At 34.7% G+C, this 72,089-nt stretch overlaps 2 protein-coding genes across 2 annotated transcripts; both read left to right on the top strand.

The window, feature by feature from the left end:
• The first annotated feature begins 1,545 nt into the window (after positions 1-1,545).
• Positions 1,546-6,821, top strand: LOC131044627 (probably inactive receptor-like protein kinase At2g46850). Its single transcript, XM_057977985.2, has 2 exons — positions 1,546-2,302; positions 6,691-6,821. Exons 1-2 carry the CDS (start codon positions 1,546-1,548, stop codon positions 6,819-6,821), a joined length of 888 nt encoding a protein of 295 aa, XP_057833968.2.
• A 22,597-nt stretch (positions 6,822-29,418) lies between these two features.
• On the top strand, positions 29,419-48,031 carry LOC131044629 (wall-associated receptor kinase-like 14). The gene is made up of 2 exons (XM_057977987.2): positions 29,419-30,175; positions 46,845-48,031. The coding sequence occupies exons 1-2, from the start codon at positions 29,419-29,421 to the stop codon at positions 48,029-48,031; spliced, it is 1,944 nt and encodes a 647-aa protein (XP_057833970.2).
• The last annotated feature ends 24,058 nt before the right edge of the window (positions 48,032-72,089 follow it).

The following is a 72,089-nucleotide window of genomic DNA, read 5'->3' as shown; positions in this document are numbered from 1 at the left end:
TTGGTAACATCTAAGTTGACGTTTTAGGTAAGCTGTATATAATTCTTGAATATTGCCATCAAATTTAATTAAACAAGTTTATTATTTTGAAATAGATCAGTACAGATTTTTTTTTAAAAAGAAAAAGAGAAAAAGAAGGAAAAGAAAAAAGAAGAAAGAAAGAAGAGTCAATTAAAGAAGTCTACTGTCCAATCAAACCCCATTCAAGATTGTTATATGTTTTCCAAAATGTTCCAAAAAATTGCATTCAAGATTGAGTTATGCTTTTTAAAATGTTCCGGAGAAGTTGCATTCAAGATTAACATTTAATTTTTTATAATGTTCTGGAAACATTATTGTAGACAGAGAGCTCCCCTAAGATTGCAGATTCTTTTATTAAGAAAAAGTTTGTTGGAGATATTGACAATATTCTTCATTTATAAATTCCAAATATGTCAGTTGATAGCTTAGATTAGCTGTATACTATTCTTGAATATTGGAATAAAATCTTACAGTCCTCATTTCTAGTCGATAGATGGTCTAAATAAAATGTTTTGTGGAGACATGTATCCATTAAAGATGGCGTCCAATAGGGTTGGACAGTTATTGGCGGTGTTCTCTACCTTCATGGCATGCAAATACAGGTCATATCCCAAGGAGATTTTTTAGATTGGGATATATGCTAGGTTTATACTATTTCAAAAGAAGAAAATTGATCCTACGTGCCGAAAAAAAATCATTTCCAAACACTTGGACATACTGCGATTCATACATTGCGTTAACATGTACTGAACCAGTCACTATTCAAGGACAAAAGAGAACTTTCAAAGAAATGTATATATCACTTATGATTGTTCGGGATTGTTTGGCTCACTAAAGCGAAAAGTGGCAGACTGTTTGATTTCAATTGCATTTGAGATTTTAAGCAAAATTCAGCCAGGGACTTAATGCTGACAGTATAAGTTGGGCTTTCGGAGGTTTCAACAAGATTTGATATGGGATTGAAGAGTATAGAAATAAATCCAGATTAATTTGGAGATTCGCTGCTTCCAGTGAAATTTTCAGGCAGGAGAATAGGTGATTCCAGCGAATTCAATACCTTTCTTATTCTTTCTGTGAAGAAAAATTGTTCTAGTAGGTTTTGGGACCAAATCCAAATAATCTTTCAAGTATATATAATCAGATTATCTTGAGAGTAGAAAAGATTGGTCTTGAGTTTTTATTGAATGAAAATGTCTAGCAGGCCTGAAATCTACATGATAGCATATAGAATAGCTGTGCTACCGTTTTCTCTCTTTGAAAGGTTGATGTAATCATAAGTAAGTGTTCAGAAGATTATGGTATCTACTTTTGTCCTCTTGATGGTGTAGAACTCACACAGAAACATGATAGTGAAGTCTTGTGAAATTTTGACAGTTTTGGAGAAGTTTTCAAGGCTAAGTCCAGGCTTTCAAATACTTAATGTCTTCTATTACTCTGTGTAAGATTGAATATAGGGGGAAAATGCGAGTAAGTTGAATAATATAAGTAGAGCTCAATACCACCCTGTGGAATTATTCAATACAAATGGCATTTTGTCTATCTTTTGCTGTTACTTTGGCCTTGATGGGCTCAGGATTAGCTCAAGTTTTTTCAAATAGAGCCGACTTTAAATTATCTACTAGAGAAAGCAATTGCAGTGAGTCTTGTGGGGAAGCTCTTATTAAATACCCATTTTATACCAAATCCAGGGCTTGTGGTAGAGACGGGTTCAAACTTGAATGCTACAACAATTCTACTCTGAAGATGGAAATAGGCAAGCGTCTCTACAATGTGACTGCCATTCTCAACAATGGTATAATTCTTGATATCATACATCCTAATTGCTCCCCGAATCTAGAAATCTTCAGGATTGAACGCAATCAGAACTTCGCAATTTCCAAAGACAACTTTATCCAGTTTTCCAGTTGCAACAATAGAACAACTTGCAAGTTGAAGAATTGCAACCTTCCTTATGCGAATGTTATACAATGCAATGTTGTAAATCCGTGCTGCTTCTCTCTTGTGTATGACCAGACATGGGTGCCCGGAGTGACCAACTTTGACAGATTCTCTGAATGGCAATGCTCAAAATTCATCAGCTGGGGATTTCCAGGGGGAACAAATTACACTTCAATAGTAGGGCTAAAACTGGAGTGGGGTATTCCCGGGGACTGCAAAAGTGTTCCATGTCATAAACATGCACGTTGTGAAGCAGCCAAAGATGTAAAAGATAGTGTGAGGTGTACTTGTAAAGGTGGTTACGAAGGAGATGGGTTTATTGAAGGCACTGGATGTATTGAAGGTAATTTTCTAGGCCTTCATTTATTTTTCCTGGTTTAGTTTTTTAAATCTTATGCATTTTCTCGTATATGCGAGCTATCGTATGATTGCTTTTATAAACCCTATTGACTTCTTGTTTTCAAATAATTAAGTTTACTTATGATTCTCCTTTGCACGAGAATAATGCAAATAATATTGTCTTTACTGTGTTATGGCCTTCGTTTTAGTCGACAAACACTTTTGAAAAGATATCAACTAATATAATTAATATTATACATTAAATACTTTATTATTTTCACAATCTAAAATCAATATGATACTTTAATAAATAATAATAATTAATTTTTCAGATTTTAGTAATAATATATATTTTGTTAGTTAATACTTTTTATAAATAGTGTTTACTAAGATAAATGGTTATTAAAGTCTACAACTATTTTTATGAGCTTATATAATATATCTATCTATTATAGAAGTAAAAAGTGTAAGTAAATATTTAATGACAAGATAATTGCATTTTTAAAAAGGTTCTCTTAAATGAACATGCTAAGTAAAGACAAATGTAAGCATAGAGAAATAAAAATAAAATCAAACCACTTAGAATAGCTCAAAGTACTACCAAATATGTTATATTAACAATATACAAATGCTCTAAGTTCTCTAGAATGAATCCACACCCTACACATTATCCAAGCACTTAGTGAACATAAATTTAGAGCGTAACATTAATTCAACAAGATATTGCATCATGGATGACACCAGTTGTGGGAAATGTTGAAAACTTTGATGGAATGGAAACATTGCTTTTGTCTTGCAAAATTCATGGAGAGTGGAGGCATGTACAAACTTTCACACATCACATATTCAAATCCCTTCTTATTGTTCCTATTTATAGGAATTGTCAAGGGAGATTACAACAATTTATCCCTTCTGAGATACTACATGTGGTGGGGAATTTTCTTTATTTAAATAGATTCAAAACATTTTTGGTATTGTGCATTTTGGGATATTGTGTGACGATTTTTAGTTGATTGAGAGTGTTGTTGAGAGAAATTGGAAATTTCTATGTTGTTGGTTTGTTTTTTAATAATTGAGAGAGATTTGGGAGTTAATTGCAACACAATTGAGTGTGGCCTTTATATGGAAGGACTATCATTTTTTTTAAAATATGTGTCCAAGTGTTTGATACTATTAAAGTATAAATTTAGGATGTCATAAGAGGTTTTAAAGAGGTGTGTGGAAGTGGCATCAAAGCTACTACATTTCTTGTCAGTCCCTCCATAGAGATGGCACTTCTTAGGATTAAGTTGTCATCAACCTCATAAATGTCATGATATTCAGTTTGGTGCAATGGTTTTAGCCATGAAGCTTTACTTGCACTATGTGAAGTTGTGAGATATCACTTCATAAAATACTTCAATTGTTAGCTTTCCATTTTTATTTTTTCTTCTTTGCAAAAATGTGTTGAGAAATATGCTTAACCCCCTCTTCATCAAAGGCTTAAGTATGCATTTCATAATTATTTTTGTGTTGCTACCCCTTACCTCAACCATGTAGTCTCCTCATCAAAATACCTTGGCCTCTCATTAAAACCCTAACCCCCTCATACCAAGAGGGGCGGAGTGGGGGGGGGGCGGGGGGGTGCCTTTGTGGAATATATATTGTCATCTTTTAAAACCAAATCTATGAGAAAATCCCTTTAGGCACACCTAAAAATCATTTTGGGATATGACAAAGCCCCTTGATTGTTGAATTGGGCCCTATTAATTCTCTGCCTACTCCTAAAAACAGGCAACATTATGTCTTATTCCTCTAAAAAAAGGTAATTTTGGATAAAGGGAATTTTATGAAAAGTAAGATTGAAATAGCCCTATGGTGTCCCAACCCACCTCTCCACCTATGAGCTATAAATATTTTTGATGGGGAAAATACAAAAGATGAAACTATTATGTCATCAGGAGAAAGGAGGTCCATGAGGTTAGCTAAGCTTTTGGTAGTGGCCAAAATTGCCCCAACCTTTGAGAAAACAAGTCTTGAGGAGAAAAAAGAGAAAAAAAGTGACAACCCTTCTTCTAATGAAGATGAGAATGAGGAGGCTACTAAGGAATATATAGACATTACCCCTGAGGACTCCCTATCCTATTCCTCTCCATATAACAGGCCCCTATAGTGAAGCCCTATAAGTCCTAAAAATTCTCATAAAAAAATATAGGGATGAGTGTGATGATGAGGAAAATGATAAAGTGATGATTGGTAAATAAAAATACTAGCAGTCTCTTTCTATTAAGGTGGAATAAATTCATGCCACGAGAAAAAAATAAAAAACTCCAAAGAATGTATGGATGTGCCAATAGCAAGGAAAAAATTGTCTCCCTTAAAACTCCCTTGGGAAAAATATTAAAATTACCAATTCCCTTATGCGAAAGATGGTTGTGGGAGTGGTGATTGTCAAATTATATATTAAGAAGAATGTAAAAATGCAGTAAAAGAAAGATAGATTAGTTGATCGAAGCAAGGGAAAAGCAAGTACCCTAGCTATAGGATGGGAAACTACTCTACAAAAGATGGTAGAAGACCATGAATCTCTTTACTAGAGTGCTATGTGGTCTCCTTTTTAGTTGTTTTTTGTTTACTTAGTTGTTGTTTTTTAACTTAAATGTTGTGGTGGTTGTTGTTCTTTTAGATGCTATTCTTAGATAATGTATTACATGCTCTATATATGTAATTATTATGTCTAGTTGTCAGCTAGTTTTGCTTGCTTTTCCTTCAAAAAGTTATTGTTATTTTTTATCTAATGTAATTTTTTCTATATGGGGTGGGGGTCTTCCCCACTTATCCTAATATATAACATCCTTGTTAAGGTGTCTTTAGGTTCTTAAGGTGTTAGTGGAAAATAATGTGTAATTATATTTCATCTATAGTTTAAAAATATGTTCTTAAGGTATAAGAGGTTCATTGGCAATAATAATTAATTACTTATGAAAAAGTTAATTATCTCTTCAAGTTGGGAACTTGGAAAGGAAGGAGAGGCGAGTTATGGCATTCAATATATGTGTTCTTTTGCTTCTCCAATTTGGATGTTTAGAAAGGAGAGAAAGGTGACTCCTAACTTTCCATATTGATCTTTCAATATTGATGATTTTTTATTTCTTTAATTTCTCAAGTACATGTCAAGACTTACCAAAAATCTCATTTTTGTTAATCAATTTCTGGATCATAACTCTAAGATTGAATTTGATAGTAATCAAGATAAAATTATTTGTCTTATCAAAGATAAGTCTAAAAATGAAAAGATTGTTGCTAGTACTACTGAAATTGATAAAATGTTTAGACTTATACAATTGCTAATAATCAAGCCTTAATGACTAAGGAAAATGATCTTTCAATGTTTAGGCTTGATATAAGATATCTTTGCAAACCTGATTTTAAATCCATCCATTTGCAAAATTTGTGTTCAGCAGAGATGTATCCCTTGGCTCTGTTCCAAAGCAACATGTCCCATAGAGGAGAGGGATTAGAGAATGTAGTGCCCATTTGCTGGGAAATGTTTGGGGGCATTATCTTTCGTTGTCCATGGAAAAAATCGCTTAAAAAATGAAGACTTGAAGTCAGTCGTAAATAATAAACACATTTTAGGTTGAAATTTGCATGATTAGAACTGCTTTTGGACTGAATAATGAAGCTTCTTAAACGGTTTTCAAACTCTGCCATGAAGTATTTTTGCATATTGCAAATTATTGGGCTGTACTGTAATGAAGCAAACTATTAAATTCAATTTGTAAGTTGCATCAAAATTATTGTTGGAGATTGTAATCATAACCAGTTTTATTAATTGTGCCAGATGATCATGTCATCTCCGTATCATCCAGATCTGCAGTTAATCTACAACTTAAAACTCTAACATCATGACAGATCTTTCTTGGATTCGAATAGATCTTGTCTAAATGACTCCTATCAATCCACTGTCACATCTGCAATCTCACACGCTTTGTGGTTTTTTGAAAAACATTATTTTATGTTATCTTCTCCTTGTCTGTGAGTGTTCAATTTTCTATATATTGTTCATGTCTATATTTTGTATTCACTCTCTGATTAATCCAGCTCCGCAGAACTGTAAGTTGTGAGCTGTATAAGTCTATTAAATTCTACAAAATATGAAGCTGTTAAACTTTGTGTCTATAGAAGGTTGTCATTGTGAATGAGCCGAAGCTCAGAGATAGTATTATAAGAGTATATTTTGATTAATATAAATCTCAATGTCTATTTCATGACGTTTAATGCAATTTATGTTTCTATATCTACTCCCGTTTCTATCCTACACTTATCTCAGAAGTTATGACTGAAAGAAATATGTTTCTTATAAATTGATAACAATGACTGATATAACTTTTTTTTTTTGTTGTTGTCTAGTGTGCTCAAAGGGTGGTAAAACGCTATATGGTAAGGACTGCAAGGATGACTCGAATAGAATCAGGAAAGCAATCCTTGGAGCTGGTATAACATCTAATCCAGGAACTATGATTGCAATATTGAAATTTTAAAATTACAAATGGAACTTGAAGTCCTGTGAGTCAATTTCCTTTCATTCAAATACTGGTATATACAAATATAGCCAAAATCGTAATCAGCTTGATTTGGCAGTTTTAGAATCTTATGTTTACTTTGATTGCTTTGGATGAACTTGGGAAGCAAGCTCTTCGTCAGAATTATGTAGACTTCTCTATTGTAATAAATTTCCCAATCGGCTCATACGTATCTGGAGTAAATCTTGTAGGTGGGCAGAGACAGAGAAAAAATAAATAGGAGAAAAACAAATTCAGAAATTATATTGATCACCAACTCAGAAATTATATTGATCACCATAAAACATACATTTACTGATTCCTAACAGCTCTGCGGAGCTGGACTCTTCTGAGAGAGTAAGTAGCCATTTGCATTACATTCAATGTATAACCATGGTGAGGGGATTCTCATTGATGCCTTGTCTACGCGGCAGTTGAGAAGATAAGGCAATATTAAATATTAGAAACATCTAGAGTGGCCTAAGATACATCCAGAAAGTAGTGGAAGCTTCTGCATTTAATGCATAATTTGACAATCAAGTCTGTAGTCGGCAGGCAGTGAAAGAGTTGGTTTTACCAAAAATAGTACTAACCTCAATTTCTTTCTTGACTTTCTTCACTGATGTGGTAGCATAAAAATTTTCAAATACTAGTAATCGAATCTAGGAAATCTCATGCTGCTGTTGGGATGCTCTTACCACGAGCTCTGGCCCTCATAACCAGTCCATCTTAGATTCAAGTATGATTCACTTGTTTTATGAACACCTCCCATTGAATCACACTGCAGGTGCTCGGGGACACACTCCAGGTGCTAGGGGATCCTAGTTTTGATAGGCTCTGCTGGCCTCAAACGTGCTTACACAAATCCAAAATGTTTTTTCAACAGTTGGGGCTGTACTTCAAAAGTTCTTCATCTTTGACAAGATTTTTGCCTTTTTTCTTGGCTGCGGCCATCTCTACTTCTCAAATCTCATGCCTTACGACTTTTATAGGCTTCCACTATTCTCCTTACTTTGATGACTTAAGCAACATCAATGGCTTTCATTTCATTCTTTTGCAACTACCTCCTTGCTCTTGCTCATCGATGTACTAGTATCTCTTTTTCTCTTTGACTCGTCTCTGCCTCTGCATTATCTCCACACAATCTGCCATTTCCAACTATCTTTGACTACTACTTCATTTCAACCACGCTGACTTTTTACCAGATTCCTCACCAAAACAATTCTCCTTCATCAAATTCCATCGATAGTGACTTTTCAAACTGCATTTATAATTCCTTTCTTAGCGGCTCTCTTTGCAGCTGGGTTTCAACGATTGCATCAAACTCCACGATCTTGTAACTGCAGCGATCCAACAAACAACATGTAGATCGAGTTCCACCAACAAACTCATATGCTCAGCAGTCAACACATCTAATAGCTGAGAGTTTAGACGGCTCCCCCAGTCCTATTTGCGGTCACTATCTCTGGTACACTTGACATCCAAGATCTTCACCATTGGCTCTACTAACAGGTTGAAGACATTAGACAGAACAAGCTATTTTTATATTGACTGGAAATACATATTACATCTATGATGGAGCTACAACTCTTCATAAAAATTAAATACCATTACATTTGACTGTTTCCACAGCCTATTATAGCTCTACACAGCTGGACTCAACTGGGAGTACTGAACATATACAATGCCTCTTATTTATAGAGGTCTTGGAACTGTTTAGAGTTCTGTATATTCAAAGCACATGTTAAGGCTATTGACTCGAGGTCAATGCAGGAAGATTCTTATTTAACTGCTGAACATAATTAGTTGTACGAAACCTGTCTTAAATGTTTAGTTTGACAATGTGAAAATTTTTTGCCCGAAAACTTAATGTCAACAAAGTCCCCCTTAATTTTGATCACATATGCTAATTAATTGAATGTCCCTTATAATCTAGACAAGATGGGTCTTGTCAAAAAGTCTTATTAGGTACACATTTACAACGCTTATGCAAGTTCTGTTTAAGTGGGCTTTAGTGTGCTACTTCAGTCTTCTGACTTTCTCTCATCATAATCATCTTGGTTTTTTATGGCTTACCCATAACCAATAGACTTCTCAAATGATTTCTAGCTGACCACAAACTCTTCTCACAAATAGTTTTTAGCTAACCATAAACTTTGCTCTCAAATGGTTTCCCACCACAGACTTCAGATACTAGTGGTTTCTAGTGACCATGAAACTTTGTATTCAAGTGGTTTCGGCTTACCACAAAACTTGTAGAATTTTGAACCTGACCTATCCTCTCTGAACTAGCTGATTAGCAAACAATAACAGCAAAAAGAATAAATTGCAAAAAGAAATCACAATTCAGAATAAAAAACAAAGTGCCCTGTTTTTTGGAATTGCACACACCAATTTCTTTATTGAAGCTTAATTAAAAAATTACATAGAGGCGGTATATATAAAGAATTTGCAGCCTAGAAGAATTAATAATTATTGCAGTTCTAAATATATTCCTAGCATTGCATGGAAAGCTACTAAGGCTCTCAAACTAAAAAAATAAACTACTCCCTAAATTAAGAATACAATAAGTGCATGCACAGCATGCTTTATTTACTAAAAACAAACTCATGCAAAAAACAAAACTAAAAGTGAGGATTATTGCATGCTAGAGTACATGCTTTATTTGCATGAATAAACAAAAACTGATTTAAACTAAAAATAGCTTATGCATGGTGATGAATGGATAGATTCATGTCCAAATTGGAGCTGCATGGAGCTGCATGCTAGAGCAGCATCAGTTATCAACAAAACTCACATGCAAGTGGTTTTCAGTTTACCATGAACCTTAGAAGATAGGGAAACTAACTTATAATGCACACATATTTTTTTCATCACTGTGGCCTTCTCCTTTTGTACCTATATTGATTATTGAGTCCACATGAAAATCGATCCATCTACCGAATCACATGGGTAACTAACTGCTATGCTCGCTAGTTCTATAGGAATCATTTTCAGATACATGATTCATCAATATTGTATACTACAATCTCTAGAATATCAGATACCACCAATCATGCATCGTTTACAACAAATCAGGTACAATAAGCATTTTGATCCCATTGAGACACGCTACAAGTACTCAAAAGATCCTAACTTCTGTGGGCTCTACAAACCTCATACACAAATTCAAAAGTATAACGCTACCACAATCAAAAATATCACTCATTGATCATCTGCACAAAAAACAAGTCCAATGTTTAAGCCCATTTACATCTCAAAGATCCTTGTTTTACCTCTTTTCTTTTTCTTTGTGGTGATATCAATAATGCTTTGGTAATACAGATCTAGACATCTTCAATCTTTTCAATGCCTTCAACTCAGCTGCGGCTGACTCTTCTATATCTCCTCAATGTTCTGCAAATCCTCTCTTTACTTTAACAAGTTCATGAAAACACCTTTTACTTGGCTTTTAACCTTCCTCTTCTTTACCACTATCTGGCAGCTTCTTATGAGGCTTGAGCACCTTGACAGCTTCTTCTTGTTCCGCGATCTCAAATATTCTCTGACTAGATCCTCCACATGTTACGATCTATCTTCACATGACTTTGACTAAAGCAAAAACATTTCATCAACAAGTTCCTCAATTATTCTTCTACAACACCCTTTTGGCGGCCAGGTACTTTGCTATAAATGTTGCAAACACCAACTATCTTGTGCCTGCGGGCATGCTCAAGGTTTTTCTTTGCTTCATGTTTCTCATATAATTTACTTTACATCTTTTGCTAGCCACAAATTCTTTTAAAAAAAAAACTTTTATCAGCTAAAAACAAATACCTTTATCCTCTGTTCTGACGGCTAGACTTGAATCTGTGGAACAAACACGTCTTCGAATCCCTTGCTGAGCGTTTCTTTCAAATGATACAACTTCTGTCTTCTTTGAGAGTGGCTTGGCCAGCAAAAAAAACTCTCGGTAGTGGTTTCTACTACGGATTCCTCTTTGACTAGGACATTTTCTCCTATGATTTGAGAGGTCTTCTTAGATTCAGGCTGCTGCTTCTTCTAACTTTTTGAGCAGCTACTATGGCACCCTTAATCTTTTTTCTTATTTCTTTCTCTTCACCCACACATCACAAATCAAACAAACTAAGCTTCAGCTGCTTCTTTAAACACTTTCAACGACAACTTAACACAACAATCCTTTTGACAGGTCCACCACACCAGATGAAAATGAATGTCTCTTATTTGGGCAGTGGGCACAAATCAGCGATCTGTTCTTTAGAACAGCTGCAACATTTTTCAGATTTTTTCTTCACCAATCTGCATTATACAGACGGCTCAACCAAACCGAATCGAGGCAGCTCTATCTGCAGAAAGAACACTCCTCACCCGTGGGTGAGGATCAATAGGCTTTTATTTCAGACAATAACTTTGGCAACTTCTTGTGGGGTGATCTTCAGATCAGCACTTACTCATATTCATCTACCTCCCCAGGCAACGGATAAAACATTCGGCTCTGATACCACTTGTAGATGGGCAGAGACAAAGAAAAAAACAGGAGAAGAATAAATTCAAAAATTATATTGATCACCAACTCAGAAATTATATTGATCCCCATAAAACATACATTTACTGATTCCTAATAGCTCTGTGGAGCTGGACTCTTCTGAGAGAGTATGTAGCCATTTGCATTACATTCAATTTTTAACCATGGTGAGGGGTTTCTCATTGATGCCTTGGTCTACGCGGCAGTTCAGAAGATAAGGCAATATTAAATATTAGAAACATCTAGAGTGGCCTAAGATACATACAGAAAGTAGTGGAAGTTTTTGCATTTAATGCATAATTTGACAATCAAGTTTGTAGTCGGCAGGCAATGAAACAATCAGTTGTACCAAAAACAGTAGCTTACATTGATTGCTTTGGATGAACTTGGGAGCAAGCTCTTCGTCAGGATTATGTAGACTTCTCTATTGTAATAAATTTCCTAATCGACTCATACGTATCTGGAGTAAATCTAGTTCACCTAGGCTATCCAGGAAAGAACGTACAACAGAAAATTAAATGGTGTGCAATCATTTCCCACATCCATGAAGCATGTCGCACATTGATCTAGTGCAAATTTTGACTAGCAGTAGGTTGAGTATTTCTAGAAATAAGCTGCACCACAAGAAGGCGGCTAATATGTTGTCACTTATCAGCGCCATTGATGCGGTGCAAGTTTGTGCGATATTTATTTTGAAGTAAAAGGCTAACCAGCAGCACAAGGGTGAGAAATTTATCTCAGTAGGCAGATACTATATAGAAAAATATTACGCAATGTGAGAAAAATAGCAAATGTAGAAAATTTGTAAAGAAGAACAATAGTACATAACACAGATTTATGTAGAAAAATCTAGTAAAAATATACCTGTAAAAAACTATGCGCAAAATTATCTTTGGAATTGATTCTCAGGAAATACAGACTTACAATAATCTTCAAAACATGACTTTGAGTTGCATAAAACAATGAGTTGAAGAGTCCTACTTGAAGACAACTTACTAAATATGGTAAGTAAAACACATGTCGAAATTACTACATATAAAAATTTCCTAACAAAGCTTTCTATTTATATAGTTAGTCTCAAAAAATGACTCAAACTAAGAAGGCCATGATGACTAGTGGATTAAATGACTCAACTAGTGGGTAATCCATGATGATGCAACTACTCCTACCTAAAAAGGCCATGATGACTCAACCACTACTAGATGGAAGTCCAAGATGACTCAGCCACTGCAAGCTAAGAACCCAATTTAAACTTCACATTCCAACACAGAATAACATCCGTCACAAATGAAGAAATCTGCATCATTCATGTAATGGACATTTCCATTGATAGTAAGCATCAAGAATGGAGTAAATCTCCGCCATTGATCTAGCGGACATATCCATTAACAGCCTATACAATCTAGTGCAAATTATATAATCAATCAAAACCAAAACCTAATAGGTGGTTTTTCTTCTGGAAGATTTCTTATGAGTAGGAAACCCAGCACAGCAAAATTATTTTATGTTCCTTCAGACATGCGCCTATAAGAAGTTTTACATATTGCGTGAACCATATAAGTGCTTTAAAACATAGATGAAGATAAAAGAAATTAATTATAATATTAAAAAAATTGTTAAATTGCGATCTGAGCATTACATGTGCCCCCCACTTGACTATTAATCATACAGAATATGAATTTCCCACGTTTTCAATACTTTATATTGTGACAATTCTAAATTGTTAGTTGCCAAGATTTCTTTTTATGAAGAAAAATATTTAGTACTCGTAGTTTGTCAGCAACATTCTATTTCTTCTCATTATTTTCTGTCAATCATTTTTCTTATAAAATGATTCCATATATTCTAATGTGCTTTAATCAAACATTATAAGTTAGATTCATTGGAAATATATCGTATTAGGACCGTAACTATCAATTTTTACCATCTTTTGTACCAAACCAACAATTAAACACAATCTCTATAATCACACTACTTCCTTATAACATGTCTACATTTTTTTTTTCTATTGTAAATATTGCAACTATTGCTGTCTTTTTGCACATCTAATTTACTCTTCTTCCAAAAAAAAAAAAATTACATAATGACTGGTAGATCTTCAATAATCAAAATATCCAGCCAAATTAGAAACCACGAAACAATGTAAATTCAAAATTTTATTTTCATTGGTTCCTCTTTCATAATAGATTACATAATTTAAGGTGTCACATACATATTCAATTTTCTTTTCACAAATTGCTTTGGAAATATATATTCACAATTGCCACTATATGTGTATTATTAGGTCTAATATAGCCTATTATAGATATCAAACTGCTAATTATACTAGCGAACCTAACAATTTTTTTCAATTTTTTCTTACATTTTAGTTCGTTGTTTAGTCGATCATTTCCTTTATGAACAAGAAAGGGAACACCCATGGGTTGAATATCTTGTATCTCAATGCCTACAAAATCATCTATAACTACCTTTTTGGGTTACACAATCTCATTTAATATCCATGACCAAATAAATTTTGAATCACCAAGATATTTCTTAGCCCGAGGATAGAGTATACGTGCATACATAAGCTGGCAGGGATGACATTGGAGATATTAGAACTTTGGCTTGTGCACAATTTCTTAATTGATGATGAGTTTGTTATAACTCACAAGGCAAAAATGGGCATGGATCCTTCCATGTATGAGGAAGTCACTGCTCGGGTGCTAAAGGAAATCAATTTTGATAAAAAACGTATCACCCGTAAGGAGGGAAGAAAACAGGTAAGAGAGAATAGTCTGCTCCTCTTCCCAGAATGGGATATTGTTTCTCTATTGGCCCTAGATGCAGTAAGAAGGCAAAAAGATGAGGTTTTCACATCAGATGAAGAAGCAACAAAAGCAATTTGTGGGTCAGGCTTTAGCCCAAAATTTGAGACCCTATCTATTTGGGCAATGGCCCCAAACACTAATAAGCCACAGGTTGCAGAAATAATTCAAGAGATAAGAGAGAGCTTAATTGTTAAAAGGTTATCAGATACATTAGCCCCTGAAGTAGCAGCACTAGCAATCCACACTCTAATGTTTAGTCAAGCTACCACAAAAAGATTGCAGGCAAGATTTGATAAACTGCAAGAAGATCACATGAAGTTGACGGTTGCATACAATGAGGAAATGATGGAAACAACCCCGTATATTTCAGCATCAAAATCTCCAAGTCCTGTAGAATTAAGTCCTTCATCCCATCTACAGCTGCAAAAATTACTCAGTTTAAGAATGCAATAGCAGGGAAAATTGAAGATTTAGAGGAGCAATTGATGGAAGCCAAAAATACTATAAAGAAGGAAGCTCTCATAGCCATTGAAAAGTCCTTGGGCATAGCGTGAAGAAGGCTATAGAAAGATTAGATGACACACATCCCTCTTACAAAGGGCTCACTACTACTTAAAAGAGATAAAAGGAGAATTTTCCACCATTAAAGCCAATAATTGACGAATGGAGATCAAGGAGTCAAAAGGCTAACTTTCATGTGCAACATTTCAAAGTATGACCAAAATATTCCCCCTGAATTCATACCTACAAAACAACCGATCTTTGTTAATGCTCCGCTATTCAACCAATCTAATTTTATCCTTCGTTATTCTCATTTGTAGCTTGACTCATTCTGAAAATTTCAAATGATTATTCCATTTTTTATTTTTTTCAAATAACTATAAATACAAGATTCTTGTCCAATAATTCATGTTGTACAATTTTTTTTCATAATTATAAATTTTAAATATAGTACTATAGTAAAAAAATAAATGGAGCACTATTACAAATTATGAATTTGTGCACATTGTTAGTTATCTTTCAAATTTATGTTTAATATTTTACCAACTTTCCAAAAAAGCTCAGATTTCCAAAAAGCCCAGAGGGCCTAAAGACAGACAGTATGAAACTAAATCCCTGAGTATGCATTGAAAGGGAAACCAACTCCAAAGCCCTCAAAAAATTTATGGGCTCAGAATGAACATAAGTTTTTCTTATAAACATTAAACCTTATGAAACCTCCTCAGTCATTCAAAAATATCTTCAAATTTTGAAGCTACAATAACGAAGTCATAGCAGAGTTTATGAGAATTTAATTTTAACAGAGAATTTTTCTTTTAAAAAACCAAAAAAAGACCAAACAGCCAACTAAAGGCTCTGTAACGGCCTCAAAGGAAAAAACCCCAGCTTGAAACGCCTATCTGATTAAGACTCTTCATCTGGAACTGGTTGAGGCTTTGGAGCATGACCTCTTCCAAAGCCTCTACTCGGAGGACAACCCCTACCCTGGCCAGAATTGCGACCCCAACCTCTACAACCACCTCGCCTACCCTATTCTACTTGGGGTTCCTCCTCTTCTATTTTTGAAGACAAGACACCATTAAGTCAGGCGAATTCAAGAAGCTCTTCCTCCTTGCCCAAATCTTCTGGATTTTCCTTGAGAAATTGCCATTTCAGGAATCTGAGACCCATACCTGCAAATGATCTATGCTTATCAAGGTCCTTGTAAGTAAGATCAAGCCAAAAAGGGTAGAATTTGATGAGCTCACTGGGAACCTTGAAGAGAATTCTCTCACTCGATCGAGGAGCCCCTGACTCATGACACGCTTTATTAAGAACCTCTTGTAATTCAAGAAGAATGTCATTAGGGAATAGCCTTTTGGTGAGGGTCCAGACTGCTTGTTTGTCAAGCTTTAAATCCATGAGGGAGGCGACAAACTGAGATGAAATACTGGTGTTGTCACAGGGGTATTACTCCATGCTAATATGTCCACTACCAAGGATGAGCTTTACAGTCGGGATAACCGATGGCTTGAGATATAGGAGTAGCCTCTTCAGTCTTAAATTCATGATTTTCCTAAAGGAAACTTGATAGGTGGAAGCCGAGAGAGAAATGGGAGTGTCTGCACCAAAGCATGAGGTTGTCCTAGGGTAGACACTCATTATGAATCCAAACGGCTCCTCACCAAACATAGCTTCAAGAGTCTGTATCACCTTAATCTTCTAGAAAACAATTGCAAAGATAATCTAACTGACAATCGAGGGTCTAAAGCATCTTAACCTATTTTGAATGCAATTGCAGAGATAGAGTAGTTGATAAACTTGCAAAGGAAGCTTAGTAAAGACTTGACAGTACTTTTTTCAACATGCATTAATGAGAAATGCCTTGCAATGAATTCGCCTTCAAAGGTGGCAAAGGATATTTGTCTCTAATCATGCCAAATCTTCTAGCTAAAGGGTTAATCTCTATCATATGGACAACGCATTCCTCGTACTTAGAATGACGGCGGACCGCAAGTTGTCTTTTCGAGAGGTGAGTGGGAGAATTCGATTGTGGCAAGACCAAGAATAGGTGACACTAGAGATGACATGTTTGTTTCAAATTTTAAAGTTGACAGAAAAGCTTGAATTCAAAGAAGTAGTCGTTTCACCAAACTTTAACGCCAGATGTAAAGTCTGAAAATTTGAAAAAGAAAACCTATGCTAAGCAAATTATATTGACTTTGGGAATTGCTGCCATGCTCTCACCAAAACAAAGGAAGCCATCTATTGTAGATTTTAAAATTATGGTTTGCCTCTGATAGAAGCTTTGGCAAATGATGAAGAAACTCTGTAGGTTACCCTTGGTGATTGCCTCCCTACTCCCACTAGTGTAGAGAAATGCCTTCTGCTACAAATTTTGAGAGAACATCTGCCTCTGTATTTGCTTCTCTATAGATATGTTTAACCTCATATTGCTCTAGTATAGCCAGATTGTCAATTATGCTATCCAGAATTGTCTATAGCCGCCAGTTTGGGGTTTTCTTCAATTTGATTGCATTGATTGCTATTTCCGAATCTCCCTCCACTATGATGTTTCTTAACCCATCATTGAGGCAATCCAGTAGGCCTAACAGTAAAGCTTTAAATTTTGTTATATTATTGGTATCTGGTGGCATTAGCTTGGCCATTTTTTCAATAATTGACCCAGAGTAGTCTCTAACCACATATCCTATACCTGAAGGGCCTGGGTTACATTTGGAGGCTCCATCAAAGTTTAGTTTGAACCATCCTTGCTTAGGAGGAGACCATATAGCTTCCTTTTGAGCATTAGGTTTTTTCCTAAGTGAAGGAGGAATCTTGATTCCTAGCCAGTTATTTCTTATACTTTCATCCCAAGAAGAATTTTTTTTGGACGAATCTGTTGAGAAAGCTAGTTTGCAGTTTACTATCTCAACAATTGAGGTTTCAATTGAGCTTAAAACTGATTCAAATATCCTTGCTTTATTATCAAAGGCTTTTTGATTCCTTTCTTTCCAAATTTCCCAAACAAGGCAGGACGGAGAAATTTTCAAAATCTGGCTTAAAGTGCTTTCCTTAGAAGAAAGAGGTCAGCATTGAAAGAGGGGGATCATATCATTAGGCAAGGCTGATATCCACCCCAATTTTGCACAAAGCCATCGCCAGCATTTTGAGGCAAAGGGACAATTCAAGAGAAGGTGATCAATTGTCTCTGCATGGGCTTTGCACATGATGCATCTCGAGGGCCCTTCATAGCCCATTTTAGTAAACTTTTCTGCAGTAAGAATCCTCTTTTTGAAGGCTAACCATGCAAAGATCCCTGCTTTTGGGTTGATATTACTTCTCCAAAAGAGCCTAATTGGAATATCCTATTCCTCTTGATTTTGAGAGTTAGCTAGGATTCTGTAGCCATCTTTGGCATTATATTGACTTGTTTTCAAGGAAGCCCAATTAAGAGTATCTTTCCCTTTTCTAGGGTTAATATTTCTTACTCATATAAGATCTAAAAGTTGTAAAATTTCAGCAATTGGAGTAGGCAATCCTTCTATAGGCTTCTAGCTCCATCCTTGCATGCTAGAGGTCCTTTCCAAAACCATATAGTCATTGACTTAGGATCCCTAGTGTTGCATAAGCCAATGATTTTTTATTGGAATGTTAAGAGAACTTTCAATGCTTGGGTATCCTCCCCATGAATCTTCCCATAAGAGGTTAGAGGTTCCATCATGAATATCCCAACACAAGGAATCTGAAATTAAGTTTCTACAAGAGACAATGAAGTTCCAAGTTCTAGAACTCTTCAAATGAGAATTAGCTCTAAGGAGGTTTTGGGGATCCTCATCTAGTAGATATTTAGTTGCCATCATCCTAACCCATGTTGCTTTGGGATCTTTAATGAACTTCCAAACTAGTTTAGCTCCTAGGGATTTATTCTGCGGTTTAAGATCTTTGATTCCTAAACCCCCCAAAGATTTAGGTTTGATGATTTTATCCCATGCAATTAGGGAAATTTTTTGTTTTTCTTTAGGATTTTGCCAAAAAAAAATTCTCATCTTCTTGATGATGAAGGAATTTTCACTGGAAGTTAGGGATAAGAAGGATAAAAGATAAATGGGGAGAGCTGAAATAACTACTTGGAGCATAACTAATGTGCTAGCCCATGAAAGCCATTTCCCCTTCCAGGAGCTTGTATTTTGTTCCATTTTTAGCTTTAGTCGGTCCCAAATCTTAGTGTTCCTCAATCCTCTATCAATTGGAATGCTCAGATGTATACATGGGAGTGTGCCTACTCTACAATTAAAAATTCTTAGAATCTTAACCTGTATGGGGATAGGAGTGGAGAAAAAGAAAACTTTTGATTTTTCTTTGTTGTTGATTTGTCCTGAGGCCTTCCCAAAGGATTCCAAAAGTATTTTTAGTTGAATTGTTTCCTTGACTTTTGCTACACCCAGTAGAAGGTGATTATCATCTGCAAATTGTTGATGTGTGACAACATAATTTGTGGTTACTTTGACTCCTTCCAAAAGGTTGTTAGATTGTCTTGATTTAATAGCCCTCCCTAGAGCTTCTGCCATGATAATGTAGAGAAATGGAGAGATGTGATCTCCTTGCCAAATGCCCCTTGAAGAGGAGAAGAAACCTGTTGGCTTTCCATTTATCAAGATTGAAAATTTGGGTATAGAAATGCATTCAAAAACCCAATTGAACCATTTTTTGTCAAAACCAAAGGCCTGCATTATTTTGCAAAGGAACTACCAATCCACATTATCATAAGCTTTAGAAATATCTAACTTGATTATCATACCTGGTCTCTTCATATTTTGAAGAGTGTGGGTGGCTTCTTGGGCCACAATGACCCCATCAAGAATTGAGTGGCCAAGGACAAATCCAGTCTATTCATCTGATATAATCTAATCCATAAGGGCCTTCATTTTGTTTGTCATGACTTTCGAGAGGATTTTATAAACTATATTGCAGAGTGAGATAGGCCTGAAGTCCCCTAGATTAGATGCTTTCTCCTTTGTTGGAATAAGGGATATGAACGTATTGTTGATTTCTTTGAGCAAGTCGCCTGATCTTCTTGCACATTCCAAGGCCTTAGCAAGATCTTGTCCTAAAATATGCCAACATTTCTTGAAGAAGTCAGTAGGGAAGCCATCTGGGCTAGGAGCCTTTCCAAAAGGAAGCTGATTGAGAGCTTGAGATACTTCTTCCAATGAAAATTTCTCATTTAATTTCTAGTTTTGTTCATCTAAGATGATCTTTGGAATCAAGGCCAAAAAAAATTCCTACTCTATCAGGTGGGAACCTTCTGCATTGTTTCGAAGAGTAGAGTAATATGAAATTATTTCTCTCTTAATCTCTTCAGGATCCTCTATAGTTTGGTTTTGATTCAAGTCCAATTTAGAAATCCTATTCTTGCTCCTATGAATCTTTGTCACATTGTGGAAGAACTTAGTATTCTTCTCACCCATCTGAAGCCAATTCTCTCTAGACTTCTGCGTCCAGAAAATTTCTTCTTTGAATAGAATATCCTCATACTCCATGAGAAGACTCTTTTCTTGTTCAAAGGAGTCTTGATCCATACCCTCAGAAATAATTTTAGCATTTAGAACTGCCAACTTTTCTTCTACAGATTTTTTGGAGGAAAAAATGTTTTTAACATGTTAAGAATTACATTGCAACAGCTTTTGTTTTACAAGTTTTAACTTTGAAATGAAGCAATAAAGTTTGAAGCCTTCAAATGATTCTTCTTTCCACCAATTTTCTATCAAAGTTAGAAAATTTGGATCTTTCATCCACATGTTCTCAAATCTAAAAGGAGATTTGGAGGTATCAAGGACACCTTGAAGGGTCTAGCATAATGGGGACGTGGTCAAATCCTGAGCAGGCTAGACCTGAACACTCAAAGAAAAAAGGAAAGGATCAGAGATCCCCCAGCCAGAAAAATCTATCAATTTTCTCTAGGATATTACTAAAACCTTTTCTCCTATTTGTTCATGTAAAAGAATCCCGTGAATCAATTTCTAATAACCCATTCCTATCTATCCAATCATTAAAATCTTGTTGAGATTTGCCTAACCTGATAGCACTGAAATCATTCTACATTTTTTATTAACACAATAATACACAATTAAATTTATATTAATCATACAAAAATAAATACTATAATTGATATTAATAGTCTAATACCTAAAAAAATGACTTGTATCCATAAACATAACCAACTCAATTATAAAAAAGAATACAATGAAAGTACTTTATCAAAACATTGTGTTTTGTTACACTTAAAGAATCTACAATACAGTTCTACACGGTCCAAAACTTTACTTTGCAATGTGAGTAGAAGAAAGGATCAATTTGTCATATAGTTTAATTTCATATGCATCAAGTTACTAAATGCTCCGTAATTTTTTTATAGAAGAATTAAGAACATAAAATTATTATCATCTTTAATATTATCAACACAGTAAACTAATAAATGAATATTGGGATTTTATTCAGGGCTAGTAGCTGCAGCATCAGTGATCGTTGGAATAGCATATTTCCAGGCACAAGTAATCCGCAAAAGGAGGAGAAACTCCCGAAAAGGTAAGAACCAGTTGGCAAGGCTCCTCCCTAGCCTACGAGAGGAATTCACCACAAGCCTCTTCAGCTACCAAACCTTGTACAAGGCCACCAAAGGTTTTAACGACACACAAAAGTGCGGCCATGGTGCCTACGGTACCGTCTATGCTGGCCGCCTCACAGATGGTCGTCGTGTGGCAGTGAAACGCATACACAACACCAATACATTCTCACATGAGGGCAGTCGACAACTCCTCAATGAGATCAGCCTGCTTTCCACCATAGAGCACCCCAATCTGGTTCGCCTGTTGGGCTGTTGCCTCGAGTTGGAAGACCCAATTCTAGTATATGAGTTTGTTCCCAATGGAACCCTAGCTCAACACCTTCACCAAGAGCACGGAGATTCTATCCTACCGCTCGACTGGAGAAGCCGCTGTAACATTGCTGTCGATGCCAGCGAGGCCCTTGCATACCTGCACAGCCTGAGCCCACCTATCTATCACAGAGATGTCAAGTCATGCAACATCCTCTTGGACTACAACTTCAATTGTAAGGTTGGAGACTTTGGCCTCTCCAGGTATACTTTCTGTTCCATTCTTGCCATAGATTTTTTAACTGCATTAGTTTATCATGGTTTATGATATCAGTGTACATCAATTTTTAGTTTTATTTTCATTCATGTGCTATGATCCATCGGCAGGATGTGAATGAGCTAGAGAAAATAATCATATCAATATTTTGGATCAATTTTGACAATTCATAATTAAGATGAGATTGAGATATAGGAAAGAATCTTGTCAATGTTTTAAATTATATTTCGTGATCTATCATTAAGATGAGATTGAGGTAGAGAAAAGAATCATATCAACATTTCAGATCATGTCCATCAAGATGAGATTGAACTAGAGAAAAAAAATCATAAAATATAAAGAATGAATTAAAGTGAACTAGAAGAAAGAATCATAAAAAATATGAAATATAATTCAAAATACTGATGCTATAAAAAATGATACACAATCAAGTCTAGAGATCAAAACACATTGATGTGCATAGATTATCCAAGTTTTCTTTTCCTGGCATAGCGTTTTGTCCCAGTTTTTTGCTTATATAGTAGCATGAATTTCTTATGGTTCATGATATCAATGTACACCAATTTTTAGATTTGATTTTCATTCATATAGTATGATCCATCAGTAGGATACAATTGAGCTAGAGAAAAGAATCATATCAATATTTTAGGGCAATACTCATCATCAGGATGAGATTGAGCTACATAAAAGAATCTCATCGATGTTACAGTTCATATTCAGTGATCCATCATCAAGATGAGATTGAGGTAGAGAAAAGAATCATATCAATGTTTCAGATCATACTCCATGCTCCATCATCAAGATGAGATTGAACTAGAGAAAAAAACCATAGAATATGAAGTATCAATTGAAGTGAACTAGAAGAAGAAAGAGCCACAAAATATGAAATATGATTCGAACTACTGATGCTATAAAGAATGATATACAATTAAATCTAAAAATTTAGACACATTAATATGCATAAATTATCCAAATTTTATTTTCTTGGCATAGACTTTCTGTCCCAGTTTTTTGCTTGTGTAGCAGCATGAATCTCTTATGGTTCATGATATCAATGTGCATCAATTTTTAAATTTGGTTGTGTAATATATCTTTTGAGTATCAACATTTTGAATCATACAGTCTGATCTACAATCACAATAAGATTGAATTAGAATAAAGAATCATATCAACATTTTAGATTATATTTCATTATCCATCATCAAAATGAAATTGAACTAGAGAAAAGAATAAACGTTTGAGATCATACTACATTATCCATAATTAGAATGAGATTGAAATAGAAAAAAAACTTATCAAATATGAAATATGAAGAAGATTAAATTAGAATCATAGAATATGAAATACAATTCAAAAATCGATATCATAAAAAAGTTTCACAATCAAATCTAAAAATTGATAGACATTGATATGCATAAAGTATCAAATTATTTTTTCCTGGCTTTGGTGGAAGCTTTAAAAATCTGTGATTCGTTTCTATTATTTATATTGGCAGGGTTGGGCCATTCGATGATGGGACACACATATCCACCGCACCACAGGGTACACCTGGTTACCTCGATCCAGACTACTTCCAGACCTATCAACTCACCGACAAGTCTGACGTGTACAGCTTTGGCGTGGTGCTTATCGAAATCATCACCGCCATGAAGCCTGTGGACTTCTCTAGAGAGAAAAAGGACATCAATCTTGCCACGCTAGCAGTCTCCAAGATCATGGCTCACTCCTTGGATGACATTATTGACCCTTATTTGCATGTAAATATCCGGCCACGTGTACGAGCAATGGTACAAAGGATTGCAGAGCTGGCATTCAGCTGCTTGGCAGCTGACAAGGATAACCGACCCACCATGAGACAGGTGGCACAAGAACTCCTGGCAGTTCGGAAAGATGGTGATCTTGACTTTGAAGATTTGTTGTTTCACACTCCTCCCACTGAAAGCCCAAAGAAGTCAACAAGTTCATCTGAATCTATCCTAGCACTGTGGCCCAGCATCAGTACAATTCCCTCAAGCAGTACAATTCCCTCAAGTAGTACAATACCCCCAGAGAGCCCATTTTTTGACAGTTCAATGAACTCTACACAATCAGATAGTTAGCATGCTTTTAAAAGTTTTTTAGTTTAGCATTCTTTGATCTAAAATTTTGTTTAAAGGTATGAATATATATGTCAGAATTTGTAAAAATTATCAAGATTGAAGCGCAAAATAGCATCCCTTCATGCATTCTAATTTCTAACATTAAATAGACCTCTATATAGAATACTCATAAAGATAGTTGGTTTCCTTGGGAGAGAGGATATTCATCTTTGATGCACTTTCATTCTTAGACATAGGCTACTAGTTGGCACATGTAAGTATATAATGCCAAGTGTTAGAGAATTCGGTAGCTATTGTGGAATGCTACAAAGAATTCTTGTAAACGAAATGTTGAAGCTCAACAATACATAATTTAAGATTGGACTATAGATATTAACATGGTTTGAATACTTAACATTGATGTATTTTAATTGATATGAATATCAAATTGTAAGTATGAAATTGATATATTATATAATTGTTGTAGCCATTTTCTGAATATTTTTAATACTAATCTAATCTATACTTTCTCGTCATGGATGGATCTATAAAAGATCTCCATTCTAATGAGTAATTGTTTAAATTGAGATGGTTTATGCATAAATACATTGTCTCCCTACTTTTCAATGAACAAAAGTTTATAAACATGGATGGTACATATTCACTAAGTTCTTATCTTTGAATATAAATTATATCTTAGTTTATAGATTTGAATTTACATTTATAGGGAATAGTAGAATGTTATGCTACTATTCAATAGTGGTAAAAGAGAACACAACATTATCATCATTAGACTATGGTAAGTATACAAAATTTTAAGGGATTGATTTATGCTCATTATCTTTGCATAAATAACACCATTATCTTGTCTTACATGTTAGACGTAAGTGTGTGATGATATTATTGTAAAATCCTTAATTACATCCATTGATGGTTTATGGATGCTTCTCAAAATGTTATGTTCTTCTAATGTCTTACTAGTATTATCTTACTTGTTCCATATTTAGCTAATAAAACCTTTTACGTATAATTACTTAATATTGTAGGTGATAATAATTTCATTTCTGGAACTAAAACTATATTGTATTCAAATTGTAATGTTGCAAGTTGATACTTGTTAACAAATCAACTACCAATACACCAAAAGCTCAAACTATTAGTGAGAGCACCACCAGAGAGGATAGGGTTTCAAGAAGATTTGAGGGTCCCATGGGACAAGAATTTAGCCCCCTAATTCAAGAGATTTGTACTAGGCACAATTGATCACAAGGTGAGTAAGTTGTCAGCAGGAGTCGAACCCTCCCCAACAAAGTTGTCAATTTTGTTAACACAAACCAACTGCCACTACACCAAAAGCTCAAACTATTAGTGAGAGCGCTACTAGAGAGGTTATGATATTGAGAAGGGTTTAAGATCGTATGCAACAATAGTTTATCCCCCCAAGCTAATATGTTTGTATTAGACACAGTCAACCACAAAGCAAGTAAGCTATCACCAATGGGAATTGAACCCTCCCCAACAAAGTCACCACTTTTATTAACCTAGACCAATTTCCACTACATCAATAGCTTGAACTATTAGCGAGAGTACCACCGAAGAGGTTAGGGTGTCATGAAGGGTTGAAGATCCCACGTGACAACAATACTTTTAGGTATCCACTTTGAATTTGAGAGTAAAGGTTGTCTACAACTACATGAACTCAAGGGGTAAAGTTTTTGAGAGTGTTTAAAACCTTGATATCAAAATTATCAAATGAATTAAAGGAAGGGTACTAAAGTTGTATTGAATTGTTACATAATTGTATACTAAATAGAAGGAAACACTAATTTAATTAGATGGTATTGTTGAGATTAAGATAAAACCATCTACAATCATATTGTGTAGTATCTCTTGATATATTATTACTAATAATTACAATCATAATTAGTTCTAAATGGTGAGTGCAAATATTTTTTATAGTTGGTAAACTAGACTACTCTAAGGTATTGGATTTCATGGATTGCACCATAAGGAAAATGAATTCAAAGGGTTAAAAATATTATTTTTATTATTATTGAGTGTACATATACATATGATGATCTAAAGGATATAGTGTTTCCCATGTATGTTAAGTATGAATCAAACATTGAATATGCTTAAAGTATAGAGGAAGAGACACCTGGAGTCTCCTTCTATGGCAATGGACCCCCTCACCTCTATTGTCAAGGCTACTTTGAATTCGATAACTCTGGCCTCTAGGAAAGATTCTAAAAAAAAGTTTTTCTGTAAAAGTTAAAGTTGGTTGCACTATGAATGGCAAGATGATAATGCCCCCACTTAGTAGACCATTCCTTTGTGTCTTTGGTAAGTGGTTGGATGTTGTATATTTTTTGTTCCTATGCTTAGTGGTTATGTCCTCGTCATCTGTTGGTTTTAAGTGTATTTTGATCTTCTATGTTTTTTGGCTATGTGTGCACTTCTCATGTGCCCTAGGTAGTTTCTCTTTAGCAGATATGTAAAGGTTCGGGCTTATCCCACTTAAATTAATCAGAACTATTGATCTGTATGGATGAAGATTTTTGTGTTGCCTTGTTGATTCCTATTGTGTTCCATTCAAGAGGATGTCATATTGTAGTGGTGCCTCACTTGAAGCCATATAGAGGATTTTGCATAATTGATGCATGGTGGCAATAGTTTTACTATTATTATCTAGGGGCATACATTCCTTATCAATGTCTTATTCTTATAGTAAATAAATATTTCCTAGCAACTTTGTACCTATGTATGTTTTGATCTCTATGCATAGAAGGGGCATCTCTAGGATGCTAGTATTATTGTCAAAGCATAATTGGCCCTAATTCTCATGTGTAAGAGAGCCTTAAGATTTGTAGAATATTAGTGTATTTATTAATTGGATGGGGTCTCTCTATAAGAATTCTAGGTATTATTTTTTAGAGAGATTATTTGGAAGTGGATATGTAGATAGTTTTCAAGTAAATAATGTCCTTGTAACCCAAGCCTATAAAGGAGGATTTAGGGAATAGATTTAGGATTTGCAAACTTTTCTAAACTAGATCATTTTTTCCTCTTCATTTACTATAAAATTTTGGGCCAAAAAAATGATAATCTAACATTACCAATCTTACCTTCTCTAAGGTTTGTGATATTTGGATTTCTAAAATATGCTCCAATCTTGGATGAAATTTTAGATTCTCTATCATATGGCTTGTCTTAATGTGAATGTGAGAGAATCCCTCTAATTATTTTTGAAGTACAAAAATTAGATTTTATGTGTGGAACACTATGGCATTGTGGCTTGGATTGGTGATAAGTATACAAATGTATCTAAGGCTCAATGACTAATGAGGAATATTTTTCCTACAAATAATGGCATGAAAAAATTAGCCATGACATAGCCATGAAAGAATTAAGGAATCCTACTAGATTTGTATTGTATATTTATGCTAAATTAAGCCATTATGGTCTAAAGGTGTTAAAAAATTAGGATCTAAGGTTTTCTTATACATTTGGAAATAAATTATGCCAACTTTAAATGTGTGACTAATAGTAACTCTTGTCAATGATGCATCAAGAAAATTTGAGGCAAGAGTGAAATCACTACATAAGACCACCTTAGGATCCTAACCAGTGAAACCATGTGTCAATCATCCTAATAACTTGACGTGGGCAATGCCCACACTCTCTTAAGATGATATGGGCATTAACAATGCATAAATCACAAGGTCAAATGTTTGAAAGGGCAATAATTGATATTGATAATAATAATCATAAATATCTCACATTCATGGTTGTTTCAAGGGTTTTTTTTCCAACAAATCTTCATAAATGCCCTACCTCCACATACTAGATATATGCATGTACAAAGGATGGTTTGTTGTGCTATGAAAGTAAAAAGAGAAGTGCTTACAAACATGTCAACTCAAAATAATTGAACTACCCATTCAAGATTATAAACATAAATATTCACTTCTTCATTCTAGAAGGATTGTCATTTTGTTCTAATAGATACTACTAATTCATTAGATTAAGATGCATTATTTCAAAAAAACTCTCAATAATACTTGTCATTGTAAGCTTATAATAGATTATCTCATTATTGGTATCCCATTGCAAATTAAAGTGTGATTGCTAGTTCTACTTGTTCGCATCCCCTTTATTGAACTTGCACACATTATTTTAATTTTTTTCATGTTTACAACATTAAATTTTTTTCTTTTTATTTTTAAATATTTAATATTTGTTTTCTTAAAATATTCATTTTTATGATTTCATCCTTTATAATATCAATATTCTGTTTAATTACCTAATATTTATGAATTTATTATCATATTTAAATTACATAGTTTTTCTTACTTTTTATAAACTTATCATTAACTAATTACTAAATTACTCTTATACACCAATATTACAAACACATTTTATTTTTTTAATTGACCTTTTTATACCTTAATAATTACTCCTACAATTGACATTTATTGATGTAAATAAATTTAGATCAATCATATCATTTTCGTTTGATTAGCCCAAAACAACCTAAAAGTGCTCTGTACCAACAACTGATTTGTTGTCGCATTGATATAGATGTGAGATTGTGCCGTTCTATTTTAGTTGATTAGATTTGAATCTAATGATAGATGGGATGAAATTTGTTAGCTAGACAGCATGCAAGATGGTAATCACAATTGTCACTATCTATGAGTTTCAAACTTCTCTAAAGCTAGATTTGAACGTTGGCCATTGGACCGTTATGTTATGTCTTATGGAGGGTGGTTAGAAATGATCAAAAGATAACCTAATGTCAGCTCATACACAAACAGATCTCAATTAATTTCACTTCAATTCCGCTTGTTTGGACTCGCTACATTTAGCTCTTAAATTTCTTATTCTGTTTGGTAGTTTTGTATTTCCAGATGGTTCAGAACAGAAAATTTGTCACATTGAATTCAAAAAAAGAAAGCCTCCTAAACATCAAACTGCTGCTACGATTGGGATTCGGCGAAAACAATTTTACGTTAACTCCTTGCAAGAATCCAACTTGTTTGAACAAAAATCAGTTAGTTGAGTTGCAATATGCAATGTTGGGAAGCCAAAAATTAAAATGGTCAACAGGATTGAACCACTTTTGGTGTTTTCTTTCGTTTCATTTCATGTAAAAACAGCTTATTTTCTATGATTGGGGATGTATATACAATGTGTATATAGTGAAGATCATCATGTCGGTTAATCTGCCATGACAGTGCATTAACTGCTTGGATGGAAGAAAATTATGCCCACTTGCAAAAAATCTCATTTGGGGCAGCTGGGTGTACATATGTGTAATGTGTATAAAGTTCTACTATTCAAGGGCTCAGGATATTGAAGCTTCCTACAGTATGAGAGAAATGATCCAAAATCTTGAAGCAAATAATAAAAAAGATATACATACATACACACGTTTGTGTATATATTGCATAAGATTGATTGCTTTTGTAAACACCAACCTGAACTGTATGAGCAGGCATTGATATTATATGGAAATATTTCAGATAAATGGCCCCAAATATCACTCTTGTAATTATTTTGTCTTTGTTGGCCTCATACCTGCTTCAGGTTTGCTCAAATACAACTATTCCTCATGTATCTGAAAGCAAATGCAATGAGGTTTGTGGGAATACCCCAATTCCATATCCATTTTATGTTGGATCCAGTGCCTGTGGTAAAAGTGGGTTCAAGCTTGAATGCTACAACGATTCTACTTTGAGGATTAAATTGAACAATGTTCTCCACGATGTGATCGATTTTAATGATGATGGAATTAGTCTTAACCTCTCTTGTTCTAGCTCGGTTGCAGACTTCAGTATCCAGGGCATGCCAAACTATGCAATTTCCAACCAGAACATACTTCAGTTAGGAGAGTGTGAGAATACAAAATCTTGTCCCTTGACACAGATGCAATGCAGCAATGGTGAGAAATGCTCATTTGGAAGAAGTTGCTGCTACCCTCTCATGAATGATTCACTTTGGCCAACTTACTCACATTGGCAGCGTGGAGCTTCTAACTTCAGCCAGTTTTACCCCATGCAATGCAAGGTTTTCACTAGTTGGGTGGCTCGTAGTTTGACTCCTAATGTGGATGCAGTGTTTGGGCTGAAATTGGAATGGGCAATTCTGGGAAACTGTAAAAATGCTCATTGTCATGTCAATGCACGATGTAATTCAACCACGGGTGTGAAAGGTGGTGTGAGATGCAGCTGTAATCAAGGTTACATTGGAGATGGATATGTCGAAGGCAAAGGATGCATAAAAGGTAATTTTCTTGCCCTTCATTTAGTTTTTCTGGTTCCATTTTTGAAAACATCAGCAAAATTAATCCTCTTATATGTCAGCTATTCTATGCTTGTTTTTATTACTCTGATGGCCATTTTTTATAATTCATGTCCTCTCCTCTCTCTGTTTCAAAGAAGGGAAATGGTTTTTTGATGGGGTGGAAATGTTCAATTCTTGCCAATTTCTTAGCTTTGCTCCATATGTATATGTTTCAGACAATAGAAAGTCCAAAGTTTCAAAGTCTACTTTCCCTTGCAAATCCTTATCTTTACTGCTGTCTTTTCTTTTCATGATGAAATGAGGCCTTTATCATGTTTCCACTTTGACTGTTTTCCAGGAATTGTGAAAACGACCAACATAGGGCATTAAATGAGCATCACAATCAATTGCATTAGTCAATTTCATCAGCAGAGACAACAGGTGTCGCCTAGTTATATTAAGAAACCAGTCACTATGACATGACATGCTTGTAAAGAGTTACATTAAGAAATTTGCATACAGTACTAAGGACCAGGTTATCATAGAAGGCATTTGTTTGTGATATCATGATATCTCCATTCCTTTATCAGTCATATGACGAGTGCAAATACCATTAATTTTATGTAACTATTGAGTGCTCTATTGAAGAAAAGGGGGGAAAGACCGATTAGTGCTATAGGAATTTTCTTTGCACCTTGTCGGCCATATTTCAATAGCTAGGTGGACACTTCCAAGATGAGTTTACTTATTCCTATTAGGCTGAACAACCTCTAAAATCTAGTACAGAAAAACATGACGAGTATTCGTTCTAGGAAAATATGTTCATCTAACGAAGTTGGAAGAGAACCAATAATAATTTTAAGGGGTTGGTGTGGTCAGAATCTCAATTTTCTGCGTAGGAATATAAATTCTAGAACACCCATCCAAACTCATGATGGTTACTTTTCCAAGTCTATTCATGCATGTTGTTGTGGTGATACTAGCATCCCTGTTAACTTATTGAGATTCCATCTTCGCAAGTTCACAAAATTCCGGTACTGGATATGGTTAATCATACTTCCCATGCAAACAGTTTCCATGACCACAACTTATAGGTTCATTCCATTCCTTTGGCTTCCAGATCTATACTCTGAAATCTAATGGGTAGCAGATTATTGCAATCCACCTTTGGGCCAGAATGATTTCTAATTTATGAAACTTTAAAGCATCGATTTGTTTAGGTATATCAATTAAAACCATCATAAATTTGAAATACAATAGACTAATTTGATAGGAATTTAAAACTCGAATGTCATTGTTTATTAGTTTAATATTAAATAACACAATTAATAATTAACGTCATGTGGGTCATCATGAAGACCAACATCAGTATCATCTAGATAAAACAGAGCAACCACATGCGGCTCCACTATGAGTAGCACTAAAAGTATGTTGAATATTTGACTCCACAAAGAGTGAAAAGAAACTTATTCAAAAATAAATAAAAAATAAAATAAAAAAATGAAATGTAAACTTTAAGATGTTAAAAATGAAACAGTAATATTTTTAGAGTGAAATGTAATATTAAAAACTTCGTAGCATTTCAATTGCCTTCAACAACTGCAATTGAAATAATGGTTTAAAAGTGACCTATGACATGTGTTGGTTTGTAGTATGAGGTTAAGTGAATGGATTGTGTAAGGTATCCAAAATATATGTGAAAATTATATATTAACCAACATACTAGCTACTTATATTTTTTTGTAAATTTATTTTTTTAGGACTTGGACAACATTTTGAAAGTTCACTTCCTTAGTACATTATGTAAGGATGCTAGCAATAAATTATGCATTCTTACAATCTATGGCTTTCAAAAACATTGTTCTTGAGGAGATACTAATTAATAGCAAATTTTTCACACCCGTCTATCTATCAAAAACAATGGGCACTCTTATTTGTTTCTACAAATTCCTAATGGAATCCAATGAGCACCCTTATTTTCATAATTTTTACCTTCTTTGCTAGTAAACTACTACACACCTTCTTATAACCTAAGCCTCCTTACATTTTTTAAGCCTCATTAATTGTTTTCAATATATCTTGTCAATACAGTGATAAAAAGAATATTGAAGGATAAACCATTTCCATAGCAACATCTTGTAATACTTTATTCTATAATCTCTCTAATTTCATTTTGAATCTCTCTTTGACTCCCCCTTGTTCTCTTCACACTATTGATCTCATCTTCATTCTTGTGCAAAAATGGGAAACTCTCCTACAACATTAAGAAAGATGATATGAAATAGAGAAGTGGAAGCTTCAAAGATCCCCCTCCTCTCCTCAAGGCATGCTCTGATCTACATGGGAAACTTTGGCATTTTCTTCCTCTTACTATCTAATATATTCTATTTAATAAGTTGGCATACTTTTACTTTTTAAGACATGTTTTTATTTCCATTTTTTGAATGACACAAAATCATCTTTTACTTAGTTGTATGAGTTAACATACTTCTAATTATGAACATTGTACATTCAAACAAATATCCCACCCCTTTGAATTTATTGTATCACTTGTAAATGCCTCCACAAAGATCCACCTAGATTGGTTTTGAAGTTGGGTTGACAAATAGAGTTAAAATTGACCACCATAGACTCTATAACAAGATAAAAAATAAATATTAAACAAAAATAGTCAAATTTTTAGTTTATATAATATATTTTAAAGCTTCAAATTAATATTTAATATTATTATAAAAAGTTTAATCTTAAATATTTATATTTTATTTAATAGAAATACAAGATATTGATGCATGTATATATAATATAAATTAATACATAGTTAATTTAGTAATGATTTTACAATATGCTCTAAAAAGTTAATATACATGTATTATGTTTGAGTTGTAGACTCTAGGGTCATATGAAAAAATAAAGATGACTTTTTAAAAATAGTATGCAAGATAATGAGCATGCTTGAATATTGGGATATGAGATATGATCAAATGATAAACAATAGGGATAACTTACAAACGCACAATGACCTCATTTCATAGACAAAGTGTGATGTAGCATGCAAAACTAAAATGCCACAAATATTAAATGACCTAGGACAATAAGTATATAAAAGTTTTAAAAATAAGATATAAATACAGTCATATCTAACAACTAAAAATTCTAGAAATAACACGATTAACTTAACATTTGAATAAGTCCCCACTAGGAGTTTCCTAAGTACAAAATCATTACTAGGTAAATGACATTATTCACTTTAACAAACCCCGCCTTGAGTGCATCTTAGGGAGAAGGAATTATTATAATAATGTTGCAAAAAATAATGATGGGTCTCAAATACAAGGAATTTTAGGTAACCATGTACAAATGATCTCTCAAATAGAGAAAAGGAGAAAAACCACTAAAGAGAAAATCCATCTCCAAGAAAGAGAATGCAAATGAAGATAATATAAAAGTGATAAAATGATTAATGTATGGAGGTCTCATCAACAACCACCAAAATCTACATCCATCACGAGGGTACAATTGATACCTACTCCATAAGAGGAAAAGAGAGACTATGTATCCCCCCTGTAATGGGCAATCTCTTATAAAAATAGAAAATGTGTGAGGGAAAATGATGATCCAATGTTTGCAAATAACTTGTCTCCCTTGGGAAGAAACAAAACCAAGCACAAATGAAGGAATGGTTCCAATTTAGGATAGGAATTGAAAGATAGAAACATGAATAAGAATGATGTTGTCTCTTAAAATTACTTAGTTGTCTAATTTTTCATGAAGGGTGAAGATGTTACAATCCAATTAGTTACATGTCCGATTAGAGAAGAAGGTGACAAAGCAAGACTCTATAGAAACTAATGTTGAACAATCTCCAAAGGCAATGATGGTTTGACAATAGGGGCAAAATAGCTCTCATCAAAGAGGAAAGATAACCCCTCAAATGTGTCCTCCAAATCTAAAATACAAAGATGGTCTTGATGAACTAAAATGATGGAAGCCTCAATTAGTGTCTCTACATAAGGAATCAATGAAGTTGGAGGTAGATAAACTATCTTTGAAGGGGAATCAATAACTTATAAAGGAATATTATCCTTATTGTTTGAAGATTTAAATTTCTTCAAAGAATCAAATTCCTAAATAGTATCACAATTATAGGTTACCTTTCTTGAAAAGTGAAAAGGCATGAGACAATCTTAATTAGGATCATCTAGGAATGGTTAAGTATCAAGATATCCATATATTTTTTAAAATTTAATCTAAAGAGCATTATGACATTCAAAATAAAGAGTATACTTCAATATGACATCATCAACATGCATTTCTACAACTCCCAAGACATGATTTCTTTTGCAATTCCAAAAATAGTTATTACTAGCTACACTAGGAGGGAAACAAGACCATACAAATGTGACAAGAAATGAAGCTAATAAATATTTTTTATAATGTCATGTCTCCATTGTTTATAGTTTCTATTTTTCGAGATGATCATAGAAGGATGAAATAAAAAAATCATCACAAACTATAAGAAATATCAAAACTTACAATGATATAACTCTCAACATGCAATCAAAAATCTCAAATATAATAAATAGTATAAATAAATCCTTCCCAAAATGATAGAACCTCTCTAGAAGACAATATGTCCAAGCAATCATTCACAATGTCGTATAGTAAAAAATTGAATAACATATACTTGGGGTTGAATCTAGAAAAAGTGCATGGGCACAATGGTAGAGATCCTTAATACCTTTCCAACACTACAAAAATCGTGGTTTAGTTGGAGAGTTTTGAAAAAATTTATGAGCTCATATGTACAAAAGACAAAAATCTAACTTCAGTGAGCAATAAAATTCACTTGCAATCCTAATTTTATAAAACTGCATTTCCAAAGGTATCTCATTTGTAAAAAATTAATATCCCATTTAAAATCTATGGCCTAAAGAAAAAACTACCCATTTCAGTGATGTAGTCAAGATCGAAGGGTCTTACCAAACTACCCAATCTTTCAGCCTTAATATGAAAACCAGTACATTATGTGGGAAGAAAATCTGAAAGATATATTTATGTCAACCTCTAGACATAAATTCCAAATATAAAATACCCCAAGAACAATAAAATATATTAAGGATTTCAAAAAGAGACAAAACTCATAAATTTTAGAATGGTTCTAGGCACTTCAGACCTAAATGGCTTCAAATCTTCTTGTCATCACACCTTCTTGGCTTCACACCTCTTTTGAAATGTGTTTTTTTTTCTTTATTATACAACTCTTATGGCTTAATTGAAACCCACAAATACACCTACAAATTATTTTTCCTCCTCCTTTCATTCTCCTCTTGGAAAACTAATTGCCTATGCTCTTCCTTATGCAATTCTTTGAGCAACGTGCAAGTTCTTTCTCCAACCTTGTTGTAGATTGATTTATATTAATGATATTTAAGGATTTATTTTATATATATTATAATTTTGAGGCATCACAAAGGGACACCAATATATGCCCTTTCATATCCCTCCATTTGTCTTTTGATCTTCCAATGAATACATGCATGAAATTCTTCATTAAATACTTCTAAATATGGCACTGAATCTTGCTAAACTATATCAAATGACTTTTTGTTATAAGTTAATTCTAAAAGTGAATAAAAATAAGAAATAAGTCAATATCTTTAGTAAATTAAAGAGTTTTTAATTATTTTCTCAAAATCACTAGCTTTTCCCTTCATTTTAGGCACCTAAAATGAAAGAAAAAAACAAGAATGGAATTCCATAGGACAATCACCTTATTAAAACTTATTTAATCATAAAAATTGAGAAAATTAATTTATTTCTAATTTATAATATGCCAATCAATTCCTTCAAAATTTGAAACCTTGAAATTATGTAATATAATACTTGTATAATCACATTAATCGTCCTATTTGCCCATTATTTTTTAAATAAAAGACAAGTCTTGATAAAAATAACATTTTATCATTCAACACCTCAAACTATGATCTTGAAGCTCCAACTTACACAAAAAAAATAAAACATGAACATGATTTTTTTTTTTTTTTTATTTTTGTGATGTAGGATGCTTGTGAGCCTATATGACCATACATCATTCAGGCTCTGAGGGGGTAAAAATTGGTGCCATGTACTCAATCACTAGTCACTAGTATGACTGTCAACTTAAAAATTTATTTTTAAAAAAGAACCATCAAATGACAGTGACACTTCCCTAGCAATGGATGGGTACCTAATGCACACCCTTCATAGTATGTCGCATACTTAATTTTTAATATGACCTCATAGGTATAAAAGGGCACTAACCTAAATAAAGAAAAAAAAAACAATTAAATTTTTTTTTTAAATTATCGATATATTATGTATTTATGAAATCCAATTTAAAATTACAGGGGGTAATATAAAAATGTATAGGGCTTGTGTAGGAGGTGATGCAGACACCAAAATATTCTATAAATTATATCAAAATGACCCAAAGATTTTGACAACTGAGATATCAAAATTGCGGTGCCATATTATATGGATGTACAACCAAGTATGGATCTTTATAGATCCATACTACTAGAAAATGGTAAAAAATTCCTCTATTTCTCTTGATGAAAGTGTTAGATTTTGATGATTTGAAAGTCATCCCCATTTTTATTTAAATTATTAGCTACCTCCTAGATCTAGTGAACTGATATAGCTTGAAATCCTTATAATTTCCACCAAATATATTTGATTTAGATGAAATAAAATCTAATCATGACTTCTTAGATGTCCTGGACTTAATGGTGAACTCAAATCGCCTCTAGTATGTGCCAAAAATACCTTTAATAGAAACCCACAAAGAGGCAAACCCCAAATTTGATGTTACTTTAAATTTTATGTGACTCCTCATGTAACTTTATGATGTTTTGAATTAAGTGGAAATGACCCTAATCCATACAAGTCAACACTTAAGACATTTAATCAAAAAAATAGGCTTGGAGAGCAAGCCCCCATAACCAAAGTGCCTTAGCCAAATAAACACAACCGACAGTAAATAGTACAATCTTGAGAGAAAGAGTCACAATCAAAAAAAATCAACAAAGCATCTAAAACTAAAAACAATCGAATAGACTATAGGGCCACTAAACAAGATTTCCCCGACTATCTAAATCATCTCTTAAATCCTCCTCCCATGGCAACAAGTTTTCTTTCTTTTGTGCATTTAGTCTTCCAACATCCTTTATAGCAGCCCCCCCTTCCATTTCTTCTTCCTCTCAATCTTCTTAGAAATAGTCACAACCTACATAACACATTTTTGCATAATGAATCTATAGATCTTTATTTGGTCCTATATACTGCCCTCTAACTTCCTTATTCAATCCCTATTTCTTTCACATCCCAAACAATTTTGAGGTGTCCCTAGGTTCTCAACTCTCAAACTAAGGTCTTCCATCTTCACAACAATTCTCTTCCAATCATATCACTCCTTAGGCTCCCCTTCAGCATCTAGGTCTTCATCTTCTCCATAATCCTAAAGGTTGTTTAATCCTTCCAAATCTTGATTTAATTGCCTTTCCATTAGTGACAAGTAGTATAGAGAGTCTTTCAAAACAAAATCAACTAGGTCCTTTTAAGTTTTCTCACTACTTTCAGAGATAGTTTTGTTGAAGCTGGAGTCATCAAATTGATGTTCACTCTTCTCTTCAAGGAGGAATTCATAATGGCCTTGAAAATTTTAGTAGCCTCAAATAACTTGGCTAGTCTAGCTGACCTACACTCCTATGAGGATTTGGTAGTGTTATCTTTAGTAGGATCATTGTCATACAATTCAATGGAAGGGGGGAGAGATATAGGAGTTTTGTCCTCAGAGGACATACAAATTGTTTTACCCTTACCACTCATAGGCTTAGAGAGATCAAAACTAGGGTTTTTTTTAATTTTCTTCCCTTTACTTGTGATGATATTGGGTCCAATAGCCACAATTAGAGGGGAATTATTACAAACTATGTTTGGATTTTGCTACTTCTGCAAGTTTAGTAGATATTTCCTCAGAGAAATGGCATGTGAGGAAGACAATGCTTCATTTTAAAAGTGATTCTTTTTTTATAATTGGATGTCAAAGGTTTTGGTCTTTATTGTCAAGTGAATTATGAGGGGGGCTCAAATTCGCAACAAGGGTATTTTCCAAATATAAATTGTAAAGAGTGTAAATTAGACCTTCATGCAATGGAGGATAGACCCCTTTAGACACACATTTGCTCATAGAAAAAAAAAACTAGGGGTAACTTACAAGTTTATGATGACAGAGGTGATTTAATAGAGGGAAATGATAGATATGAACTATGGTGAATCTTCCTTCCAATGTAAAGTATTTAATAATATGGTAACTTATAGCACCTTAAGGAGAAACCCATTCTTGTTTCTTTTTAGGTGTTGACCTCTTTCCAAGAAAAGCTCTATGTTAGAGAAAACAATAATCAACTTTACTAAAAGCAACCAAGATCATGCATCAAGGAATTGTGATATTTACAAAATCTATCTCTCTCAAACTTGCAGCTATTATTTCTAGAATCATTTCAAAATAACAACGTGGTTTTGTTCTAGGGAAAGAGACTTTATAAGGGGCATAACTTTCTCATAAAATCCTTTAGTCTATCCACACAATCAATCTTTTAGCCATAATTACAAAGTTGGATATGATGAAGGCTTATGATCACATGAATTGGGATTTTCTTTATAATTTAATTCTTATTGGATTTGTTTTTGGAACAAAATGGTGTAAATGGATTCTATCATGTATTACAAAGAGCCAAATTTTAGTTTTCATCAATTGTAATCGATGCGGCTTTTTCAATTCCTCCCAAGGAGTTCATCAAGGGGATTCCATATCCCCTTTTCTCTTTATTATTCTAGTAGAGGGCCTAAGTAGATTCATCAGTCATCAAAATTTAGTACAACTATGGAAAGGAGTCACAATTCCAAGTTCACAAATCTCAACAACTTATATTCTCTTCGCTAATGACACTCTTTTGTTTGGGAAAGCAACTATGGTGGAAGCTCAATCAATCAAATCATTCCTTGACAACTATTGTATGATATCAGGATAAAAAATTAATCCCACCAAGTCTAAGGTGTTCTTTTTAAACACCAAGCCCTTAATTTTTTATAAACTACAAAAGTTCTTGGTCTTTATATTAGACTATTTTCCTTGCAAATACCTTGGCATTCCCTTTTTGTGGGATAAAAAAAATCTTCTTATTGGTCCTAATTATTTTCCTCTATCCACAATAGGATTTATTTGTGGAAGAGTGAGTGGTTTTGTTTTGCTAGCAGATTTTTGATGATTAAATCGACGGTTTCTACAATTCCAAATTACATCATGTTAGTCCTCCAGGTTCCCAAGGGTATTATATTTGCCTTGGGACATAAATTAAGATCCTTCCTCTAGAAAGGAATTGTAGATAATAATAATATGATCTCGTTGGTTTCATGGGATAAAATATACAAAACTACATTAATAGGAGGCACAGGTATACATAATTGGAAGGCAAAAATCTAGCTTTGGAGCAAAACTAGCCTGAACTTTATATTCTAAATATAGATCTAAATGGGAAAAGATAATTCAAGCTATATAGCTAGATACAAATGATCCTAGATGAATTTTCACAATAGCTAATCCTCCTCCAGGTTTAAAATGTGGAACTTTCTCTTAAAATGTGAGGTAGTTATCCTTCTCACCTTTCTTGGGTTATTCAACATGGGTCAAAGGCTTTATTTTGGGAAGAATTATGGGTAGGGAAACCTCCTCTAGTAGAAAACCATTCATTAGATGAAGCCGGTATAGTGTGTATAGATGGGTTATCAATAAATTGATCATCTCAAAGGGATGTTTTCACACAAGATGGTGCAATACAATTGTCAATATCACCCATAGGTGCCTAGTCATCCAAGGAAACATCACTTTTAGATGAAGATACAATCTCTCCATACAATTGTTTAATGTTGGTCCAAGTAATGAAAAGCACTTATTGTTCTTTATGTAATGTAGAGTTTCCTAAGAAATAGTAATACATATTAGTCTATAGACCATATCATTACTATTAAACCATGCATTCTTTTGTTTATAGTCACTTAGCTTGGGAATGAGTCCAAGGGAGATAGAGTAGTAGATCCCACTCAAGGAAGTGAATCTTTATCCCTTATTTCCAGGGCAAATAGTTCTCCGAAGTTATCTTGACAACAAAAGGATTTAAATAATTATCAAGAGACATGATTAACCCCCACCACCCATCTCCCTAAATAGAAATTTATCTTAGTTCATGAATACACAAAAGACAATAAGAGACACTCCCCAAGAGAAGTAAAATTTCATTCTTTCTAATAACTGCAATCTTCAATACCTTCTAAAGATAGTTCATGCTCTTCCATCCTAGCTCTTGTGTGCTCTGATACCATGTAAAAATTGTAGTTGATCCTTGCAAAACAGAGTATGGATTTGGCAAGAAGAGAAAAGAAAAACTTGCAGATAAAAATTTAAGTAAGAACAAAGCTGCATAAAATGAAACTCTATCATTTACAATCTACAATAATGTATAAATTACAAAGACAACAACCAAAGAAAATATTAATCGTGGATGAAATGAAGGAATGCAGGAAGAGATGGAGAGGCTTTAATACTAAACAACAATCATCCTTGGATAGATTAACTTAAATAAAGAATGCAACATAAGCTCTATGTAAATAATGAAGAAAACATGATGTTGCGCTACAAGTTTTTTTGCCGAAAATATTACCATGTATTCTTGTGAACTATGTAAAAACAAATTTGTTCTTGCCCCTCTTGGTAGGCACTTCAATACCCTTCTCTATTGCCCTGAAGGGGTCTTTGTACAAAGTTTTTTAGATCTTGGTATTTTCGTGTGGGCCTTCCAAAGGTGTGGATATTTTTGGTGTTCCCATGGGCCTATGGTTGGGGTTTGAAGAATTCTTTTGGGAATTTTATATCTATATCTTCTATACCCCTTCCTCTTTGTCCTTGTTCGATTCTATCACTACTCTTGAGAAGGTAATCACTTTTGCTTATGTTGGATTTATTCTCTTGTGCTTATTTTGGCTTTGTTGGGCTATTCTGCTATAATAGGGAGGTCCTTACTATTGCTTTGGTGGGTGTATTGATCATTGTTGTTTATCTTTATGCCCTACATGAGGCTTTGTGTCCTAGCTTAGAGTGGTTTTAGAGACCCTTTCTTCCTCTTCCTAGAGGGTTTTGTTTTGATGATCCCAAAGGGGGATTTTACTATTGTTGGTTGTCTTCTTGAGGCTTTTGAAGATGCTAGGTATTTTGTTTCTAGTGTGGATTCTACATCTGTTGGCATTGTCATGGATGGGTTTGTTGAAAATATTTCTCTAGCACTCTATTTCAAATGAATCTCAAAGGGTGTTTTCATTGATGATGCCCTATTTTTGGTGGGTGTGATCATATTCTTCCTATCTTTTGATCTTACCCTATTTTTTGTGTTGTTTGTTTTTCAGGAGTTGGTTGGAAGATATTGCCCCTTGGTCTTGTTGTGTTTGTTTTCCTTGGGTGGTGTTGCCTTCCATGTTGTGGAAGGAATTTTTTAGCTTTCCCCTTTTGTTGTAACTATGGCCACTATTTATTTGGGCCCAATTGATGTTTTTGGTTAGTGGTAGATATGGGAGAGTTTTCTTTGTCTCTTTCTCAAGTTAATCCTTTAGAGGTGGAGTGTTCTTCAAGAAATTTATCTACTAATTCTCAAATTTTCAATCTTTTGGATATCTTAGATATCCCTGCTTTTTACTTTTGGAGCTACTACAAGGAGGTTCATTCACTATTCATAAATCCCAACAATTTTTATCCTATGAAGGTGGAGAGAGTGTTGGTGAGATATTTTGATCTCCTATAGCTAGTTATTGGTTCTTCTTGTATTCTTCCTATAGAGGTGGAACTATATCCTATGGAGGTGGAGACATTTTTTTGCAAGAGAAGTTGTGATTTGCAGTAAGTGGGTGTTGCCATTTGTTCAAGTGATGCCTTTTGTTTTGTTTCTATTAATCCTATTGAGGTGGAGCTTGGGGAAGCTAGAGGTTTCATTCTTCTACATCAAAGGAAAGTGGATATTAAAAGGTTATTCTTCTTTGTACTTTTCTTGTTATATTCAGATCTCAAGATGGTTGCCTCCTTGAGCTAGTTGGTTTTATGGATATGGCCCTAAAATTGTAATAGCTCTTTATTGATATCTATTGGTTGTTGCTTGGATACTATTGTCTTTGATACATCTTGCAATGTTTTATAAGTGATTTCTATTTGTCTTTTATCTACCTTCTTGTAGTATCTTATTACATGGGTTTTGGATCCTAGTAAAATTTGTTTTCAGGGTTTTGGGTCCCTTCAAAACTTGTTTTATCACTAATCAAAAATAATTTATTTATTTTCAATTTTTTTTATTTCATTTTAAAATAGATTATCCTTGTAAGATATTTATGTCAAATTCCAACTCCCTACCAATTTTAAAATTTGATGGAAATGATTATTATTATTGATACATCAAGATGAATTTTTTTATCTTATTTATTAATATGAATTGATCTTTTCAACTTGGAAAAGATGTACAAGTGAAGAAATAGAAGTTTGGCTACATAAGTGGTTATCATTAACAATGTTCCAATTAAAATTTAGTGAGAGCGACTAATAAAAGAATGAAGTCAATTTTAAATTCAAATGACATTGACTAATAAAATTTATACCGTTTTTGGACCAGTGTGCATAATGGATGGTAGAACGCGATATGGTAGAGCCTGCGAGAGACAATCTAATACTCTACTATTTTCAGTTGGTATGTTATATGATTCAAGAACTCTTAATTGTAATATTTAATTTGATTCAAAGTCCTAATCACATTTCTTCCATTCATTTCTAAAAATACGATTTCAATTATAAGATTAGTTTAAGTTCTTTGATTACTTTCATTTGCTTAAAAATTTAAATTAATTCTAAGTTATTATTATATTTTTTTAAATAATATAAATTTAAAAAATATTTTTTCTATGTGATAAAATAGAATTTACAATTCTTATAGAACTTCGTCAATGTGTCTATCATGAGGGCACTACAAGTCATGTAGATAGAATACTAATGTTGTAATTAACAAATATAGATATATAATAATCTTAACATCCTTAACCTATCACTAAACATGAAAGAGATCAAGCATCAATATTATTCGTGATATTAGGTTCAAATATATCATTCTCATAGATGGTGTTTTGTGGCTTGAGATAGTATTGGTAACATTTTATGATTTATATTATCCTTAGGCCTCTAGTATATGCATTACATTTTTTACTATATAGGAATGATTATTTTTAATTAGTAAGAGATTATGTAATGGTGTAATTAGGATTTGGTTTTCTATTGTGTATTATTTTATTAAAGTTTAAAATTTGGAATTTGTTAACTAGTTTTTGTTCTATTTTTAAATGGTACATAATTTTTTTAACTAAAGATCAAATCTTATTTAGTATAAAGATTTCTAACATTCAGAAGAGTTAAGATTGGGATCATGTTCTACATGTCTTTGGTGGAAAATAAACTTTTTAATTTCCAACTCCAAGCTAAAACACATCAATTATTCATATACCTATGACTCAAAATCCCAAAATCAATATGTAATTCTACCATAAGATATCACCATTCAAATCTCTCTAAACCAAATTTATAAATTTTATAATATCATCTCTTATAAAGAATTAGAAATGTAATATTATCCACCTTATAACTTTCTCTAAATTCCACTTTGCACTCTCATTGTTGCCCCTCTTATGTGGTCCCTCTTATGTGGTGTTTTATTTCAATAATTCCTCAACCTCTAATGAAATTTGTTTGACGATCAATTTCTCTACTTTATAGTATTTTTGGAAAAAAATTTGAAATGAACATTTCTTAGAATTTTAACTTCCATGTGACACATTCTCTTAATTTTAGTCCTTTTACCAATTAGATACTTCCAATCATGTTATTAAAGTCCTTTCCAAACAGAAAAGACTTTACCTTGGTCATTACTAGCAATGGTCATACTTTCAAGTATAAGTCAATAGAGGTCGTGTATCCACCACCATTCAATAGACTCAAGTTTCCTTTTGTTGTATTATTAATCCTTACATTATATTGGATCTTTTAACCTAGGAGGACTAAATTTGGATTGTATTATATCAAATTAAGAAATTTTTTAATTAAATTATATTAGAAGTTTGTTTTATTTGTATTAATTTTATTATGAAAAAAATTAATATTTATAATAAAATTTTAATATTTATAACATTAAATTGGATTTATTAAAATAATTTATTTTAAATTTATCATATTTTTTAAAAGTAATATTTAATAAAAATTATATAAATAATATATTTATAAATATACAACAAATTTGCTATTTAAAAAATTAAATTGATCAACAAATCTTATTTAAATATATAACATGTTAAACTAATGAATTTGAGGGTCTCTTATTTGAAAATAAAAAGATGTTATGATATAAATAGCATTGTTGCTTAAGTTTTTATATTTTGTAATAAATATTTTTCTTATAATAATATTTATTAGAAAAATATCAAAAGACTTAAAAAATTTAAATAGAAAATTTTAAGTTAATCATAAAAAAAATTCATAAAATATTAAAATTGATTTTTTGTACAAATTCAATTGTAATATTTATTAAGAATATACTAGTATTAAATGCTAATATTATTATTTTAGTAAACAAATTGCATTCTTTAGGACCACTCCCATGGTATTATATTATAATAAAGAATACATTAATTTGTTTTTTTGGAAAAAAGAAACTAAATAATTATATATAAACAAAGGACCATTGTTGGTCAACCTAGGTTTTCTTCTAACTACAAAATGAGAGGTGTTGGGTCTACTGTTTTTCCATCTGACACTACTTATAAATGTGTTGTTGCTTCTACTATTCTTGTCGATGTCCCTAATATTGAACTGTTTATGCTAATAATATTGTTGTCTTTGTTGTTGTTGACCCACCTTTTCCTATGGGTCAAAGTTGTTTAGATTGTAAAAATGGATCCACCTAGACAATTGTTCAACATAAGGAGAAGTATTCTTACGGTAGGATGTTGAATAAGTAGTTGCAAGGATCTATTTCAAATTAGGTTGTTACTTGTTTGAGTCCAACTCTATTGTTTAGCCGGTAGCCCTATTTTACTGACTTTGTCACTAGTTTGTTCCAGTTTTGGTTTCAGATAGTTTGCGCTAGAACTATAAGGGGTCGGGTCTCACACTTATTCTATATACATGTTATCAATATTATGTGTAAACAAGCAATAAGTATATCTAGTATAAATTCATGTATTTACCTCATTATTAGAGGTTTCTAAGATAAATAAATCAAGTTATACCCTCTATCATCACCGGTCTCATGACCTACTTCAAGAACTCCAAACTTTTTAATACCTTATTTCTTCTCCTAGCATTATTTTACAATGAACCTATAATAATGAATGGTCGCCAATACCCACTAACCACCCCCTTATTCGCTAGTAACATCACAACCCGTAGTGATATCTCTATTTCATATATCACTAACAATACATCATCTAGGGCTCCAAGGTATTGGTTCTTGATCAAAGAATTATCCATTTTATTGATTAATTCTTCATTTTCTTCAAGATTCTATCCAATAGTGAAATCTCTATTTCATATATAATTACCAATGGAACATCATCTAGGACTCCAAGGAACTAATTCTTGATAATAAAAAAATAATCCATTTTCTTGATTATTTCTTTAATTTCTTTATGATCTAGCAATACCACTATAATCATAAATGAGAATTTTGTTTTTACTCTATACTAATGTTCTACAACCAAGAATTCATCCCCTAACACCCATTGCATTGCATGAAGAAACAAGCGACTTCACATCTTAAACACACTCTTCAACATTTGCTCCAAATTATGCTAACCAAGAAGGCCATTTGTCAATGGCCACCAACTAGATGTATAGGGGTACCCATTACATCACTTATGATTAGTAAGGGTTTGTTTTCTGTAAGGGACTAGTTTCTCAATATATTGGAAAAGACATTACTCGACATCATTAAATTTCCTTGCCTTTGGAATTGATAAAACCTTTCCTCTAAAAATGAACTTCATAGATTTGTTCCAAATGATTGTTTTCTTTAATGTTTGGAAATATGAATTAAGCCTTAATCTATTATCCTTTTATCATAGTGTGGTATCCATCTCAATTTAAGTCTTGGCAAAGGATTGGTCTTTGAATCTATTATGCAATATTCTTTCAAGTCTATAGCACAATTAGGAACAATATCAGCATCTTCATTGATTCATTGCATAACTTTTTAGTATGTCCAATAAAAATCACAGACACTAAGCAACATATTAAGCTTAGAGAATGTCAGTCAATTATGAATGTTTAACACTTTTAAGTCTAGAAATCAAAACTTGGTATGTGAGAATATTAAGCTTAGAGAATGTCAGTCAATTATAAATGTTTAATACTTTTAAATCTAGAAATCAAAACTTGATATGTGAAATTGAAGCCCTCGACCAAAAGAAACCAGGCTTGTTGAGGAGTTGATTCTCAATTTGGTATTTCTTTCATCTTTATATTCAATGATCAAACTAATTCTCATCTTTTTCCTTTGCAGTTCTAGCGTGTGCAGCAACATCGGTGGCAATAAGTATTGTTTTCTCAGCAATAGTAATCTACCGTCGTCGTAGTAAAGTCCTAGAAGAGGAAAGGCCTCGTTGGCTCCAAGGGGCCCAAGTAGCAAGCCTGGTTCGCAAACAAGCAAGGGAATTCTCCACAGAGATTTTCAGTTACAGAACATTGAACCGTGCTACTAAACGTTTTGCTGAATCCCAACAGTGCGGCCGCGGTGCTTCAGGCACTGTTTACAAAGGCTTCCTTCCAGATGGTCGTCACGTGGCTATCAAACGCATACACTATTACAGTGGAAGTTCACAGCAATGGGCTCACCAACTTCTAAATGAAATCATCCTACTTTCAACAATAAAACATCCCAATCTTGTCCAACTCTTGGGTTGTTGCTTAGAGATGGAAGATCCAATTTTAGTCTATGAGTTTGTTCCAAATGGAACACTCCTAGAGCACCTCAACCGCAAAACAGGACAAGGCCTTGACTGGAAAACTCGGTGCGCCATTGCCACTGATGCAGCTCAAGCCATTGCCTACCTGCACAATAACCTAAACCCATCAGTTTATCACCGAGATGTTAAGTCATCTAACATTCTTCTGGACTTCGACTTTAACTGTAAGGTTGCTGACTTTGGGTTATCTAGAATAGCTCCCTTTGATGGTGGCACCCACATTTCCACTGCCCCACAAGGAACCCCTGGTTATCTTGACCCGGAATACCATCAAACATTCCATCTCAGTGAGAAATCTGATGTTTATAGCTTTGGTGTTGTTTTGGTTGAGATCATTTCTGCCATGAAAGCTGTGGATTTTTCAAGGGAGAAGAAAGAAATCACTCTTTCTGCTTTGCTGGTTTCTAGGGTTATCTCTGGTTGTGTTGATGATATTATTGACCCATTTTTGGATGCCACCCATCGACCTAGGCTTCTGGTTCTTGTGCGTAGGGTTATTGAGTTGGCATTTCGGTGCTTGGCGCCTGAAAAGGACTCGAGGCCCACCATGACTGAGGTTGCACAAGAGCTTGTGGAGATTAGAAGGGATACAGAATGTTTGGAAGATTGGGAGCAGGCTGGGGATTTCGTATCGATTGATGACTGTGAATCTCAAGATATAATATGTTCATGTTCCAGTGATAACCCAACTCACTCAGATGATCCAGACAGAATGGTCCAGTGATAACCCAACTCACTCAGATGATCTGACATAGCGTACTGCCTGTTGATTTTGATGGGCTCTTGAGCTCTTATTATTAGTCTTTAGACTCCTAATATGTTGTTGAGATGTATTTTTTCTTTGGTTGAAGGATCAATAGTTGTAATTTTAGCTGAGTTCGTTAAGTTATAGGGTGTGTTAACTACAAGATTCATTTTTACGATGGTTTGTCATAATTTATTATTAGTATAAGAGTATATGTATTGTTGAGATTACAGAGGATCTAATTCAGGATTATTAATAGATCAAAGATTATTTGATAAATATAATAGTTTATATTCGAATGTAATAGAATTTTATTATCACTAAAAATATAATCATATAAATAAATAATTTTGTGTTTATTTTTTAATAATAAACATAAGTTCTTTAATTTTTTATAAATAATTTACTAATGTGATATTTTTAAAAAAATTTATATATTTAATGAGTTTAATATAATTTTTCAAAAAGGTAAAGCTTTATTATTATAATTATATAACCTTATAAATCATTTGAACTTTTCTTAAATGTAAAGTTAATTTTGTTGTTTTATCTATTAATTTTAATCAATTTAATCTATAATGATATGCAATAAATTAAAGTTAATTTTAGGAATTATTTAGATATAATGAAAAATAAGCAATGAAGAATAAAAATACAACTTCAATAAATTTGTTTACTTTAAATAAGTATTAATTTTAGTGCATCAATAAAAAAAAATCTCAAATAATAAAATTCCATATACATACACATGTTCATGTACACATAATTTTGTTTATTTTCTTCATTAGATTTTAGTGGTTGGATATTACTATAGTGGCTCTTTGATCTAGTTTTTTAAAAGTTATCTACTTTCATGAATAAATTTGTCATTATTTATAGATTATTTAACAATTAAAAACATAGTATTTTCTTTTTTTTTCAGTCGAAAACATAGTATTTTCATAGTTCATAATATTTGCTTATAAATTTACTCATTTGATTATGTAAACAAATTTATCCATCAACATTTTGGACCACACTCCATGATCCATCATTGGGATGTTAGAAAGTGAATAGAAATGAAAGGAGGATAGTAGACTTGGTTAGCTAAATAAAGGAATTAATTAAGATGATGCAAGAACCACGAAAACTAATAGAAGAAAAAATAAGTCAATTGGTTTTAAAACTCACAACTGGGCATTATGCACCAAGATGGGGAACCAAAAAGTGGCCACTCCAATTTTTGTCCCACCATGAGACCATATCACGAGTGCATTATATAAATTGTTCATACTATGGTGAGGAGTGACTAAGCCTTAGGCTTGGTCACTCTTGAGCATTATTTGAGTTCATTCTAATGTTCTTACATTGTGCTAAACTAAACATAAAAAGAAAAAATCACTCTTTTTGCTCATTTTTATTGTTCTAAATCGTGGCTATATGACTCCAAATCAGTACTTCACACTCACATCCATAGAAAAGCCAATTTCTCATCCTATCTTCAAGGAATCATCATCAACATGAAACCAAGATATCAAGGAGGTCAAAGAATTAAGTATTTATGGTTTTTGTGTCAAATTTGGATTAAATAGGGTATGTCCACAAAGATGGTGGTCAGAAAAGTGGACACCACCAAAAAAAAAATGGAAAAAAAAGCAATGCATACGCGGTTCTAAATTTGAATTCACCGCGTACGTGCTTAGGTTTGTTGTTCCTGAGCCTAGAGAAGGTAGCGCATATGCACTGCTTTTAGGAAAATGAGCGCGTACGTGCTACGCCTAGGAAAATGAGCGTGTACATGCTACTTATAGGAAAATGAGCACGTACGCGCTACTTATAAGAAAATGAGTGCATATGCGCTAATAATCCCAAGATAATCGTGTACGCGGTGCTTGTCAAAAAAAGATTTTTAAAAAAAACTAGGTCTTATTTTCCCATGAATAGTGCATTTTTACTTCATTTTTTCTTCATTTTCTATCCTAAACCACAAACGGGGTGCTAGATTTCTCCTGCCGACTATGGATCAAGGTTAGTTTTTGTTTATTTTTGTCTTTCTTTCCCATATGTTCAATGTGTTTTACATTTTGAATTTAATTTCATTAATTTTGATTAGATTTTTTCATTTTTCATTTCAAAAACCAAATTCTTCTAATCCACAACAAGAACAACCAAATTCACCCCCTGAAAACCCACAAGATACACCCCCAATTCCTCCTTTTGACCGCACACCCGAAACACAGGAGCAATTAATTAATCAGTTACGACAAAATACGTCTAAAATCAATAGAATGATTTTTAAATTGAAAACATCCAAACTTGAGCATCATCAATACCTCGCCACTAGCCTAGAAACATTAGCTAGTGGTGCCATAGTTGTTTCCACACAAATTACCCAATGGGGAAGCTTTAGGGATAGGTGTCATCAATTCTATGTCGATGGGCTATCATACGAGGGAGTAACAAACAAAAATATTAGTAAACAACAAATATGTACCCTTTTCATTGATCCCAAAACTGGTCAGTCATTACCTCTTAATACAAAGAGGTTTTCCATACATTGGTGTACCAATGTGCAGATGAAGAATATTTTTTGGCAAAGGTGGTGGATGGTCTTTGATGATCCACCTTGCAATAATTATGAAGTGCCATTATATTTTTTGAGAAAAGTATATTGTGAGTTTATGCTCAATGTGTGCCCAAACTATTTTGACATGAGAGAGTTCCATGGTAGAGGTGGTGGCTCTACCCAAGATAGACCTGGAGCCCATAGGCGATTACCCACAGAGAATCACCGCCGCCTAGCACCCAAACCCAAGGTGCATCAGGTTGTTCCAGTAGAGCTAAAAGAGTCAATGGAGCTACAAACTCTTCAGGTCGCCACAGCGTTGACTGGTGCCATCATGCATCATGGGATGTCATTAGCACACCCTATTGTATTGGATGATGAGCCATTAGTTTCTCTAGGTGGCGACAAAGAGCCCATCCAGCATATCTGTGTCAATTGCTCGGGGATATGCTCGGGGATAGATGATGCAGCCGGTGCAGATGGATCCTTATCTCATCTATGCATGATTTGAGGGAGTAGATGTTAGGCCCGCACGGTTGAGGATTTCGCGCTGACAGATGAGTTGATGGACATGGTGTTTGCCCATGAGCGACAGACACAGGTGTGTTGATTTGAATTCATAGCATTTTATTTATCAGTCACTTTAAATTTGTAATTACATAAATGAATTTTCATTTATATATCGATTTAAATTGAGACAAATAATATGAATTTCAGGATGCAACAACGGTATCCCATACTCCTCCCCCAATTACTATAGTTGCAACTTCGATGCCTGGTATAAATTTTGTAACATGTTAAAATAGAATAGAACACTTTGAACTCAAAAAAATAAAAGATATACTAAATATCTTTAATGCTTGGTCCAATTTCTGGTATGTAGGTGTTGACAGGGGACCAAATTTCCCAGATTGATGACATCACGCTCTCAGCGATCGATTTTGGCCTACAAGGCTATACAGTATCATATTTTGTACAACCCTTTTTATGTATTGTTTTGATGGAATATGCAAGTCATTTCATTTTAGATTTTTAAAATTATGTTTAATTTATTATCTGTACTAATATCTCATGTTAATTTTGTTTTTTTAGGGTACCCCCTCCGCATCTAGGGCTCGTCCTAATAAAAAGAATTCCTCGAAGACGCCAAAATGTGGGAAGAAGGTAATTGAACACATTTTTAGTTGTACAATTGTTTGAAAATGTTGAAATCAAGTATTAGTTGGGGTTTGTAGATTTATTAGTGTTTTTTTTCTATTTTACATGTACAACAGCCATTGAGCTATGTGGATTTGTTGAATGCACCTGATTCGCCCATGGATCAAGAGAGGGCAGAGGTATGTATCTCTACTTTATTTTCTTGATTTCATGATTATATGCACGCGTACATGTGAACTTGTGATATATTATAATCTTATAATTTTTTCATACAGGAAATATCCATACCTATTTCATCAATGGTGAACCCTCCTTCATGCACTAGAGAAGCATCTTAGGATCTGGTACACTTTTGTTTGATATGTAAAATTAATTTTTTTAAACCTAAAATACTTATCATTATATTAATTGTATTTAATCTTTGAACATTTTTTGTATAGGTAATAGTGACAGTTTCTCCATTGATGTTGAGCCATCCTCAGTCCATTGGAGAAGCATCTCAGGAATAGGCATGTCATTGTTCTCTATATTATAGATTTTAAGTGTTTTTGTGTAAAGCAGAAAATCGCGATTGAACCCTAGTTGTTCTCCCCTCTTCCAACTCCGAGGAGAGAGAAGGGAGGTTCGCTAGGATTCGATGGTTTTTCACTTAGGGGAGAGACTTTACATTCAAAAGAGGGGTTGAAACTCATAAGATCCAATCCCACGCAATGCAAGATTGGATGCTAAATGTGTTTCAAGGGTTAAGACAGCAAGGCTACCCTCTTTCGTAAAGAATGTTGATGGGAGAATTAAGCTAGGAATGCATAGAAAGTCATAAAGATTCGCTTATAAACTGAGTTCGGGTTATAGGATGAAGCTGCGGACCTGGAATTAGCAGTAAAATGTCGACACAGTGCTGTCCTACAAATTTGAGCAAAAGTTGTCAGGACGATGGCGCCCGGCGCCACGGTCCTCCAAAAAATCCGCGAAACGAAGGGGGATCTGTTCATCTCTGCACAAGGATTCCAGATCTTCAATTTCAGCCGTGTACCTGCAACCTACACAGAGAAAAGCGAAGACGATTGGGGGGTTAAGGATTAGGGGTTTGCCTTTAGGTCAAACCCCGGTTTTGGAATTAACCAAGAAATGAGCAAGTGCTGTAAATGTAAATGTATGTAAAACAAGTACTAATACCTTGTTCTAAGGATGTTTGTATCCTTATGTGTGAAGGTTTAGATGTTGTATGTTGTAGTAGTATGTTGTATGTAGCATGTAGTATGTGATCTCCTCTTCAATGGTTGAATCCTTGTCTTGAATGCAACACTTAGCCTTGAATGGAGACTTAGAAGGAATGCTTGAATGCTTGAATGCTTGAGTATAGTTTCCACGCCTTTTTCATCATGTATTTGTTCTGTCTTATCTGGGAGAGAAAAATGTAGTTTATATACTTGTCATTTAGGGCTGATAGACTGATTTTCCCGACCTTAGGCCGACCAGGAAAGTTTATTTTCCAAATTGCAAACAAAAAGACCCGCAATCTCCTTAGGAGACCGGGCCCAAAATAGGACCCAGGGACCAGGGCGCTGGGCGCCATGGTCCTGGGGACCAGGGTGCTGGGCCCCCTGGTCCTGAGGGACCAGGGTGCTGGGCGCTCTTGTCCCACCTCCCAGGACAGCAGGGTGCAAGGAGGTTCAGGCCAAGGTGCTTGAAAAATGCAGTTTTCAGTGTCGTGAGAAAGTTTCAGGGTCTCCATTCAGGTTGCGTGTTGCGTCGCCATCGTGAAGACCGAAATGCAGTCGAAATTGCAAGTGTCGCAATTTTAGGACGCTACATTTAGCCCCCACTTTAGCGGGAGTATGTATGCTCATACTTCCGGTAAAGTACAAGGAAACAACATTGAAAAACTTTCACCATGTCAAGGAGGCAAGATACACCAAGCCCCCAGTGGACTAAGGATCTTACGACTTCGATTGACAAAGTAAAAGGGAAGATCGCGAGGAAGAACCATGACTATCAGTAGTAAGGCTCCCTCACTATGAGTCATGCAAGAAAGATATCAAAAATTTTCAAGGCAAGGCTAAATTTGCCAAGAAATTTTCAAGTATCTTGAAAAGATATGAACGGGATGTATGCCCCCCTACGTTAAAGCGATCACACACGCCTCACCGGGGGTGATTGTTTTAACGTAGTGATACACATAAGAAATGAGAAAGGAAAGGAGCACGTTATCGCAAGGATTTAGCCCCCAAGTGTGAGATAAACCCAAGGATAATAGACACAAAACACAAAGCACGAGGTGACTTCGCTTTCCTTGGGGTCAGTATGCTGTATGATAAGTCATGTATATATATCATATGTATGTATGCATAATTGTTCTTCATTCCCCAATCAAGGAAGGTCACCTAGAAGAAGAGAACACATGTGTCTTTTGAGTCAACATGAGAGAGATCGAGAGATCTCAATGCTTTGCATCGTCCTCAAGTAGACAACACCAAGGACAACAAATAGAAGAATGAGAATAACATATAGAAGAAGTAACAAAAGAGAGGAGGAGAGAATCTGCTATGCTAATGTAACTAGTCTAGCATGTCATCTACCCCCCGATCTTGCTGATCAATGTTTCGGGAAGGCAGGGAACACGCCAGAGGAGGAACATCCAACACAGCAGATGGAGCTATCACAAGATCCAAACAGGGGCTATGTTCATGTTCCGAGCCACATTGTTTTTGTCTAGGAGCTAGGATAAGTGCTTTAGAAAATTCATTAGATAAATGGTTATCGACATCAACAAGTTCATATTCACTATCAGAAGCAAGAGGAGTAACATTTTCATCATGAATAACATTTTCATCTATATCATCATCAAGATTTATAAAAATAGGATCTTTAACTCGCACCGGATCAAGACCATCATGCATCTTATGTTTAGGAGATTTCGGCTCAATTTCCGGCTGAGGAGAAAATGGAATAATGCTTGTTGAAGGTGTTTTTGGAGATTGTAAAGTTTGAGAAGTAGCTGTTTGAGCTCTAAGACGACGCTTTCGTCGGTGTTCACGTGCAGAACGATTTCGTCTAGTCTTAGTAGGAAGTGGAGAAGACTGAGGAGGAGGAATGTTCTCATCCTTAGCACTTGGGTGTTTAGGTTGTGGTCTCTTAGGCTGGATAATAGGAGAAGAAGAAGGTCTCTTCTCTCTATAAAAAGAAGGAGGAACTGCTCCATACAAAGGAGGAATTTTTGGTTTAGGGAGAAGACCAAGTCCATCATGACGAGGAGGTATAGGTCTACTCTTAGGAAGTTTATTAGGTATAGACATAGTCACATCCATATGGATGGGTTGAGAATCTTCTTGAGGAAAGACATTAGTTTTATCTTTCAAAGGAAGAACTTCCTTCTCAAGAATGATAGGAATATCAAGTTTAGGTGTTCTAGGTTCACTTAGAGATAGGATCATATCTGTTTTCCACTTTTGATAAGATTTGAAAAGATGATCACTTCGCGGAGGAAGAGATTGGAATTGTTTAGGCCAAAAGTAATCAATAGGAACACTAGAGGTTCTTTCAGCTGGTTTAAAGAGACTATGATTGACAGTAACAACTTCACCATTATGGGGAAATTTCAAACACTTATGAATAGGAGAAGCAATAGCTTTCATGGAAGATAGCCAAGGATAGCCAAGCTTCACACGAAATTGTTCGGAAGATGGAATAATAGCAAAGTTCACATCAAGAGATTTGTTATGGACCTCAATAGGCAATGTAATAGAACCAATTGCAGGAGAAGAAAATGCATCAAATAATTTCACAATCACATCTGTTTTGTCATATATCACGTGATTCAATTGCAAAGTAAAAAGAAATTCTTCAGTAATAACATTAACCATGCACAAAGGATAAATAAGCACTCCACGGCAAGGTGTATTCTTAACTTTTGCAACTATGTATAAAGGACCATCAGGTACCCTAATGGTTTCATTGGAATCAAATGTGATGGAAGGTTCTTTAGGGTTTTCTTGCTGCTCTACAAAGTTAATCACATTTGGAGTCATAGACACAAGACCATCAGATGAAAGAGAGGCATCGTTAGTCTCAACTGCATTAGAGGTATGAGAAGGTAATGGATCAGTGAAAATCTAAAGATTTTGATTAGGAGGAGCTACAGATGTATTGCCTTTATCATTCACTCCAGAAACAGAGATAGTATTGTTATCAATCAAATCTTGAATTTTACCCTTTAAAGAAAAACATTTTTCAGTATCATGCCCAGGCTGACGATGAAATTGACAAAAAGCTTTGTTATCAAAATAAGGTGAAGTAATCTTTGCAGGATCAATTTGTCTTATAGGAGGAAGAGGAAGCACATTTTGTTCCAATAACTTATTCATAATACTATGCAATGATTCATTCAAAGGAGTATACTTTCTTTCTTTCTTGAAAAATTTAGAAATAGGAGGCACACCTGATGCTGCATTCACATTGTTGTTGATGATGTTTTCATTGAATTTGATGGAATCTCTGTTCGGTTTAAACTTCCCAAATGGTTGTTGACTGCTATCACCCTTATCACTCGGAGCCATAGGATGTGATTGTTCCATTTGACTCACAGTCAGTTGATAATTGTGAAGAGTGGCACACAACTGTTGGAAAGAAGTAAACTCAGAAAACAGAAGTTTGTCTCGAATATCTTTTTGTAAATTAGAAATAAAGATTCTTTGAATATCATTGTCAGGTACTGGAAAAGAAATTTGAGCATACAAATGCTTATATCTACCAATGAAATCAGTCACTTTTTCTTTAACACCTTGTTTACAATGCATTAAATCAATCAAAGTAACTTTAGGACTTATATTGTTTTGAAATTGTTGAATGAAAGCATTTGCAAGTTGTTCGAAAGAAGTAATAGAATAAGAGGGCAATGAGCAATACCATTGTAGGGCTTTGTCTCTTAATGTTCTCGTGAATAGTTCTGCAAGCAACCTTTGGTCATAAGCAAAATCAGTACAAATTGTTTGAAAAGTCTTAACATGTGTTAGAGGATCTCCTTTACCATTATAAAGTTCCAAATGCGGGATTTCAACATGTTTAAGAGGGATAGCTCGAACAATGTCAAGAGAAAGTGGGCTCGCAACATCAAATGTGGGCACACTAAACTTAGATTGATTCATAGAGGCAATTTGTTGCTGTAAAGAAGAGACAGTTTGTGCAAGATTGTTAATGGTCGCTTCAGTCGAAGAGTTCATATTGGATGTGTTAGATTGAGATGGAGGTGTTATGTTATTGAAAGAAGGTAGAGAGTAAGGTGGTGGGACTCTATGATAATTAGTCATAGGAGATGATTGGACAGGAGGAACACTACAAGGAGGAATAGAATGGTTAAATGAATTGCCCCCTTGTGTCATGTTCATTTGTGGAGATGTAATAGGAACACTCATTGAAGGGACGAATGAAGAAATCGGATTAAATGAAGGAATAGGGTTAATTGAAGAAGAAGGGTTGCCCCCATGACTAGTAATCACGGGAGGAATGTCTTGTATAGAAGTAGCCATTATGTTTGATGTAAAGGTAGGTATACTAGCAATAGGAGTTGTCAAAGGAATAGAATGATTGACTTGAGTAGGAGGTTGTGTATAACCTAAGGTTTCGGCACAACTTTTCATAGGCATCACATTCGAATTCACAATGTGTGAAATACCACGCAAAATATCAATTCCATTCTTATCACTTTGAAGCATACATTTTAGACCCTCAATTAAAGGAAGAGCTTGACTATCAGGGTATTCCTGAGACATCCATTGTCGAAAATCGTCAAATTGGTTATCCAATTTCGAAAGTTGTTCTTCAGAAACCTCATGGAGAGCTTCTTCATCATTAGGAGGATTAGAGGAATTACCCATGTCCTCGTTAAAAAGGCTATTCAAATTAGGTTCCATCTCCTCAGTAGTTAAACCTTGGAAAGACTTAATTCTACGGCTTCGTCAAACGGGAATAGTGTAAGTAGGGCTTATTGTTGTAAAACTCATGCACTAGAAAGAGAGAGAAGATTTTGAATTTAGAGGTAGCAATTTTTAGTAAAATCAGCCAATCTTCTGGATTTAAGTTGTTAAATGCAATCACAACAGTCTCCCGAAATTTCGGAAAAAATGCCCGGGACCGTGGCGCCCGGAGTGCAACACGGTCCTTGCAACTTTTTTTGAAATTTGCAGGGATGAAAGGTATGATGATTTTAGAGCTAATCTAAAAAAATTGAGTAATTTTACGATCTGTAGATAGGCCAAATTAAAGTTGTAATCTCAAAATTGAACCCTACCAAGATTGTCAAAAAATGCAAAATTTGAATTTTGAAAAAAAAGAGGGAAACTGAAATTTTGAATTTTATGATTTTAGAGGGAACGCCAAAAGCAATGCAAATTTTGAAATTCAAAAGTTGACTCAATTTCACGCAAAATTCAATTTTGAAAGCGGAAATCAAAGTTGTTGTAATTAAGCACTTAATTTCAAAAGTCACAAAATGCAAGAATTTGAATAAAGCACTGAAATTTTTAATGAATGATAACACACTTTTCAGATTTAGGACAGTAAGAACACAATTTTGACATAAAATTTCAATTTCAATGATTTTTAAATGTTTAGAAGCCTTAATCCAAGCAATCACAAGACCAACTTTGACTATTATTTTGAAGGTGTTAAAATTGACAAAATCAGCCAAAATTCTGGATTTTAGCAAGAAAATACAGTAAGATCTCGCTCCCGAAATTTCGGAAAAAATGTCGGGGACGATGGCACTCGGCGCCACGGTCCTCGAAACTTTTTTCCAAATTTTTAGGGATGAAAGATATTGTGATTTTATTGCGGAATCCAAAGTTACAGCTGATTTGGAGATGTTTTGATCAGTGAAATTGTCGGACAAAGGTTGAATCAAGAGGGTTTCAAAAATTAGGGTTTTGACACTTAACCACTTAATTTTCAGAATTAAAGCACAAATATGAATTGAAAATTTGTAATAGAAGGGCAGATCTGAAACAGGCATTAACATTTAGACATTTCGCAGGTTCAATTACCAAAAAGAAAATTTAGGGTTTTTATGCAATCACCTCTAAAATTTTGCAAAAGATCAAACATGGAAATGTAATCAATTTTTTTTTTTCAGATCTAAGCATGAAAAATCAGAAAGGATGTTCACGTCGGGTTCACCAAAATGTAAAGCGGAAAATCACGATCGAACCCTAGTTGTTCTCCCCTCTTCCAACTCCGAGGAGAGAGAAGGGAGGTTCGCTAGGATTCGATGGTTTTTCACTTAGGGGAGAGACTTTACATTCAAAAGAGGGGTTGAAACTCATAAGATCCAATCCCACACAATGCAAGATTGGATGCTAAATGTGTTTCAAGGGTTAAGACAGCAAGGCTACCCTCTTTCGTAAAGAATGTTGATGGGAGAATTAAGCTAGGAATGCATAGAAAGTCATAAAGATTCGCTTATAAACTGAGTTCGGGTTATAGGATGAAGCTGCGGACCTGGAATTAGCAGTAAAATGTCGACACGGCGCTGTCCTGCAAATTTGAGCAAAAGTTGTCGGGACGATGGCGCCCGGCGCCACGGTCCTCCGAAAAATCCACAAAACAAAGGGGGATCTGTTCGTCTCTGCACAAGGATTCCAGATCTTCAATTTCAGCCGCATACCTGCAACCTACACACAGAAAAGTGAAGACGATTGGGGGGTTAGGGATTAGGGGTTTGCCTTTAGGTCAAACCCTGGTTTTGGAATTAACCAAGAAATGAGCAAGTGTTGTAAATGTAAATGTATGTAAAACAAGTACTAATACCTTGTTCTAAGGATGTTTGTATCCTTATGTGCGAAGGTTTAGATGTTGTATGTTGTAGTAGTATGTTGTATGTAGCATGTAGTATGTGATCTCCTCTTCAATGGTTGAATCCTTGTCTTGAATGCAACACTTAGCCTTGAATGGAGACTTAGAAGGAATGCTTGAATGCTTGAATGCTTGAGTATAGTTTCCACGCCTTTTTCATCATGTATTTGTTCTGTCTTATCTGGGAGAGAAAAATGTAGTTTATATACTTGTCATTTAGGGCTGATAGACTAATTTTCCCGACCTTAGGCCGACCAGGAAAGTTTATTTTCCAAATTGCAAACAAAAAGACCAGCAATCTCCTTAGGAGACTGGGCCCAAAATAGGACCCAGGGACCAGGGCGCTGGGCGCTCTGGTCCCACCTCCCGGGACAGCAGGGTGCAAGGAGGTTCAGGCCAAGGTGCTTGAAAAATGCAGTTTTCAGTGTCGTGAGCAAGTTTCAAGGTCTCCATTCAGGTTGCGTGTTGCGTCGCCATCGTGAAGGCCGAAATGCAGTCGAAATTGCAAGTGTCGCAATTTTAGGACGCTACATTTTGATATATTTATGTTAGTACGTTGTATTAATTGTACATTTAATCTACAATAGACCCCTTCGCGGTACGTCCATAACGTGGATCCATTTAAGTATGTCTTCAAGAAAACTCCTAAGAGTGACAAGGAGAGGAGAGAAAATACATTAGCTCCTAGATCAGTCGATGAGGTAATCTACATTTCAATTGCAAAGGAATTATAGTTAAATGCATAGTTATGTTGTTAATTATGAACTATTTTCTACAGAAGAATTCTAACTTGGCTTTTGAATTGTGGTTTTGCAGCCATCTATAGAGCCGCATACTACATCGAAGAGGCTTGATTTTGATGATCCACCACAAGTTTAGGATCATACAATCTTAGTTTTGGTCACAGAATGACCAATACATGTAGATATATTCTACATTTTTATTGTATATCGATTTGGACATGGCATTTGCCACATTTTTGTAATACTTGTATTGACTTGGTAGACATGCCTTTATATATATATATATATATAAATATCGATATTCGATCCAATAAATGTGTACTGAGTTCATTATTTTGTATTCGTTGTATTTTGTGGTTGTCCTTTTATAAATTTAATTGATCATTTGCCTATGTAATCAACAATATGAATATAAACAACAAAAATATATGATATAAAACATTGCAATCATGGAATATGATTTGATAAAATTTCTAAAATGTTGAATTAACCCTACAAAACTCCTTGTATTCAATTCATTATTGTGTATTCGCTATATTTGGTGGCTACCCTTTTATAAATTTAAATGAATATTTGCATATGTAATCAACAATATGAATATAAACAATAAAAATCGACAATATGAATATAAACAAGAATATGTGTTTGGTGCGAGAGCACCCTCACGATCGTAATGGTCAAATTTTGTTCGTCGTGTGCACAAACCAACATCGCGAGAATGTCCGAGTGGGCAGGTTTATGCTAGGCATGCCCCTGTCGTGCATCCCAAAGAGCTGGAACGTCGAGAGCCATACCATACCGGTGTGATCTCTCAAGTGCCCTGAGTCCAAAAAATTATCAAAATTTAACAAACTATTTCTTCAAATCCAGGACACATAGTCAATCCATTTGAACCCGTGGGGTCGTGTGAGGCTCCTCTACAATGGCCTATCTCAGTTTTTGACGACTTGGAGCCATTTTCAATTGGTAGCATTTTTTCACCTGCTGCAAAAACCGTCAGTTGCATGCAATGCAAAGTTGCAAGATTGGCTAGAATTGATTTGGTTCGTCATGTGCACAAACTGACATCACGAGCCCATTTGGGTGGGAAATTTTGTGCTAGGTATGCCCCTGTCATGCATCCCAAAGCGTCAAAATGTCAAGTCATACCGTATCGGGGTGATCTCTCAAGTGCCATGAGTCCAAAAAATTGTCAAAATTTGACGGATTGTTTCTTCAAATCCAGCACACATATGGTCGATCTATTTGAACCCATGGGGTTGCATGAGGTTCCTATATAATGACCTATCTCAGTTTTTGACGACTCGAAGCCATTTTCAATTGGTAGCATTTTTTTGCCTGCTGCAAAAACCGTCAGTTGCATGCAATGCAAAGTTGCAAGATTGGCTAGAATTAATTTGGTTCATCATGTGCACAAACTGACATCAAGAGTGCATCTAGGTGGGTAGGTTTATGCTAGGAATGCCCCTGTCATGCATCCCAAAGCATCGGAACGTTGAGTCATACCGTACAAAGGCGATCTCTCAAGTGCCATGAGTTCAAAAAATTGTCAAAATTTGACGGACTGTTTCTTCAAATCCAGGACACATATGGTCAATCCATTTGAACCTATGGGATCGCATGAGGATCCTCTACAATGGCCTATCTCATTTTTTGATGACTCTGAGCCATTTTCAATTGGTAGCATTTTTTCGCCTACAAAAACTGTCAGTTGAATGCAATGCAAAGTTGCAAGTTTAGATAGAATTGATTCGGTTCATCGTGTGCACAAACCAACATCACGAGAGTGTTAAAGTGGGTAGGTTTATGCTAGGCATGCCCCTTTCATGCATCCCAAAGTGTCAGAACGTCGAGAGTCATACCATACCGGGGCAATCTCTCAAGTGCCATAAGTCCAAAAAATTATCAAAATTTGACGGACTGTTTCTTCAAATCCAAGACACATATGGTTGATCTTTTTGAACACGTGGGGTCATGTGAGACTCCTCTACAATAGTCTATCTCAATTTTTGATGAATCGAAGCCATTTTCAATTGGTAGCATTTTTTTACCTGCTGTAAAAACTGTCAGTTGCATGCAATGCAAAGTTGCAAGATTGGCTAGAATTGATTCGATTTGTCGTGTGCACAAATCGACATCATGAGCACATCTGGGTGGGAATTTTTACACCAGGCATTCCCCTCTTATGCATCCCAAAGCACCGAAACGTCAAGAGTCATACCCTACTGATGCAACGTAGAAGTTGCTTGACAACTTTTTTGACAATATTTTTTACAACAATGACAATTTTTGCTCAAATTGTATCAAGTCTCAATGTATGACCCCTATGTGCCGATAATGACTCAAATAATTCTCCATTATTATACAATAATTAAGAATGCTTATGATTGACCAGGGACACATCACATATACTCAAAACATAGTCACAAAACATTGACACACAAAATAGTCACAAAACATTGTCACATATTATTCAAAAATTAACCTCTAAATATTGTCAAATCATCTCTTGGCTATTTTATTATACAAAAAAATGTCTTACAAATCATCTCATGGGCTTTTATACAAAATTTGGCATTACAATATGTGCAATTCAGCTCATCGCCATTTTAATATACAAATCATCTCATGGGCTTTTATACAAAATTTGGCATTACAATATGTGCAATTCAGCTCATCACCATTTTAATATACAAAATTTGGTATGTACATATGTACAAATCAGCTCATTACCATTTAAATATACAAAATTATGCCCCTAAACATGTAAAAATCAGCTCAAGGGCATTTATATATACAAAAAACAAATATAGATCAATTCATCAATGATTTATACAAAATTCTCAAAATCATTTTACCCTGAACCGTGGAATGAATCAAGTGAGCCTTCAGGATCGGCTCTAACCCATATTGTGTCAAGTATTACCTCGTGGTCAGATTCACAAACTTTCCATAAAATCTTGTTATGAGATCTACCACGATACTTCATTAAATGAATATTTGTTGCAACAACAAGGTTAGAGAAATGAAGAATATGTATGTGTGTTTCAAATTCCTCGAACAACCAAACATCAGAATTCTTGATAGGGTATCTCTGAAGCCATGTTCCTGTCATGACAACTAACCCTATTGGGTACTCAATACGCTCTCCGTCAATGATTGTGGTTGTCAATTTTCGTTTTGGCTCAACACAACGACAAAAATAGTAATTTGTTCCTTCTTCATTGCTCTCTTTTGCAACAACTGCATACACATGACCTGCATTTTATAAAGTGTTAATTAATACCAAAAATAAAGTATGAAGTACATCAAAATGAACCAAAAAGAATACTTGCAAAAAAATAAACTCAAAAAATCACCTGAATCCACTAGGTCGGATACATGGTCAAAATCCACTTATGTCTCCATCTGGCTCAATTGTAGTGCTATGAGAATTTTATATGAATCAATGGCAACCAACAGTCTACAAGACCATTTCTCAACCCACTCTTGTGATTCACATTCTTCCCACAAACAATACATGCATGAAGAGCAAAAATATACCATTTTTCTCGTATAAATTACCAATCTACTTGAATTTGAACTCATAAATGAGTGCATGTCACTCAATCCTGCAACTGTACAATAATCTAGATAGTTTTCAATGTTAGATTCAGTGATCAACCAAAAATATCTACGAACCATTGACGTACCTGGATTACCTAGACCCATCGTAGACTTACACCATCGCACAATTATTTCTGCAACTATCAACTCAGCACCACCTTCATACTTCAATTCTTCTCTAGCTAGGGCTCTTTTCACACATCCTCCTGCACCATCGTGTTCTCCCTTATCATGTCCAACCTCAGTGAAATTCCAAAAAAAATTTACACCACTTATCATATGCATCCTTGTCAACCAATAAAACATCCTTGCATTCTTGAATTGTGCAGTACAATTATCTGACCATATTAAGTGTCGGTTGTATCGTATATTCCTTTCCTTTAAACTATCATAGAAAACTTTAAAGCATCCAAATGTGACTGTCTTGTATTTTCTGAAAGAAACTAGTTTCGTACCAATTTCATGTGTGCTCTCCAAATGTACGTATCTTGGTAAACATTGTAAACCACCACATATAGCACAAGAACCTTCCAAACAAGGCATCTTATAATAAATGCAACCATCATATCTATTACATAACACACTTGAAATAAATTCTCTTACCAACTTAGGAGGTGCTTGTATATTGCATTCTTGCAAAACATCATTAGTGTGCAAAGTAGAACGAATATGACGAAAAATATCATAGTGCATGGAAAATTCAATATGCATCCTACAAAAACACGTGGTGCATACATGATTAATCTTAATATAAAAAGGTTTTGTCATTTCAAAAAATCTTTGAGAAATTCTTATTTGAGGAAACTTTTGAAGGCATAGTTTGAGTCATATCCAAATTGTTGGTGTAAATAAATATTCATCATGGATATTATTACACCTTACTTAAGTTTACTTAGGAAATGCATTTCATATTAGTTTGGGTATGAGACACTTGGGTGTTTGTGCCACATTGGAATAGTGTGTGTAGGATAATTTTCACCTTTTGTGGTCTTATCTTGTTGTTACATTCCACATTCAGTGGGTGATCCACCTCATGTGGAATATTATATTGTTTCTCCTACCTACCCACGCCTATTTCCTACCTACCCTTGTTTCTTATTGAGTCACATGTCATGTTTGTGTGCTCACATATCCATATAGCCTTGCCTATATAAGAAGGCTTATATTCATTGTATGTAATGATTGATGATCCAGTTGATCAGTATTTTCATCTTGATAGAATACAGTTTATTCCTATCATCTATTTTGTTATCTCTTATTTGTGCTCATCTATTTTGTTATCTCTTATTTGTGCTTTCCATTGCCTCTAGATCTTGGCAAAATCTCACATGGTATCAGAGCCATTAGAGTGTCATTGGTTTGTCAATTGAGAGAAATTGATGCTATTTGGGGTTGTATATTTTGGATCTTTCTATTGCAAGTTATTATTGAAGCTTGATAGGTCAAATATGAGGTCACCATTGGATTGAGGAGGTCCAAGAAAGTCATTTTTGTCTTTTGTTTCATCCAAATTGGACTTCAGAGGCTAAATGTAGAGGCATTTGAAGTTTGAAGCTATGACGGAAATTTTCCAGAAATTATAATTTTGCAGGCAAATTTCAAATAGTGATATCTTACTCATCCGGACTCCTTTTTTCGAGCAATTTTTTTTGTTTTGGGGTATAATTTTGTGATCTGTACAGTGGTGTAGGAGTTTTCTGTGATCATGAAATCCCAATTTTTACAAATTTGGAGGCTTCATTTGGGCTCATATGGACTCCTTTTCAGGTGCCCTTTTTTTTTTAGAGTGCATAATTTTTTGTCTACTTTTATAATCTCCCATTAGTTTGCATTGATTGTGAGTAAAAATTGTACTTTCAGTATTTGGTCCTTTTTTGGCCTATTTGCTACTTGTATTTTGCTTGGATCTCAGTTTAGATCACTAGCAGTATTTGTTGAAGTCTCTTATATCTCATTTTGAGAAGTTGTAATCATTGAAATTAGAGGTCCACTTTTCCATTATTTGCAAGTGCCAACATGATATTTTTATGGGGGGTCAGTTGTTCATTTATATCTCTTGGTGAAATTCTATTCGGAGGCATCTTCATTTGCAGTATTCTACAAGGCTTCTTTGTTGGTGGCGTCATTTTCATGTTTCCACAATTGAATATTTTATCACGATGTATGCTCTTGCTTGAGAAATGTTGTACTTGCACTATCATAAAGTGTCACACCTCTTTATATCTTGTCATTATTGACTATTTGATGTAATCCTCTTGTACACATAGATTAGGAATATCTTGTGAGATTTGGTGCATGGCTCCAGTTGAGACTTAGATTGTACACATTTGTGCATGGCTCCTATGAGACTTAGATTGTACCAGTATTTCTATCATTTACAAGTATCCAGATGATGCTCAAAGCAAGTTGTCTCCATGTCTAATCTTCATTTTGTTGCAACAAGTGATTCATCATCATCGACATGGTACCTAGTTTTGTCACACTTTGACATTATTGGTACAGCATTGGCTCTCTTTCTTCCTTATGGGGAGGGATTTTTGGTCATCATCATTGAACCATCTTTGCAGGAGATTCAACATTGAGGGAGGGCTTCATGGTCTCTTCTTCTCTCTTATGGGGGGGACATATTTTTTGTTCTTCTCATTGATCATTGAGAGCATTGTGTGCTTTCATCAACTCTCTTTTGGGGGAGGGTTTTTTCCCATTGATTTTTTCTCTCTTTCTTCATTTATGGGAGATTTCATTTGCATTTGTACATGGGTACATAACATGGTCTAGTAGCCGGGACCCATCTTGCATTGCTTAGTTGCATTGTAGACTTTAGTGCATTCCCCTAAGTTGCACTTAAGGGGGGGTGTTGGTGTAAATAAATATTCATCATGGATGTTATTGCACCTTACTTAAGTTTACTTAGGAAATGCATTTCATAGTGGTTTGGGTATGAGACACTTGGGTGTTTGTGCCACATTGGGATAGTGTGTGTAGGAGAATTCCCACCTTTTGTGGTCTTATCTTGTTGTTACATTCCACATTCAGTGGGTGATCCACCTCATGTGGAATATTATATTGTTTCTCTTACCTACCCACACCTATTTCCTACCTACCCTTGTTTCTTATTAAGCCACATGTCATGTTTGTGTGCTCACATATCCATATAGACTTGCCTATATAAGAAGCCTCATATTCATTGTATGTAACGATTGATGATCTAGTTGATCAATATTTTCATCTTGATAGAATACAGTTTATTCCTATCATCTATTTTGTTCTCTCTTATTTGTGCTTTCCATTGCCTCTAGATCTTGGAAAAATCTCACACAAATAGTGTTTGGCATGTGGCTCACAATTTTTAGATCCAATTCGCCTTCTAACAACATCTCTTTGGTTGGGCGAAACTCTTGTTTTGTCATGCCAAAAATTTTCAATTAATGTTCTTAATGCATCAACAAAAACCTTGTCTTTGCATGGTAGTCTACCCGAGAATGCCCAAAGAGAATTATTGTTAGGTTCCTCTATTTTTTTCTGCCTCTTTAATGCTTTACTTAATGTTGTTCTACTAATGTTTAATGACTTACTTGTTTTTCTTATCAAATGATCTTTTTTTATTTTCTTGCTCATTATGGTTGATGTAATGACACGTCAAGTAGCATTAGAATCTTTAGTACATGATTTTAAACCAATAGCTCGATATGCATCAAATAGATTTCTCACAATAGTTCTTTCACTGTTACTTTCAGATGATCTTAGGCCTAGAATTTTCATTGTCTCTCTAAAATTTAAATTTTTAATCATTTGAACAATTAATTGACATCTTGCGGTTTGATTTAAGTTTTCAAAATAGTTTTGTCATATTCTTATAACCATTCTCCTACAAGTTCGTTCATTCATTTTATTGGGCATTGGCTTCAATATATTCTCATCAATGTCAATTAGATACTTTGGTTTCCTATGAATGATTCTAGGAGGTGTTAACATCGATTCATTATGTACATTCAATTCATCAAATAGAGAAGGTGTATGTTCATCATTTAATTGAATATTCAATGTGGTATCTTCTTCAATTGCATTAGGTTAATACGGTAAATCAAATGTCTCTTCTTCAATTGCATTAGGTGCATTGTTTTCATTTGGTAAATAGAATTGAGATGTTGAGGATGACATACCTTCTTCTCCCATTGTTCTTCTGTGATGTAATTTCTTCATACGCTACCTTTGTCTTTCCTTTTCAACCTCTCGTTGTTCCATTGTTCCTCGCTTGTTCTTTCCCATGGATGATATCTTTTGTCCTAAATAGAATCATATTACATATATATGTAAACAAAAGTTCATAAACAAACAAAAAACCATAAATATGCATCGTATCACTATTTTTGGAATCAAACTATTAAACAATCACAACACTATTTACAAAACTAATAAGAACAACAATTCAATTATTTGAAATCATGCAAAAACAAAAATGTCACTTACTTCTATGTATAAAACAGTGATAGAAGTGCAGACATAGTTCCAGTGGGGCCTTCAATGACCTCAAAAACTTCTTTTGAGGCCGTTGAGGCTCTTGGGAAACTAAAACTATCTATGTACTGCATACGCGCTACATTAATAACCATGTCTGCATTGTTAGTCCATAAAATGTTGGCAAGCCCAACAATATTTTTTCCCATTCTATACTAATAAGTAGCGCGTACGCACTCCTAATCCTAAAAAATGTTATCGTAGGGTAGCGAATAATGGGCACAATACCCCGTACATGCTCCTACACCTTAAAAAAGTTATGGTAGGGCAGTGAACTAATAGTTTTAGTACCCCATATGCGCTATTGGTAGTAGAAAAAATGTGAATGAAAAGGGAGGGAGGGAGAGAGAGAGAGAGAGGGAGAGAGGGGAGAGTGGGGGGGAGGGAGAGAGGAGGGGGGTTGGAAGGGAAGGAGGGAGGGAGAGAGGGAGAGAAGAGGGAGGAGGGTGGGAGAGAAGAAGGGGTATGGAGGAAGGGAGAGGGAGAGTATGGAGGAGGGAGGGAGAGGAGAGGGGGGGAGGGGGAGGAAGAGAGAGAGAGAGAGAGAGAGAGAGAGAGAGAGAGAGAGAGAGAGAGAGAGAGAGGAGTGGAGGAGGGAGAGGAAGAGAGAGAGAGAGAGAGGGGGGGAGGGAAGGTAGAGGGAGGGAGAGAGGGAGAGAAGAGGGGGGAGGGTGGGAGAGAAGGGGTATGGAGGAAGGGAGAGGGAGAATAGGGTGGAGGGAGAGAGAAGGAGGGAAGGAGAGGGGGAGAGAGAGAGAGAGAGAGAGAGAGAGAGAGGGAGAGAGAGGGAAGGAGGGAGAGGGAAGGAGGGAGAGGGAGACAGAAAGGAGGGGAGGAGGGAGAGGAAGAGAGAGAGAGGGAAGGAGGGAGAGGGAGCGAGAGGGGGAGAGAGAGAGAGGGAGGGAAGGTAGAGAGGGGGAGAGAGGGAGAGGGAGGGAGAGAGGGAGAGAAGAGGGGGGAGGAAGGGACCTATAACGACACCAAATATCACACCATAGGACCTATAATGACACCAAATAGTGTCCTAAGGAGTCATATGGAATCCCATGACCCCTTAGGACATGTGTTGTTATGTGTCGTATGGTGTCTTAAGGGGTCATATGGTGTCCTAAGGGGTCACGGGACACCATATAACCTCTTAGGAAATAATACAACCTCTAATGACACCTAAGGGGTCATATGGTGGGCTAATAAAATGATATATTAAATTTAAAGTTATGAATAGAACATCATACAATAGAACTTCAGTAGTTTAGTTTTGATATAGCAAAGTTAGAGCATTGTCAGCATAAGAGAGACTTCAAGCAAACAAACAACGAGGCTTCAATAAAAAGCAAGTGTAAGAGCTTGACATAACCCTACAAGTACTGCCTAAGTTCTAAAAAATATGATGCTATTAAATTTACAAGGTTATAGGACTGATCTTGATTGTGACTATAGGAATTACAGAAGAATAGAAAGAGGTAGGGAGAGAAGAAGAGAAAGAGGGATGGGGTATGGAGGAAGGGAGAAGGGAGAGAGTGAGAGAGAGGGATGGGGTATGGAGGAAGGGAGAGGAAGGGAGAGAGAGAGAGAGAGAGAGATCAAATCCAGGACACTATATGACCCTTAGAACACAATATGACCCCTAACAACATCTAAGGGGTCATATGACACTATATTATCCCTTAGCACACCATAGGACCTATAACGACACCAAATAGTGTCCTAAGGGGTCATAGAACACCATATGACCCTTTAGAACACCATATGGTGTTGTTATGGGTCATTGGTGTCTCAAGGGGTCATATGGCATCCTATGACCCCTGAGGACACCATATGGTGTTGTTATGGGCCGTATGGTGTCTTAAGGGGTCATATGGTGTCCTAAGGGGTCACAGGACATCATATGACCACTTAGGAAATAATGCGACCTCTAATGACACCTAAGGGGTCATATGGCGGGATAATAAAATGATATATTAAATTTAAAGTTATGAATAGAACATCATACAATGAGACTCCAAGCGAACAAACAATGAGGATTCACTAAAAAGAAAGTGTAAGAGATTGACCTAACCATAAGAGTACTGCCTAAGTTCTAAAACATATGATGATATTAAATTTGCAAAGTTATAGGACTGATCTCGATTGTGACTATAGGAATTACACACTTGATTTCTTTGATGGGTATGTACCATTCCAAGCAGTTTGACAAGTGATGATCATCATATACTACCATTGTCATGCATACAACAAGCTTTAATTTCTTTAGGTGATAGACGTTGTGTAACCACATGGGAACTCTCGCATACCCACCACTATCATTCTCCAGGACATCATTTGTGTTACTCTCCCTCTTTCTCTTCCTATCGGTTGTTTCCTTCCAAAAACATATTGCAGGTACTCTGACTCATCATGTTGCTTTGTTGACACTATTTTCCACATCTGCTCTGCTCATTAAAAACACATTCGAGAAGAATATTGCTGCAAGTTTCCTTGTTTGTCATGGTAATACACCTGTGGTTCAATTTCAAACCCTATTCCTCCTATTCAATATACACACACAAATCCATCAGTCAATTTTTTTAGGAGAGCATACATGATAAAAATCAAAGAGGAAGTTGCAGACAAGAAATAAATTCACTTACTTCTATAGAAGTGTAGACACAGTTGCATAGGGGTATGGAGCGAGGTAGGGAGAGAAGAAGATAAAGAGGGATGGGGTATGGAGGAAGGGAGAAGGGGAGAGAGTGAGAGAGAGAGGGATCGGGTATGGAGGAAGGGATGGGGTATGGAGGAAGGGAGAAGGGGAGAGAGAGAGGGATGAGGTATGAAGGAAGGGAGAAGGGAAGAGAGGGAGAGGGAGAGAGATGGGGAGAGAGAGAGAGAGAGAGAGGCACCTTGTATGTGTTTGAGAGGGGGAGACAATACACTTACATGTGTATATAAATACTTAATATATATTATATATTATTATTTACATATATATATAAATATTATATATTATATGTATATACACATATTATATAAACAATATCATATTATACACATATTATATATTACATATATTATATATACACACACATATTATATATACAATATCATATTATACAATAGCACGTGCGTGCTATTTATAGTAAGAAGAGTGCGTATGCGCTTCTTACACCATAAGTACCTTGTATGCGCTTTTTAAACCATAAGTACCCCATACGTTCTTTTTACTGTTTAGGCATGGAAATAGGCCTGGATGATAAAGCTATAGTTTGGAAGTTTGATTTCCCTCCATTTCTCTCATTTTTGACGTGTTTTATTTTATCAACTTGGTTTATCGACTTTGTCATCATCAGGTTTACACTTCATCAAGTGGGTATTTCTAAAATTTCCACCATATTTTCACCCATCTTCTGAGCTTTCTAACCATATAATTTTTTTTCAATTTGAACAACAATAACATTATTATTGAATTTCTTTTACCAGTGTCTCCATAGTTCTCACAAACATAGGTGCACCATTTTTTGAATAACTTTTGATATACTCATCCAAATTTTAAAAACTTTATATATTATTGTAGTGCACTTTATTCTTTACAATTTAAAAGAAAAATTGTATTTTTAATTTGTTTAGTGCAACTTATGCTTCG

This window comes from Cryptomeria japonica, chromosome 1 (assembly GCF_030272615.1).
Source record: "Cryptomeria japonica chromosome 1, Sugi_1.0, whole genome shotgun sequence".
In the NCBI taxonomy this organism is placed as follows: Eukaryota; Viridiplantae; Streptophyta; class Pinopsida; order Cupressales; family Cupressaceae; genus Cryptomeria; species Cryptomeria japonica.
The sequence above is the reverse complement of the archived record's forward strand: the minus strand, read 5'-3'. Positions and strand labels throughout refer to the sequence as shown.

Excerpts from the sequence above, each read along its gene's own strand:
- LOC131044627 (XM_057977985.2), top strand. The coding sequence starts at position 1,546 with ATGGCATTTTGTCTATCTTTTGCTGTTACTTTGGCCTTGATGGGCTCA. Across the intron at positions 2,303-6,690 it reads AGGCACTGGATGTATTGAAG|TGTGCTCAAAGGGTGGTAAA; the intron begins GTAATTTTCTAG and ends GTTGTTGTCTAG.
- LOC131044629 (XM_057977987.2), top strand. The coding sequence starts at position 29,419 with ATGGCCCCAAATATCACTCTTGTAATTATTTTGTCTTTGTTGGCCTCA. Across the intron at positions 30,176-46,844 it reads AGGCAAAGGATGCATAAAAG|TTCTAGCGTGTGCAGCAACA; the intron begins GTAATTTTCTTG and ends TTTCCTTTGCAG.